General features: G+C 33.8%; 4 protein-coding genes and 1 pseudogene across 7 annotated transcripts; 2 read left to right on the forward strand and 3 right to left on the reverse strand.

The window, feature by feature from the left end:
- Positions 1-14,183: 14,183 nt before the first annotated feature.
- On the reverse strand, positions 14,184-19,977 carry LOC112294591 (uncharacterized). Its single transcript, XM_024545225.3, has 10 exons — positions 19,447-19,977; positions 19,187-19,248; positions 18,667-18,781; positions 18,427-18,550; positions 18,176-18,256; positions 17,575-17,919; positions 17,241-17,425; positions 16,156-16,970; positions 15,824-16,008; positions 14,184-15,677 (listed from the first exon to the last, which is right to left on the reverse strand). Exons 1-10 carry the CDS (start codon positions 19,788-19,790, stop codon positions 14,343-14,345), a joined length of 3,591 nt encoding a protein of 1,196 aa, XP_024400993.1. The 5' UTR covers positions 19,791-19,977; the 3' UTR covers positions 14,184-14,342.
- Positions 19,978-23,519: 3,542 nt separating this feature from the next.
- On the forward strand, positions 23,520-27,693 carry LOC112294582 (uncharacterized). 3 transcript variants are annotated; one of them, XM_024545204.3, is made up of 3 exons: positions 23,520-23,662; positions 24,591-27,099; positions 27,310-27,693. In XM_024545204.3, the coding sequence occupies exon 2, from the start codon at positions 24,895-24,897 to the stop codon at positions 26,719-26,721; it is 1,827 nt and encodes a 608-aa protein (XP_024400972.1). In that variant the 5' UTR covers positions 23,520-23,662; positions 24,591-24,894; the 3' UTR covers positions 26,722-27,099; positions 27,310-27,693. The 3 variants fall into 3 exon arrangements, with proteins under 3 accessions (XP_024400972.1, XP_024400970.1, XP_024400971.1); XM_024545202.3 differs by having other exon boundaries at positions 23,553-23,694; XM_024545203.3 differs by lacking the exon at positions 23,520-23,662 and adding an exon at positions 23,665-24,112.
- A 5,512-nt stretch (positions 27,694-33,205) lies between these two features.
- On the reverse strand, positions 33,206-35,150 carry LOC112294299 (F-box protein At1g47056-like; annotated as a pseudogene).
- Positions 35,151-35,377: 227 nt separating this feature from the next.
- LOC112294315 (uncharacterized) lies at positions 35,378-38,350 on the reverse strand. 2 transcript variants are annotated; one of them, XM_024544612.3, is made up of 2 exons: positions 37,852-38,350; positions 35,378-36,132 (listed from the first exon to the last, which is right to left on the reverse strand). In XM_024544612.3, exons 1-2 carry the CDS (start codon positions 37,924-37,926, stop codon positions 35,983-35,985), a joined length of 225 nt encoding a protein of 74 aa, XP_024400380.1. In that variant the 5' UTR covers positions 37,927-38,350; the 3' UTR covers positions 35,378-35,982. The 2 variants fall into 2 exon arrangements, with proteins under 2 accessions (XP_024400380.1, XP_024400379.1); XM_024544611.3 differs by lacking the exon at positions 35,378-36,132 and adding an exon at positions 36,952-37,166.
- An 18,694-nt stretch (positions 38,351-57,044) lies between these two features.
- Positions 57,045-60,703, forward strand: LOC112294776 (cyclin-A1-4). The gene is made up of 5 exons (XM_024545599.3): positions 57,045-58,616; positions 58,801-59,103; positions 59,217-59,612; positions 59,743-59,878; positions 59,980-60,703. The coding sequence occupies exons 1-4, from the start codon at positions 57,948-57,950 to the stop codon at positions 59,815-59,817; spliced, it is 1,443 nt and encodes a 480-aa protein (XP_024401367.1). The 5' UTR covers positions 57,045-57,947; the 3' UTR covers positions 59,818-59,878; positions 59,980-60,703.
- Positions 60,704-72,089: the final 11,386 nt, after the last annotated feature.

Below are 72,089 nucleotides of genomic sequence, written 5' to 3' on the forward strand. Positions count from 1 at the left end.
TGGTATCGTATCAGATCGAGGAACCCAGTTCGTATCAAAGTTTTGGAGATCTCTATTTGAAATACTGAAGGTGGATATCAAGCTTTCTTTGGCTTTTCATCCTCAAACTGATGGCCAAACGGATCGAGTGAACCAAGTCTTGGAACAATACTTACGATGTAGCATCAACTATCAATAAGACGATTGGACTACATATCTACCGCTAGCCGAGTTTGCATATAATAACACCCTCTATGCGTCGACTCAATACACACCATTCTTTTCCAACTATGGATATCATCCGAAGCTTGATTTATTGAGTCCATCAACAAATAACAATCCAGCAGCTGAACGATTTGCGAAACAACTATCAGAGCTTCAAAATACGTTGAAGCTTCAATTACAATTCGCTCAAGAATCCTACAAGGCATCTGCAGATAGATTTCGAAATCAAGCACCTACTTTCAAAATTGGAGATAAAGTATGGTTTCTTCGACAAAATATCAAGACCAAGCGACCATGTGATAAATTAGACTATCAAAGATTGGGACCATTTATCATCCAGAAGCAAATCAATCCAGTGGCGTACCGTCTGGAATTACCGGCTTCTATGAAGGTATATCCAGTCTTTCATGTTTCTCTGTTGGAGCCTTATCGAGAGTCGTCTTTTCTTGGAAGAGTGCAATGTCCGCCATCTAGTATTGAAATCGAAAACCACAAGGAATATGAGGTTGAAAAGGTGCTGGATTCACGACGAAGGTGGGACAAGTTGGAATATCTTGTTCATTGGTGCGGCTACGACATTAATGAGCGAATGTGGAAGCCACTTGAAAATCTTGTCAATGCACCGCAAAAGGTACATGAGTTTCATCAATAATATCCTCATAAATCTAAGCCGTTTTGATGATAGCTTCCTTCTAAAGCTTGCTCACCCAAGAATATAAGAAAAAGGGACAGCACCACCAAAATTCGTAGTTGATGTAGTTATTTTCTCCAAGATAAAGTAGAATTTTTTCAATAGCCATAGTTTGGTCTTCTGATATGGATAGCCAAGAGATAGATACTATGCCAGTCAGATTATCTCAACCAACTAGCTCACAAAGGCGACTCCGAGATGAAAAACTACCTACACCACGACTACGACGGAGGATACCAAGTAACCGATCATTGGTGATTGTATTTGAGTTCGAGCCTACTTACGATGGTCAGCCAGAAGGCGTGTTTGTAGGACAATTTCACAATGAGGATACGGAAGTTCATGCTTAGTCAGAAGTTAAAGGCGTGGGCCACTACCATTGGCTTCAAGGGCCAATGAATCACTTACCTCGTGAACAATAGTTGGAGTTTATAACAGATGTTATATGACAGATCTTCATTTTCTTGCGTTGGTACTGATTAACAATAACATTGCTTCTCAGAGACCTCAAAGCCAAAGGAGGGGATGATGTTAGGAACATAGTCCTTAGAACATTCTAGAAACAAGTTTCTAGAACCTTCTAGAAGTAAGTCTCTAGAACCTTCTAGAAGCTTCCTAGTTGATGGAAATTGCTTGAAAAGTTTTCTAGTTAGTAGAAGATGTTAGAGACATAGTCCTTAGAACCTTCTAGAGACAAGTTTTTAGAACCTTCTAGAAGCAAGTCTCTGGAACCTTCTAGAAGCTTCCTAGTTGGTAGAAGTTGCTTGAGAAGCTTCCTAAATAGGAGTATATATTAGAATCGAGGCTGAAGAGTTCTTCAGTCTCGACAACACATCTCTTGGAGCTCTAGCTCACCTCTCTGGTGTTGTTCTTGTATTCATCTGATTAATTTAGTACTTGTCAGTTCTTTTTGAACTTCTTGTTAAATCTCGAGTCTGTATTTCTGTGTCCGTGACATATAATAATCTTGTCATCACTGTTTCAGTTGTCGTTTACTTCTTTTTCTTGATAATATCAATGATGAGCTCATAAAAAACTTTCTTAGAAATACCAAGAGCTTCTCTCAAGATAAACTCAATCTTGCCATCCAAAATCCTCTCTTCTAAGATGCCCCTTATATCAACTAAGGATTCAATATCAATTTGAAATTTATAAGTTGGAGACTTATCCTTTCTCTTAGTGTTGTCTTCCTTTTCTTTACCTTTATTGCTATCCATTCTCTCTTCCTACTTTTTTTTTAGAAGTACAACATCAACTCTTGAATATGAAGAAAAAAACCTTCTTTTTTACTTTTGCCTTGTGTTGCCTATTAATCCTTTTCTTGGAGCAATTTTTCTATTACTTGGAATCTTTTTTTTATTGGTTGGATCTGCTACCTCTTTGTCTTCACTAGTTCTATCTCTCTTAATCTCCACTCATACATCATAGGATTCCTTCTTTCTATGCTTACTCACCAAATAGGCCTTTATAGTGGTTGCATCAACTAGATCATTCCATTTAATTAGTCTTCTAATAGCTTGAATTTTTCTCATTATTACTTCTTTAGAAATATGTATAAAAATTTTCACCTTGATGTATTCAACCTCAATGATATAAGTCTCTGCTTCTTTACTAAAAGAAGAATTGTTCCTCTCCAATCTATCCTTCATCAATTTCTTCATATCTTCTCTTCTAAAGTTAATCTCTAAAGGCTCATTTGTTGTAGTATCTCTGATTCTACCTTCTTTAAAGGTAATAATGCTATTCTTCATGGCATTTGTATATAATCCACAATCACTATGTTTGTCATTTGGATCATCATATCAAATGCACCTCACTACAAATCCCTTTGATCCTTCAATCAATTGTAAAGTACTTGACATTGTATCTTTCTTCAAAGCAGTCATTTTTAACTTCAATTTTCTTAGGCTCCTCATCAACTCATCAATAATTTCTTCATCTATATTCTTATTCCTTCAAGAGCTTGATAGAATAAAATTAGACAAAGTTGTTATTGGAGCTTTCATACCTTTCATTGGTGTAGCTTCTATCCTTGCTCCAAATCCTCTAGACTTCACATGTTATTGCTTAGCAATGATGTTCACTGACTCTTCCAACCTTCTCCACTTGGTAGTAAAAACACCTTCTACTATTCTATTTAAAATAAATAGAAGCAATCTATCTTCTAGCATCTCATTTATAGCTTACAAAAATAGCTCTAATTTTCTCACCTCTAGAAGGTACTTCTTAGATAATAGAAGTTGTCCAAATTTCTTATCAAACTCCTTTAACAACTTGTTTGGTCTCATATGTTTACTTGGTTGTTGCTCTATCCAATTAAAAAAACTTCTCGTAATCATCCTTTCATTGTGCTCATAAAAGTATTCATCTTTCAATCTCTCTTCAAATCTAGTCCATTTTTTTACATCAATACTCTCATATAATTGTTTCACCTTTTCTCTGATCTCTAAAACAATTGTTAAATCAAATGTCTCAATCATCTTATTTTTTGGAACTTGATAGATTTTCATTCGACATATATAGATCCTCAAAAACTTAGTAATATTTTTTCCATCAAACCTCCTTACTTTACAAATAACATCCTTCAATGCTTTGGTAGCCTCTTACAAAGTTGCATTAGCAACTTATTGGCTCATAAATATTTGCATGGCCCTTCAAAATTCATTAGGAAGATTCTAATTACCTCCATCATTTGAGCCTCGTTGTTTTGTATCCTCCATTTTGACTTATTGAGAAATTTAATATCTTAAGGCTCTTTCAATAGAAGCATCAATATATCAAGATAGAGAGAATTTTCCTTAAAAAAGTACTAAGCTTTTGGCTGTCACTAATTGCCCAACCAAGCCTCAAGATAAATAAAATAAAAATAAAAATAAAATAAAATAAAATAAAAATAAAAGAAAATAAAATAATAAAATAAATACCAAGTTTATAAATAAAATTATCCCTATAGGAGCAATTACATCAATATATAAGTCCTAAGTATCAAAGATCATCAAAAATGTGATAAAAATATTATAAAACCTTCTATAACCTTAAGGTGAATTTTCTCCAAACTTCAACAGTTCATATTTTACAATTGGACCATTCAAAAAAATCCATATTTTACATGAAGTACTGATGTATTTTTAATAACTAACACAACAAATTTCATTTGCAAATTTGTTATGGATCTCAAAATATTGCCAAAATCCTAACAATAGCTTAAATCCTTACTTTTATATATCCATGTGCAAATTTCTTCATACCTCACAAATTAAGTACTTAAATACCATAAAATTTTGATATATAACTTTTTAACTTAATAATATACATTTTTGAAAACTTTGAGCTGAAAATTCATCCGAAAAATCAAGATAGGACTCAAACCATTACTATCATCAAAACGATTCACTTATTGCCTCTGAATTACATGTACTATCTTCAATGCTCTATAACTTCTTTATACAAACTCCAAATACAAACATTCTTTAATAAAAGATGTAGATCTTAAAATCGCCTTTATTTTTATATCTTTTAATTTTCAAAATCTATCATAAAATTCCTTGTATCTTCAAAATAGCAATAGTATATCTTAAAAAGGTATCTTAATTTCAAATGGCTATAACTTTATCATCCTAATTCCAAATCTTCTAAAATTTATACACAAATTATAGTCCAAATCCTAAACCTTATAATTCTTACTTTTGATTCTCAAATGCTCTTTTTGAAGTCACCAAAACTCTTGTTATAATTACAGATAGTCTATTGAATGTTTATTAGATATGGCCTTCAACCAATAGGAATAAAGATATTTACCTTTTGTCTTTATTCGACCATGCCTTCATTTCATCCCTTTCTATAAGTCTCATAGTAGTTTAGATTTTTATCCTTAGGCTTCCACCTTCTTTTAAAGCTCTATACTAAACATCTAAATCTTATATAATTTAAAGACTATAATAAATATATATGAAATATAAAATAAAAAAATTTATATTTACTTTATTTAAATTAATTTATTAACCATTCTAACACACATCAAGACTTATGAATATAAAATATGTTTTAACTAACTTATATATACTATAAGCATTTATAGTATGACGATCTAATTATAATATGAGTACAAATATCAAAAAATTTAATATATCAAGAAATGAGTTTGTCTAGCTATAATAGAGACCATGCAGTTGGAATGTTGTACAATACCTAATGAAGGTCCTATTCTCTCCTCAAAATCTTTTTCTTGTTTTACATTAAATATTATTTTAAGACCTAAATATTACAAAGGATTTTTCTTGTTAGATTCACAAGCCTCAGCATGTTTCTTAGATGAAGAATTTGCTAAAAGACTTGACATATCTTTAGTGAGGAAAACTAAATCTATTCATATAGAAATCATAGATAGTTGTCTCTTGTCCTTTTGAGATGCTACTCACAAAATCCTTCTTATAGAAGTAATAATCAATGGTCATAATAGCTTTGTGATATTTAATATTATTAAATCTCTCTTTAATCCAATCATTTTAGGCTTATTGTGGTTGAAAAAATACAATCCTTTAGTAGATTGGATTTCTTATATTCTTCACTTTTTTAAAAGTATAACTAAGAGTTTAATTAATTAAATAAAAAATCACAAATCTAATATAATTTAATATGTATTTATAGGTGAAAGAACTTACTTGCATATTATAAAATAAGAATCATCTTGTGTCATTTATACCACACCCATTTTTAATCGTCCCAAGACTTTAAGTAGCATTTTAAGCAAATATCAAGAATTTCAAGATATATTTGAAAAAAAAAATGCGGATACTCTTCCAAAACATCGTCCCTATGACTGTTCAATTGACCTTCAAGAAGAAGCATAACTGTCATTTGGACTAATCTACAATTTATCACAAAATGAATTGGCTGAACTTAAGGAGTATATTGAAGAGAATTTAGTTAAAAACTTTGTATGCTAGCACGAGCTCTAATTCTATTTGTGAAGAGAAAAGATTGATGATTGCAGATGTAGGTTGATTGTTGAGGACTCAACAAGATCACCATCAAGAATAAGTATTTATTACCTTTAATATATGAACTTCTTGATCAGTTGAATCAAGCTAAGATCTATATAAAAATAGATCTATAAGAAACATACAATCTAGTGTATATCAAAGAAGGAGATGAATAAAAGACTATATTTTGAATTAGATATGGATATTTTGAATATAATGTCATGCTTTTGGACTTATAAATGCACCAACAACTTTTCAACATCTTATGAATGATATTTTTTGAGAATTTTTAGACAATTTTATTGTCTATTATCTAAATGGCATTTTGATCTATTCTAAGAATATCAAAGAATATGAATTTTATATTCATCATGTGTTACAAAAAATAAGAGATACAAGATTCTATGCCAAAATAAAAAAGTATATATTCCATATTATTTAAGTTGACTTCTTAGATTATATCATTTCAAATGATGAACTTATGATGGATCTTAAGAAAGTTAAACTATTATGGATTGGAAGATCCCAAAAAAGAGTACTAGATTTTTAATATTTTTTGGGATTTGCCAACTACTATCGGATCTTCATCAAAGACTTTACTTGAATTGTAGTTCTACTTACATGTTTGATTTGTAAAGATAAACTTCAATAGAATCAAGAAGTGGAAGCAACATTTGAAGCTTTAAAGATAGCCTTTATTTTTGTACTAATCTTGTATTACGTTGACTTTTTTAAGACATTCTTTATGAAAATAGACAAATTAGGCTTTGCTTTGGATGCTATATTATTGCAAATAGGAATAGATAATTAACTTCATTTAGTAGCTTTTTATTCTAGAAAATTTTCAATAGCCAAGATTAAATATGAAATCCACAACAAATAGCTTCTTATAATTATAGATTCATTTTTAAAATAGCATCATTATTTAGAAGTTACTTTTAATTTAGTAATAATATATAAAAATCATAAGAATTTTGAATACTTCATTTTAACACGTATTTTGAATTATCGCCAAGCATTTTCATCTTTAAATAATGAAATCAACATTGACTGTTGATTCAATCTTTGTCAAACAAATTCAATCAAGTATGCCTTTTGATTTTCTTGTTCATGATATCAAGAATTCTTCTTTTAAGTCTCATGATGCTTCCAAATTAAAATTCAAAAACAACCTACTCTATTTTGAAGGATCCTTATATATTCCAAAAAGAAAAGCATGTTTATATGTTCTTCAAGTATGCCACAATTTTCCAACAGCTGGATATTTTAGATACAATAAGATTTTAGAGTTGATATCTAGAAATTTTTGGTGGCTGCAAATATAAAAGACAATCAAAGATTTTGTTCAATCATGTAATATTTTCTCAAGTTCAAAAACTTCCCATCATTGATCTTATGGACTTCTTCAGCCATTATCTATTCTACAAAAATCATTGTCTTCTATTTCTATAGATTTTATCATGGATCTTTTAGTCTCAAATTTATATGATTCTATATTTGTAATAGTAGATCATTTTATAAAGATGGCATATTTTTTACTATATGTAAAATTTATCATAGATGAAGAAACAGCCAAGCTTTTTCTTGATAATATCTATTAATATTATGGATTGTCCAAGGATATTTTATCAAATAGGGAGACTCAATTCATATCAAGATTTTAGAGAACCTTTTTTAAGATTCTAAAGGTAGACATAAAACTATCTTCAGACTTTCATCCACAAACTTATGGATAGACAAAGTATGTAAACTAAGTTTTGGAGCAATATTTAAGGTATACAACCAATTACCAACAAGACAATTGAGCAATTCTTTTGCCATTAGCAAAGTTTGCTTATAATAATACAGTGCATTCTTCTATATAATAAACACTTTTTTTTACCAATTATGGTTATCATCCATGATTTAATACTTTTAACTTTTTAATAGTTGACAATCTTGTGGCAAAAAGTTTGGCAAATCGTTTGTCAAAGCTACATGCAACAATGAAGGGACAATTAAAGAAAGCTTAAGAATAACAGAAAATCAATGCAGATATCTAACAAAAAGAATAACTACAATTCAATGTGGGTGATAAGATATGGTTAGTTTATCACAATATCAAGATTAATCATCCTTGTGATAAGTTGGACTATTGTAGGCTTTGATTTTTTTTATTTCTAAACAAATTAATCTAGTTGCATATTAATTATACCTACCAAAAATCAATAAAAATCTATCATGTATTTTAAGTGTCTCTTCTTCAACCATATAAGATATTAAACATATTAAGATGAAAACAAGTGCCACTTCCTCCTATAGAAGTAGACAATAATGAAGAATTTGAAGTAGAAGAAGTCTTAGATTCAAGGTGGTACCAAAATATGTTAGAATATCTTATTCATTGGCATAGATATGATAATATTTAACATTTATGGAAGCTAGCAAAGAATTTTTGCAAATGCAGAAAAAAAAAGTGGAGGCTTTTCATCAACGACATCCATCAAAATCAAAATGAAGACCTTCTCCTTTAAAAGAAACAAGATCTAGGCAAGATTACATTCTACTTTCTATCTTTGTTGTAGCTTCTTTGTATTTGTGATACTAAGGAGATCGAGAACCAACACCCAATAGATTCAATTCAAGAGCCTTTATTTACTAACCTATTAGATGAGACATTACAATTATTATAACTTTTAAGATGATGCAATCGAGATGAAGATCCTTGAGAATGACATATTCTTTCTTCAAATAGATGGCAAGATACGACTTGTTTGATATCACGACTTTGGAACAAACTCTCAATGTTTGGTGATTTTATAAGAGATAGGAACAACTTCTAATGATATTTTAAATATTTTATTTGAAGAAAGTTATAAAAGCCTCAACAAAAATCAAATAATTAGAAGATCTTTTTGTATTGGTATAAGATATTATCAATGATTGAGAGGCCCTATTGACTATCTTCAAAGAGAATGAAGATTAAAGTATGTGGCAAATATCATTCGCTACATTTTAGATTTTTTCAACATATGATGACTGCTCTTCATAGAACTTGTGCCTAGAAGGCAAGCTAATATTACAAACATACACATGTAAACCAATAATTACCTATATGATTGAATAGAAGTAGGTAAAAATAAATAAAAGTAGATTAATTCCATAATATCTTCTATAGAAGCTTTGTAGAAGCTTCATAGAGGCTGCACTGACTTTATAGGTGTTTATAATTGATTTTTTAGATTATAAACGTGATCAACAAGTTAATCATGTACTATACATGTTGATAGCTTGAAGAATAAGCTAACTATGTGGTGCTCACATAGAAAACTTGCCATGTAAGCTAAGGCATGTATCTTATAAAGTCAACACATATTAGAGGTCCTATAGAACATTGCCACGTAGCTCTTAGTTAGATAGTATATAAAGAGGCAAGAATGAAGCCCTCTTCACTCTTATCAACTCTTTTCTTACTTCTAGTGTAGATTCAAGAGTCTCTAATTTCTTTGTCTTTTGGCAATAGCTATTCCAATTTCTTTTTAATATACATACTTCTTTATTTTTATTTTATTATATTTTTTTATTTATTTTCACCAAAATAGAATTATATATATATATATATATGATATAAAATATATATAATATAAAATAGAATATTTTATATTATATAAATTATATGTATTATAAAAGAAGAAAATCTATCATAAGTAAAGAAACAATTAAATTTTTTTGATAATATTTATTATTATAATTAATTTTGAAGAAATTTTATTTTGAATAAAAGAACTCAATTTGTATCAAGATTTTAAATAATCCTTTTCAAGATATTGAAAGTAGATACAAAATTAATTTTGGCTTTTCATTCTTGAACTAATAAAAAAACTAAATGTTTAAATTAAATTTTGAATTAGTATTTAAGATGTATCATCAATTACCATTAAAATAATTAGATAATTCTTTTGTCGTTAGTAGAATTTACATATGATAACACAATATATTCTTCTACTCAAAAAAGATCCTTTCATATTAATTATTATTATCATTTATAATTTAATATTTTTAATTCTTTAAAAATTGATAATTTTGTTATGAAAAATTTGACAAATTATTTATCAAAGCTACATATAATAATGAAGGCATAATTAAAAAAAGCTCAAGAACAACAAAAGATGAATCCAAATGTATATCGCAACAAAAAACATTAATTTTATATCGATAATAAGATATGATTACTTTGTTGTAATATTAAGACTAGTCGCTTCTGTGACAAATTGGATTATTGTAGGCTTAAATCATTTCTTATTGTAAAAAAATTAATTATATATTTTTTTTAAATATATCTATAAAATTCTATAAAGATCCATCTCATATTTCATATGTTTTTTCTTAAGCCATGGAAGACAATAGACATGTTGAAAAGAAGACAAATGCCACTTGTGAGTGTAAATTTTTACTCTTCAACCCAAGTTACAAGATGGCCTCAATTAAGAGTTTCTTGTAATTGGTGGTATGAAGTGAAGTAAGTAAATAATAAGAAAAAAAGAAAAAAAAAACTACAAAGCAATTGAAATAAATGACATGAAGCAATTACAACACCCAAAACTAAGTCATAGACTGTTCACTATGTTTTTCTCCAATAAAAATAAAATTAAAAAAATAAAAATTTTATTTTTAGATATTTAATTTTATTTTCTTTCAAATGACGTAAGAAACATGTAAATCCGAATTTCTATAAGTTATGAAGTTTTAAAGATATGAAGTAAATAATTAAAAAGTAAAGTGAAAATATTTTATCTCAAAGGTAACTTGTTTATAGATCAAGGATTTGAGCCTCACCAAGGCTCATATGTAGTGTATAAGGGTATTTTAGAGAGGCTACGAGGCCTTAGTCTTATCCTCCTAACTACCTTCAAGGTGCTACAATCCATATGGAACTTATGCACTCCCCTTCCTACAAGGACTATACTAGCTATTGGTCTTCCTAATTTCTACTAGAAGGACCAACATTTTTGTAATTTTGACTTCACCATAGTATTCAAAAATACCCAATTAGCGAAGGAAATTTCTGTGGCCCTCAAATATTGCTCCATTTCTTCATAAAGGCTCTCAAAGTGGTAAAACTCATTTTTACTAAGATCTTAAAAATTACTCTAAAAATTCCTAAAAAAATCTAAATAAATTCTAAATAAATTCTGAAAAAAATCTAAAATATTTTGTAATGCTAATTTCCATCTAAGGCTACATTTTTCTACCTTTGTGATTTTTGATAATAATAAAAATTAATTTAAAACCACTATAAAATCTATTTTTTATACCAATAACTAAAATGGCATGAGGTTCTTTTTCATGCTTCTTCTAACTATTAACATTTATAGTTTTTATAAGTAGTACATATGTATAGAAGACCAATATAAATATTGGTCTTAATAAATAATCCTTACTATTCAACAATGAATAAAAAATCTTTTGATTTTGTTGCATATATAAGACTTGGTTTAGTATTTTTATTCAATATTGAATAGTAAGTCAGAAATCTTATATATGCAACAAAAAAATATTAATGCTTTTTATTGATGACATCCATCAAAACCAAAATAAAGAATGAAGCAATTTTTTGCTATAAAAGAAATAAGGTTCAATAAAGATTGCATTTTATATTCTATCTTTGTTTGTGATTTTTGTAAATTTGTAGTGCTAACAAAATAAAGAATCAAAAAGTAGCAAATTTAAATGAAAAGCTATTATTTATTGAATTATCAAATGATGCATTGAGATTGTCACAATCTTCATAATAACATAATAGAGATGAAGACCCTCAAGAATAACATGTTTTTTTTTAAATAGATAGTGAAATACAACATGTTTGATATTATAACTAGAAAAAACTCCAAATATTTGATAATACTATTAGAGGTATGAACCACCCCTACTGGTGTTTCAAATGTTTTATTTGAAAGAAGTTATAAAAGTATTAAGAATAATCTAATATCAAGGTGGTCTTCACGCCTTAATATAAGACACTATTGATGGCTAAGAAGACATATCAACCATACTTAAAAAAAACAAAGATCAAAATATGTAGCAAATTGAATTTGATGCAACTTGGATTTCTTCAAGATGTGATCACTCCTTCTTATGGAATTTGTTCATAGAAGGTGGAAAAATATCATGGACATATATAATTATCTAAATAAAAAAATATTATATATAAGGTGAATATAAGTAGATTTGATAATAACTTATGGAAAAGCTTCTTAGAAGCTTTATAGACAAAGATTTTATTTTATATATGTTTGTAGTTGATTGGTAGATTAGAAACTTGGCCAAAACATTGGCCACATGTTGAACATATTTGCAACTTGTAATACAAGTTGGCCATGTGGTATATATATAAAAAAAACTTCTTTTGCAAATTAGTGATGTGTCTTGTAAGTTGAATACTTATTGAAGATCTGATGGAACATTACTACGTAGCTCTTAATTAGATAGTATATATCAAGGCAAGAGAAAAGCCTTCTTCACTCTTGTCAATACCTTTCTTATCCTTTTCTATTTCAAGAGTCTCTAGTTTTTTTAATCTTTGATAGCAGTCATTCTAGTTTAATAATATACCATCTTTGAGTGATTATCTATTCTTTTCTAGTGACACAAGAATTTATTGATCCTTTGATTTTTCATGATTCATATCTTTGACACTATTTTTATTTCAATATAAGATAATACAATAGGAAGGCTTTCATCTTATATATCAAAATTTCCTATGATAATATAAATACATTGAATTTTATATTGATGATTTGTTTTAGAGAAATATAATGCCAATGAAAGCAAAAGAAATCTCAAAAAACCAATATCTCTTACTTTTTTATAAATCACCAAATAGAATAAGGTGTTATATCTTGATTTCAACATAAATTGGATATTTGTGTAAAACAAGAGTAGAAAAAAAAGAAGAATCATCTCTAACCTATGGCTTGTTTAGCAAAGAAAAATTGTATTAAATATATGAAGATAAATAATTGAAAGATGATTCAATAATTTATGCTTCTTTTATACTGTAAGAATATTAAAAATAATTACATAGAAATTTTGGAATTGCCTTATAATACAAGTATAAAAATAAAAATAAAAACTACTATTTTCTATTATCTAAGCAATCAAGACTTAAGGTAAGTACCATTATTGACACTTATCCTTTGATAAATAGTATTTGGTGAGGCCCTTAGTTACATCAATAATATGAAAAGATCATAGATTTCAATAGCTAATGCATGTTCTTAGACAATATAAAAACAACAAAATAACTTAAAATTTAAATAAGTGGTGTCAATAGAAAATCAAAATGAAAACAAAAAATAGATAAAATAATCAAGTCAAAATTAATAGGCCATGACAAAGCTTGCTCAATGAAACATTGACATTGATATATAGCAAATCTCAAAATGAGTTGTAATATTGTTATAAAAATAAAAGACTTAATTTAGAAAAAATAAACTAATTTTTTTAGATTCAAATAAGTTTGTAATATAAAATTATGATACTTGATCAGCAAAAAGGTTCTCCTCTTCTGTTTCAAAAGAAAAGTAAAAATAAAAATAAAAATCACTCACTCACTCACTGTAGTCTTGAATATGCAGTCATTGCCATGGCCAATCAATTCAAATCTGTCTTGATTGGAATTCAGCGTAATTCAGCCTTCAGCGTAAGGAACCAGCTCTAGCAACCTTCTAGGTTGGATTATAGCTAAAGAGAGTCGTCAGAATGTAGAAAATAAAATAAGATAAAATCTTATGGCACTGACCTTATATCACACTCCCTGCGAGGTTTAGGAGCCAAACTTATTAGCAGACTATTTGTCCCAGTTGGTCTGGAATGGAGCCCTGACTTGCGCACTGACATTTTTTTCTATCGCAGGTCAAACTTCCCTGAGAGTTTCTCACTTGCCTGGCAACCTGCGGTATTTGCCACGAAGTTCCTGTGTTTGCACAGAATGCTGGACTGGAGTTCTGCTAAATACCTGGCACTGTTGAACAGCTTCTAGCTGCTGATGTTTCCGTTACGTAATGAGACACGTGACATTAAGTGAACTACACCTACAACCCTGTTTTGGGAGAATCAGTCTAACCCCTAGATTAATTTAATTCGAAATGCTGAAAAACAATTCGAACACGATACGGGGGATTAAGTTAAGATTTTAAGGTTTAAGAGGCAGTATTATTCTAGCGTCACAAACAAATGTTGCAAAACATAACTTCGTACATTACTCAAACAAGAGGCAAAGAAACCATGCCCACGACTCCGTACCCTTAAACGATTGAGACTCCAAGTTAAAAAGCTGTAACATGAATATATGACCTTTGTGGGATCAGATCTTTGCAAAACAGAACAAGCTGATGTTCCGTACGATAATGTGAATCAGCAATGAGCAGATTTTTAGATATGTAAGCCTACCGTGTACTGGAGTAACCAAATATAGACATCAGCACCTAACTTATTACCAAAGAACCAAACGCTTCATCAACAGAAGAATGAGTGTTTGGTTCAAATCTAGTTGAAGGGAAGACAAATATCTGGGTGCTGACAGGTGAAGGCTGAAAAGCAGCATTATACCAGGCAGAATTTATCTTTACCCGGGGTAATTGCTGAATACCTGAAAATAAAGGCACAAGCTTATAAGAGAGAAAATGAGTCCCTCTTGGAAGAATTGAAACTGTATCGCTGTGCGCACCTGAGAAGATGAAGCTTGCTGTATCAACTACAGAAAATGCAACCTCCAGAAGGGTAGATGTCAAATTTTGTACTTTTGTTGTCATGGTGAAAGGCTTTCCAAGAACAGCATGGGGCGGACAGTCCAAAGTAATGACTAGAGGTGGAGACTCCACCATAATCTTCGCAAGTGGCACTCGGTTGCTGACAAAATCAACTGCATCCTTGTGATGCTGTATTGGCACTTCAGAGATGTTCGGCATAACGTCACTCGACATTGTTCTTTGCCACAGAACCGAGATTGTTCCCACCAACAATGATTTAGACAGTACTAACGGGTGAACCCACAAAAGTTGTGTAAATATCTCCTGCGGTGCCACTATAATACCTCCTGCTTCACCGTCAGGATCATTAGCCAAGGGGCCAGAGCCAGACTTCTGCAATAAGCATCTACTTCTATCTTCCTCTGTGGCCTCTATTTTTAGGAGCCGAAGTGAAATGGAAGATTGATTCTTCAATGTAACAACTAAGATGCTGGACTCCTTCAAAGCAAGCGTAGCAGCAGGCACCTGACCTCCTATGGTATTGGCATCCAAGTTCCCGAGCAAGAGTGAATCTCTTCTGAAGGGGGCCACGTAGTGATGCTCAATAGCCAGAGCCTCCACACAATCTAACTCTTTACTCTTGTGCAAACGGTACTGATATTTGGGCATCCCAGCCTCCGATGCACGGTAAACAAATGTAGTCATCAAGGTAACTGCCTTCGGCTCAAACCATCGCACATATATGATTGTGGACCAACTATCACCTATGCTTATTTCCGGGACCTCCACCAAGCCAGCGAATATCTCATAGTTATCCCCAATACTCTCTGCATTCTCCCCAGTTTTTCTCACCAATAGCTCTGCTGGAGCGAGGTCTGGTCCCCTGGGAGGAGACATTGACGCTAAAGTGGCTTCTGAATTCACAGATGGTGCAAAATAGACTTCTAAATCTCCAGATTGTATTGAGTGCCCTGCTGATGAAATAGTAAAGCAAACAGGGAAAGCTTCCCCAACAAGTCCAGGACTGGATGCCTCAACGGAGATATCTACAAGAGCCTCAGGTTCCTCAACCTGCATTACCGGTGTCATAGAGGGAATCAGGAGGTCATTATCTCGATCTAATAAAATGAAATAATAATAATAATAATAATAATAATAATCGAGAGAACTACTGATGACACTACATCAAGAAAGACGAGTAAAGGCTAAAAACTGACCTGAATCAATTTCTGTCCCAAACTTGCCAGCGCAGGATCACCTGATGGTGGTACATCAATTCCAGGTTCAGACTTCCAAAATGGAATCTCCTCGCGCGTACCCATACTTTCCACTTGGCAGCGGATGGTTGTGTGCGGACCCCAACGGGCCACAAGCTCCAAGCATTCTAGTTTCCCAGTTTCCTCTAAAATCACACCCAACAACAGTGAATTAACATCAAGAGAACTGCTCTTCTTATAAAAATCAATACTCTGACTTAGACAGACTTTCCTCAAACCTTGTCAGAGTATAAACTATATATATTTGTTCAGTAAGTGCATGAAAGCCATACCTGGTGCAACGTCAATAGAGATTCTCTTCCACTTCAGTGGCTCTAACTCTAACCCCAACATTGAACAAGGCCCCAGGTCCTCTTGATCAACTTCAACAAAATTGTTCTTTTGGGTTGAGAAATTGCACGAGGACTGGTCGAATAAAATCTCAACCTCGTCAAAGACCACAGGTAGTGGAAGATGGGTGAGGATCGAAAGGGTAAGCCTCGTAACTTTACCTACTCTAACTGATTGGTTATGAAACGCAACACAAACTGATAAAACCATACGTAGTGGACTTTGAACGTTGATCTCAAGATTTATAGGCTGAGCAGATGACAGTTTCATGCCTGGTTTTCCTTCCTGGGAAGTGATATCACGAACTCCGCGCAAGAACTCAACAAGTTCCTGACAAAGCTGAGTTTTTTCCAGCTCCCCGAAAGGTTCAACTTCTGAGCCAGAGACATAGCCAGGAGATACGGTAGCTGATAGTGGCAAGGACAGAAGCTCAAAGCTATACTCAGCAAATTCTTTCGCAAGTCCCAAGCAGCGAGCACACTCCCGTAGATACGTGAGTGTGGAACCCAATAAAACTACCCACTCCTCCTGACGATAAATTCCAATAACGGAGTTGAGAATACGCATAGCATTGACGTAATCTTTGGCAGCAAAATATTCGCAACCCATATCATTCAAAAGACGGTAAGCTGTCCGCGTTGCCTCCACCAATTGATAAAGTTCGTGAGCTTTTTTTAACAGAGCTATGGCAATCAATGGGTGCTGGAAATTTTTCTCGAGTAGAATTAAGTGTCGCATGTATTCGGTCTCTGTTGGGCTGCAACTCAATCCACGCCAAAACTAATCAATGCCTATGAAACAATAGTTCCGAAATCAAATAACTAAATACAACAAAATAATGTCACAAACTCATAAAACAATCAAACCATTTATCACTGTATGCAAGATACGACTGCTCCATTAAATATGTACTTGATTCACAAACATGAACCCTATTTTAAAAAGCAAAGACAATGGAAGTGTACATTAATAACCCTAAATTAGTTGAAGTTGGATGCTCCAGAGTTAGATAGATATAGTTCTGTACCTCTGGGCATGATTGTCATTTCCTCTCTTTAGTAATCGCGGGGCCTGTCCTACATAAACAGGGGGGCCAACTTCTTCAGGAGGTCCAACCAGAACGTCAGGTGCGTTGCTTTCTTCAAATGCCTCAAAAGCCACTAAGGCTGCTTGAAACGCTCGTCTTCTCTTAACCATGTAAATAGCTGAAACCTGCAAAACGAATGCACCGTTAAATGTCTCAAACAGAGTTCACTTATGCAGAATCTCCACTTCTAGAACAACAATTTGAGGTCATCACAAACTCCTAGTCGTAACGATCAACACGAGGCACAGATTTGAAGAATAAGGGGGAAACGCACGTGGTAGTAGTAGGCGGGTTGCAATTCCCGCTCAGAAACAACAGGTTGACCTCGCATAGCAGTATTTTGTGCGGGTGGTGCCACTGTTGCAAGCCTATTCTGAAGCAACTCACCAAAAACCTGAAATTGCTTGCTAATCCAAGCCCAATGTAAAAAGTACCCTTCGAAAGGCCCCACCATCTGCTTATACCAAGATGCATGCTCTCGGAACCACCTAACTGCCTCTGTCTCTTTTCCACCATGAAGAAGCAGATTTGAGATTTTGAAATGTAATTGTTCAGCGACAGCTTTCATCTCTACAACCCGCTGAACAGGTTGTAGTTCCATGGATGTACTGGTTATAACCTATACAACGAACCCGAAGACTAGGAATCAGTACAAACATCAAAGAAGAAGAAGAAGAAGATGTACAAACAAATAATGCTGCGAACCAAGACTTGGATTCTGAGCTAATTGCACCTACCACTGCACTATCTGTAAGCTTTACAAACTAGGACATTACCAAATGAAGCTTTGGAGTACAGATATCCAATACTATAACTTAATGCGATAATACACCAAGCAAGCTCAAAAATCACTAAGAACAAGGGAGGCCAAAAACCTCCTGAAGCAGGGAATACGCAGTTTCATAGAACTTGAGGGCCGCAACCCAGTCTCTACGAAATTCAGCATAAACTGCAATCTGTACAATGAGATCAATAGTACGTTAGAGAAGTTGACGGACAAAATAAAAACAAGTCTAAACCGTTAAACAAATTGTTGAAATGACGAGCGAAGGAAATAATAGCAACTCGTCTTGTGTGAAGTAGCAAACCTCATTGAAAGAAAACATACGGGTTCAGCAAAGCTTGCCTTGAAATTATACCGCACACTAAGCTCTAAAGAGCTGTATGATTTTTTCTCAACTCTTAATTTGACCCTCCGACCTTCCTCCCTATAGAAAGTGGTGGCAAGCTCCCCCATGATACTTCCCAACCTGCAGAGCCACCCAGATTATTCCTGCTAAGAAATCTTTGCAACACAAACCGGATGAAGGCTTGTCATTCTTGAAAGCAGGCTGTGCAAAAACAGCTAGAGGGTTGGGGAAGCCACCTTGCTAACGATCGTCTGAGCTCACTAGGCTCATGGGTAATGAATAAGATACAGCACTTGGCATCCACCTCCGCACGCTTTCGAAGAGCTGATAAGCGCTCCTCGTTGACTTCTCCTGCATCCCAGTGAATGAGCTAGTCAGGGCGTCAGTAAAAGGAGAGCCAATTACTCGAGTCAATGCCAGCTGCGACACTGAGCGAATATGTGTTTCGAATGGCATTCCATCCCATCCACCGGAAGTCAATTACAAATCATGGAGGCCTGTTGAAGAAGGAAAACTCAGAAACCATCCTTCATCCATAAATATTCCAACTCTTCTCCAAACGGATTAATGGGTGAATATGTGCTATCCAGATGAGATTTTTGAAAAAAAGTGGAGTCCGATGCTCACGTTTGAATGACAACATATCTAACCACATTTTCTGAATGTGCTATCCATTGAGACTGACTCTCAAAAATCTAGGTCATTGCCCTGTTGCTACGCGTGCAGAATACCAACAGGGCAAAGAAAGAAAATGACCTTGACTAGTAGGTTGCACAATTGCCACCACTAGCTTTATGTTCCTCCCTCGAATTACTGCCCTGAAAAACACCCAGACCAAATTCACAACATTTTTCACGTGAAAACCTAAAATTCTGAAGACATTGCATTAGCGAAAGCTAGAAACCATTTGCTGAGCACAATTAATTTCAGAAACGATTCTAAAGAGGGATAGGCAGAACGGAATCTAAACAGAGTCTAAGAAGATAATCCGAGAATCTACTCAAAGCAAGATTTACTTAATGTTGTCGAGATTGGTGCAGACTTCGAGCCACTGCGTAGGGTCACCATAAACCTGGTCTCGATCAAGGAGAACGGCGAGCACAGCCGGCATGCGAGTACGATGCTTCGTCAACCAGTCGGCCTTTAGAATGCCTAGCGGGGGTGGCATCCGCGCATCCACGGGTTTCCTCTCCTTTCCTCCGATAATGGGAAGCTTGGCAAAGTCCGGCAGCGCCAGAGTGTTGAGAGGCGGCTGCTCCCGGTGCAGATACAACGATATGGCTCCATGATACTCCGGGCACCCTACCAGCGCCACCAGAGGCACGGGAGGCGTCCGCAGCTCTTCCATATCCTCCGCCATCCTTGCATCCAAAAATAAAGAATAAGGCAAAACCGGAATCCTTAAGAGCTCGTTGAAAAACGTCGCTCACATCAATCGGCGAGTAATCAATCAATGAGACGACGCACAGTTTAGCGACTCCAAGTGGACATGGAGATCGCAACGATCAATCGAACAATCGATCTGAAGAAACCTCGAACAAGGAGAAGAATTGAAGGAGCTAAACAACACGAGCTTCCACGGTGAAGTCTTCACTGATACCCTGTCCTGACCCGGGTGTTTTAACCTGGTATCATATGATATCCGGTTCGCCACCAGCGGACGCCACTAGGAGCATGCATATGACCATACTGTCGGCAGTGTGTCCCATATTGATAGCACTGTTTTCTTAAGCTTCGGCATTATAGAAAATGATATGCGCAGAGGTTTTCGTCATGATTCTCTGTCACCATCATTGCCGTTGTAACCGCTCTTCAGCTGTTGGAAGGCGGTAATCTTCGCGGAGCAATCTTTGCTTCTGGACTTTAAAGCTTCTCGGTCCGTGGTCAGGGAGTGTATTGATGCTGATTAGCGATGTCTATGTAGCATTGTATGTCTTAGATTCATAGTGTTATCTGCTAGACAGGACTATGTCGAAGTGCCGCACACTGAATCGAGGCTCTCACCTCTCGGCACCCACTTCTCACTGACATGCAGATGATGAGAAGTGGGTGCCGAGAGGTGAGAGCCCCTTCCCACTTGAATATGTTGTAAAATGCTGCACGCGACAGCGCAGAAGGTAACGCTTTCGATCACGGGTACGAAGAAGTTTTAAGTAAAACTCGAAGCAACGTTCAGTGACTGAATGGCTCTTCAGTAATTAAACACGGGCCCCACTAATCAGTAATTCTATCCGGTATGTTGGCCGAGAAAAAAAAATCCGTCGGATGGCAAAGTTGAGCTGCGAGGCTATCGGATTCTGTGACCAATCTTTAGTTAATACATTCTATTGAAGAAGCTGAGATAACGGCTCCACTGGTCAAGTGATTGGCTTGAAAGTACTTAAGGATGCATCTATCAATTGTGGTAAGTGAGTGAGGGACACGAGATACTCAATTGGTTCTCACCGATATTAGCTTATTCGAATTGAGAAGTACTGATTCATGTCAGACTTAGATTAGAATTATGAACAAATTCTTATATGTTGAAACATGCAACAAGAAACCAAATGTGTAAACGAAAGAGATTTTGTGTACTAAGCATACATTCTTGTTTGATAATACTTCACAGTGAAAAGGGAGTAGGATTTGCGTATGTATTTTACACACACGCATGCACTCACACATGGGCTGATTTTATTCGATTTAGTAAATTATTGAGTCAGTATTGAAAGAGATGTTCAGTTTTGGCATTATGATTAAGTTTTTGTAATTTAGGAAGTTGGATTAATGCAATTTGGTGGTAGTGTGTATGTCGAATACCTTTAATTCAAAAATGATATTTCATTTTGCCTACCAAATTTACAGAGTTACAAGTGTAAGTTGAAAAATCAACGATTGTGAATACAGTGTTGAAATGTTTGAACTCTACCAATTTATTCATTTTTGAAACAATCATGCATATTTATGATGTTTATGGCACTATAATGTGGCAATTTTACCAAAAAATAAATCAATAAATAAATGAGAGTGCAAATGACATTTCATGAATGCATATCAATTTCTTAAAAATCTGAAAACAACTTCTTTTTTCTTTCTCTCTCATTTGTATTTAAAATGATTAGAAGCAATAAATATGAATACCAGAAATACATAACTACAAAAATTAAAGTTAACCAAAACATAAAATCCAATTATTTTAATACAACATTCTTTTTCACAAACATAATTTGTTAATATATATATATATATATATATATCCTTTAAAAATATTATGTAATTGATATCATTATATATATACAAATATTTATATATATATATATATATATATATATATATATTTATATATATATATATAGTTTTTTTTATTTTTTAATTTATTTGTGTAGATGTAATACTATGGGCTCACTTTGATCTAATAAGCCTATTAACACCATTAAAGTTAACAATGGAATTATGCAAATTCAAAGGCATCTAACTTATTGTCCTATTTTGTAAAGAAAAAATAGCAAGGTGTGGAGTTTGGACTAGGATGAAATTGTCTCGAAGATGAAATTTATAAGCATTAAATAGTTGTATCATATGTTCATTGAAATTGAGCTTTTAAGCAGGTACCAAGTTCTTTGGTGTGCCTACTTAAGTTGGTAATCTGTGTGCAACAACAAGTGTCTACAAATGACAAGAATAATGATGATAACTTAAGGATAGCACAAGTAAAATACATTATCTCAAAGCAATGTACACATGTAAGACAAATTACCATAGGCAATAATTCCATTGACATAAGTACTTAATTTCGAGGCCTTGCATATGTTAAAATTCATCCTTGCTATGTATGCAATGTATGCAAGACAATATACATTTATATATATAAAATTTTTAGACTTGAAGATAGATGTTTGAAGAAGGATTTTGTTTTCTAGTGGCTATTCAGAGTAGATTTCACAGATGATAGTCTATATAGTAATATCCATCCACAAAGTTTTGCAAAACCATCGAGTTTTTAATTCAATGACTTATATATCTACACTAATCTATCAATGTGTGAAAGAATTTTAAAAGAATCATACCATCTTAAAATAGTAGTAAATTTATACATTAAAAAATAACAATTATAATTAGTATATATTTGAATAAATATGTGGACAACAGAGTCACAATCAACCATTAAGAGATAAAAGCTTGAATTTCTTTATAAGCAAGATACTTAAGAAATTCAAATAAAACACAAGGAAATCAAGATATACTTACATGCCTTATCAAATTCTACTATGCAATTTGTTATTATTGTTGCTTGGTGTGAATTTCTATATGTGTTTTATTTTTTATTATTTTTTTATACAAGATATTTTATTACTGTTTATTATTATGAATCAAAGAATAATAATAGTTTGTGTCACCAGTTCAAAAAACCCATTAATTAAAAATGTATCAAAGACTAATTTTTGTAAAAAAAACTAAGTTATTTCAAAATTCTTCAATATTATGTAGAGTGGTACACTACCACTTTTTTTGGATACAAATTATACATCATTTTTTGGTTGTAGATTTTTAATCTTTCAAAAAACTTGTATAATTTGGATGTATTCTACGTGTTAATTCTCAATACATAATATTGAACAACACTAGGTGGATAGATTTCCTGATTATACAACCAAAGAACATTTTGTATAAATATAAGTTTTATTTATGCCCTTAGAACACTCGCTGAAGTACATCTACACCATTAGGTGCATTAGAATCCCACATTATTGATTATTTTCACATGAAATCAAATATAAAATAATAATAATAATAATAATAATAAAATAACATAAAATAACATAAAATAAAGTAATTATAGGGGAGGTAAGTAACTATTTCGCTTAATTGAAATGAAATACTCTTTCCTGCACTGTAAAAAAGAGTGGATGACGTTGGATGAAATAAATAGGATGAAATACTGCGTAGCGTCACCCTTCATTCGTTATTCAATATCTCGTAACTCTTTGCATGGTCTGCATTCGCTCGTCTTGCCGCGGTTGCTTCGATCTGCCGCGTCGCCGTCTAATTCGTTATGTGGCAGCAAACCAGCATTCACAGCTTCCTGATGCTCGCTCCATGGAAATGGAACCCGCATCACAGATATTTGTCTTCCAATTGTGCTCAAGCAGTGTGGTAGTTTCAAGGAAATTCGCCTTGGTCTAGGGTGGGTGCCTATGTTTTGACACAAGCAGAGGTTTGAGGAGCTTTTGCGAGCACCGAAACACTCTCGAAGTGCGTGTTTAGCTGGAACAGAGTTTTCTGTGGTGATTACTCCTTATCCTTGGCAATTTTGAGGCCTGGGTCTTGGTCGGTAACGATGAATATGTAATGTTAGGCTTGTTTCGGAGCTCTTTTTGCTAACGGGTCTCACCGAGGCTTATTTCTCAGGGTTTCAATGTTCAGAGCTGGAATAGTGAAGTGGTTGGGTTGGAATTGGACCCCTTCTCGCCTTTTTCCCAAGTCTTTGAGCTATTTTCTGTAATCATAGTTTAGTTGCTGGAGGACTTGGCGAATGAGGTCGTACATCCGACTACATATTACAGTTTATTGCTAGCAGTGCTAGAGGTTCAGGTTGCGATCCTTGATTTGAAGGATTTCCTGGATTAGGGTTATTCTGCATTCGATGTTCCGGGACGTCCGGAGGCGCTGCATACACGGAATTGGGTTGAGCGTGGATTTTATGTAGGAAAACCTAATTTGCGTTCTACAAGTGCATGATTTTTCATTTAGGGTTTATGTACAATGGCTTAATGAAGATGAATGTTGCAATCTTAGTATGGATCACGAGAAAATCTCGTGTTACCTCCCGGTCTTGCATGTACTAGTCTTCAACGCTTCATACCTTTATCATCATCAAGGATGGGAAGACATGAATTCGTTGTGTTTGTAGAAGGCACAGCGTTATTTTTATTTTTATTTTTATTAGTGTAGTAGTTGTTGTTTCAATCCTGCCTGTGAGAGATAGGTATTGATACGAGTAATTTATTGGCTAGATAACGTCTATTTCATTGCGTAACGTTGTGTAAGGATGTCCGCATCGTCTTTGCTATCTTAGGCAACAGGAGGGTGCACTGGACACAGTAAAGTCTTTCAAATGTAAACAGATTGTTGAAGTTAATTGGATTACGTGTGGACTGATCAATTGTATTTGCTATGGCAGCTGTAATCCTCGTGTAGACGACCTTGATTGACATTGTTCAGCGTTTCAATAGGAATAATGATGCTCCTTGATTTCGCCGTTTCATCACCACCTATGTAAGGAGGGGGTTCTACATGGAGGTCACTGGACGGAAGAGTTATGAAGAACCAGACGCGATTCGCAACTTTGACATTTTTGCGCTGACAATAGGCTCGAATTTTCTGCTGCGATTAGAATAATAGCAGGCTCAATCGGGTACTATCAATTACTGACACCAGTGAAAAAATTTCACTTGACTTGGTGATTTGATTTTAGCAGAATTGCAATGGGTAGGAACAGAGATACCTGTAATGTGCCGGGTTGTAGCAAGGATGAGAAGCCCTGCCTTGTTACGGGCCCTAAAATTGTCTCCTTCAAGCTCCCAAACCCTGCCTTGTTTTCTAGCTGGGTTCAAACAGTCACCTCAAACCTTGCGTGGACAGTTCAATCTTTTCAGACTTTAAAGACTGATGGGCTGAATTGTTTAAGCTTGTTGGTAGAACACAAACCGATGGTTTCTCCGTTACCTGTGCCATATCTTGCCCTCAACAATCTCATTTTCCCGGTTCCTTCCTCTACTTCCTCAGTTCAAGTATGTCAAAAGGCTGTTTCGTCTATACCCCAAGATCATTTTTCCAAAGGTAACGCAGTGAATGAGAAGGGCGAGGTTTCAAGCACAGGCCCAGCTTTCATTGGTCAAGTGTATACCATGTGTGACGCTTCACGCCAAGGGTTAATTGCAGTTAGACCATCAGACGTATTGAAAAAAATCAAGGTACCTCCATACATGAAGTTAATGGAAAAGGCTTACGAAAGAGCAATGAACGTGCTCTTCACAGATGATATGAAAGGACCTGTGTTTAGGTTCTATTTCAACAAAGATGATGCTGCAGAATACGTTAGGCGCTTGAACATCACCGGTTCTGCGGTGGGTCCTTGCTCTCTTGATGCTGCTTACAAGTATTACAAAAGCAAGGAGGGAATGTTTAAGTTTATAGCAGATCAACGGCAAGTTAAGGTAGCTAAGGAGTTGGTGCGTAGAGAACGTGGAGATAAGGCAGCAAACAAGCTTAAAGGTGTTCCAGTGTTCACAGCTAGGAATCTTACAATAGCCTTGAGCACTCCTCAAGGTGTGCGATGGTTTAGGCCCTATTTCTTCAATAAGAAACAGCTTGATAGTCTTATTGGGCACTCAGTGGATCATTATTATGAGATGCTGATTAGTGCTCGTAGAGCTCAACGCTATAGTCAAATAGCGGAAAACAATGGAGATGCTTTTGCTGGAGGAGAGTCAATGGATGATGAGCTGGATGGTCTGATGGATCCTCCTGAAGTGCAAGAGTTGATGGAAGAGTTGGGACAGGGAGGCGGAGGGATGGAGTTTGTTGGTTTGAAGGTCCTTGAAGCACAATTCATGGACCTCGCTGACAGGGTCTTATTGGGTCATCAGTGGAGTCGCCGCATGATTCACTTACAGCCCAGATTTCCTGTTATTGTTGATTCTTTTGAGCGTCTAATCTCTGCATCGGAACTTGACCACTCTTCTGAGTCAGAAGGGAGTGTTACTAGCTCTAGAAATTCCTTTGCAAAGAAAGAGGGAACTCAGGAGAAGTCCCAACGCGGTCAGGGGGACGAAGGCATGAGTATTTCAGGAAGAGATGAAAGAAGTGCTAGCAATGATAGCAGCGAATCCGTCTCAAAGGAGTACAGTCAGTCCTCACCAAACTCGCTGTTCAATCTGTTTAAGAAGAAGTGGGGGGCCAATGCAAATTTAGTGTTCAAAAGAAAAGACTCGGGCAATGCTGAAATATTGGAGGAAGATTCAGATTCAGAGTACTTACAGGAGACAGCACAGAAGGATCCCCCTGGGAAGATTCCATTTCAACCAAAGCTAACGATGATGGGCATTTCTATGAATGTGAATAAAGTTGAGGGAGGTTTGCAACAAGCGATGGCAGCAGCTGCTAAGGATGTTGAAGATCGTTTGCGGAAGGGCGAAGGTTCTGGGCCTGACCATGGTCCATTATTCATAGCCAACCTTGGAAGTGGCATTCCGCAGTGGGGACGACCAGTCTCAGCCTCCTCAGGTGTACTAGATGATGATGCTGAGTGAACTTTCACGTCATTTTAGAATATCTGAAAGATGGGAAGTCAATATATCAAATGTCATCGTGCTCGCTGCATCTATCAGCACAGTAAGATCTGGTAGAAGATGGATACACGTAGATAAATGAAGATGGATCTGATAAGAATGTATTGCCAGTTTCTATTGTATCATGTTTTGACCTGAAATAAGTTTCCACTGAATCTGAATCATTACTTCTTAGCGAATCTAAAAAGGATAATAAGCTTCGTAACACTTCAATTGTATCTGGTGATGTATTTATAACTTGTGTGGGCAAATGAGAGCATTTGGGCCTGTCGATAGAGTTTTGAAGGTAGCCCTGTACCTGCATCTTCCTTGCTCGCAAAGTGACGACACTCTTTGAAGGTTAGTAGCATTGTGTCTCCACGGGATTCATTGTTATGTGTGCACGTTCTTCCATTAGATCTTTACAGAGGATTGTTCTTGTCTTTGGCTTGAAGAACTGATTTTCTCACATTTACTGTAATTCATAGATTAATAGGAATTTGGATTACAATTTAAGTTTGCTCCAGTCATGATGCTCGTTTCTGAATCAATGACATAATTTAATGGCAGGTCTGTTGACAGTTGCATCCGAGGAGCACCATGCGTGCTAGAAAGGTCAGTTGCTGGTGGAGATGGACACGTTATTTAGAGAACAAGAGTGATGAAATCCGCAGGAATGGCTGGCACAGATGGAGGGGTTATAATGATAGAAGTCAACTGTATTTTGGACTTTTAAGTGCTATAGAGAGTAGTATATATGAGGTCTAGTTTGAGAGAATCAATCAAAAACTATCTGTGCTTACAGAGCATCATCTTCCAACTTGCGCTCCCGCAAATCGTTTAACAGCTCGCAACTTCAAGTTAGTTCAATATGTTAAGGGGCTTCTGTGAGTTATAAATTTTAGTAGAGCCATGGTGGACTCAATATAATGAATAATGTACATTTTTTCCCCATCTGTATGTGCGAAGCATAGCTCTCCTCTAAAAGAAGTATTCGAAAAATTATGGATATCCTTGTTATTCTAGTATTTTAAGTTAGGTTACTATAGATCGTCTTTATGAAAGAAATAGGTAAGAAAGAAAAGAAATAATAGTAAAAATATTAGATGGGATTTTGTTTAGTATCATAGTTCATAGTTTTATGCAACATGAATTTGCAAAGATGAAATTAGTTGTTTTGTTTGGTATCTATCCAAACAATCTTAAGATGTTTTAGTTTTATGTATTGTATGCAACACTCACCAAGCATTTTAAAAATAAAATATTACTATTTGATATCTAATTATATTGAATTGAAGTGGATTTATTATACTAAATCTATTTTTAGTTTATATATAGATGTATCATCAATTAAGAAGACAATTTCATGAATTTAAGAAGGCAATCAAAGCATGTATAAAAGATAGAGATTTGGGGTGCATAAGACTAATAGAGAATTGAAGCATATCTTCAAACATACTTGTATCAAGAGAGTATAAGGTTGACATAATTGTTTCTTTTTTAGTCCATCTTTCTTTTCATGATCAAAAGTAAGCAAGTGTGAATTTCACTACTAAGTTCTTATAACATCAAGACATACAAAACTTAAACTTAAAAGGAAATAATAAAATAAAGAAAAAATATTATATATATCCTTTAAATATGTCAAAATACCAAGAATATCCATGTATTTTGGATAATAGTATAAATATCCTTAGAATTTTTGATAATAGCATATATATCCTTCACCTTGATAAGGTATTAGAAATCTAACAATTCCATTAATGATTTTGGGCCCAAATAGTAGCTTTTGAGATTTAGTATGTCAAATGAAGAAGAAAAAAGAAAAAAGAAAAAACTTGCATGAACATTGTGAAGTAAGATATGATCAATTGAGTCATGAGCTTGTAGGATTGTGATTGGAAAGTTGATATTTTCTAGCAACATCTCATCATCAACAACCTCAAAGTGAACCTTGGAATTAAACCTACTGTTATGCATCTCGTACATATTATGCAACATACAACATGCTTCCAAGATAATATGCAACTTTTACAACTTCACCTCGGTTCTCCATTGAAAAAAATTCCAATCTCCTTTCAAACGATTGAAAGCATTTTGAGCATTCTGTAGTACTTTGACTATTTATTTTTTTTTATTGAAAGCGTGTTGGATCCAAGTTAGGTTGTGTTCAATATATTATAACAAAAATCAATGTAGCAATGGATATCCAAGCCGTCCAAGTACCCACATTCTATGCTAGTCTTCATTCATTCCATGCCTACAGAAATTCAATTTTTCAAAGACATATTTGTCAAACATGGACCTTGGCTATCTGATGTACACATCTGTAAATGAACTGCGTGCATCTACAATTCCTTGCAAAGGGATGGAATGCAACATTTTTTAATTGTGTTCAACATGTCACTTATTGAAATAAGGAGTTATATTGATCTTAGGAACTATAGTAAGAATATGCATTGTATAGAAGAATCCAATTACATTTCATATCTTAGACATAGCTTCAAATTCTTGTATCATATGTTATAGATGCTCTATTAATGGCCATTGTACATACTTAGGAAATAGTACATCATTGCATACACCATATTATTTCCAACATCATGATAAATACAATTTGCTATATAATTTTTTTATTTGGAATTGATTTGTCAAAAGTGTAGTAAACTAAAATAAAAATCCTTCTAACAATCGTATGGAGATTTGAAGTATAGGCTTGAATCATTGAAAAAAAATAAGCAACCCAGGCTTTTGAAGAAGATGCATAACCTAATTTATTTCACTTTTAGAATCTTGGTTTGGAATTATAAAATCCTAAAAAAAAAAAATTATACAAACATTTCAAAATATTAACAAGATTTTATATCTACTGTAAAGAAGAAAGTTGCTTCTTACATGATTGAAGAGTCAAAACTTTTTCCTTGTGTAAATTATTGCAGTACCTTCAATTTGGCTATGGTATGGTTAAACTCTTTTTTTGAGATATTCATTTGAATCAATGGATCAATAGAGTCTCCACAAATTTTTTATGTCTTAAATAAACTATGAGACAAATGAAAATAATCATGTTTCTTGAGCACTTGGTTATCTATAAAATTGAAGGCATGCTTAATCTGCTTAAAATATTCATCACTCTCTACATTAGCTTTTAATTTGCAAGTTTTTCATGTGACAAAGTGAATTAGAAAAGGCCACTTTTTTTCTCTATATCCTAGGCAGTTCTTTGCCATCATTTTTTCATAAGTAAATATAAGATGCATAACATCTAAGATGTTGTGAAGGAAAGTGCTACGTGCTATGCTTTGTTGTACAGCTATGGTAAAGATATATATATATATATATATATATATATATTTGATAATTTGTCCAAGAATGCATATTAAGTAAGATTTTTTTTTTTTTTTTAATACACTAAATCACAAAAGCCATTATTTGGGCCTAAATGAAGATAAAAATATTAATAGAATTATTAGATTTCTAATATCTTATAAAAGTAGAGGATATATATGCTATTATGAATAATTTTAGGAATATATATATATGCTATAATAAAAAAATATAAGAATATTTTTAATATTTTGATATTTTTGAAGAACATATATGATATTTTTTCCAAAATAAAACATACATACACACATATATGCATATTGTGGTAGTAGCTAGATAACATGTGGTATCAATTGTGAAATTCCAAATTTTTTTTAAAATTCTCTACAATCTAAAAACCTGAGTAAAGAACAACTATTTACAATCTTGGCAATTTGATACTCCATTGTAATTGTTTGACAACTATATATTGTTGTCTTAAGTAATGACTCTTCTATTATTATATTTCTATTATTAAAAAATCAACTAAAAATAAATATTCTATAAATATAATCTTCTTTTTTGTATTAACAATGAGTCCTATATTACCTAAACTTATAAGCTTCAAATTACCATATCCACTATTGAATGTGGAATGCTAAGAGCCTTAAGAGGCAAACCATCAAAATACATGACATGCAACATGATTGATTGTAATCTTGTCTTTGGAAGAGGCATCATTGAATTAGAAATGTGTGTATTATTCTTAGAATTTATAATAAAATCTAACAATCCAAATGGTATGTATTAATCTTAGAATTTAATTATTATTTAATTTAGAGAAATTTTAGACATAAATTAATATTAAAAAAAATCTCCATGTTAAAAGAAAATAATGAAAGAAGACTTGGTGTAAAAAGAAATTATAAAAAAGTTAATGTAAATATGATTAGGAAAAGAGACGTTAGTGTAAAAGTATAAAATAGTTAGCAACACATGTGTTAAAAATATAAGGTGATTAAAACCACCTTTAGTAGTTAAAATAATTAGAAATAAATTAGTTTTATTATATTTAAGTATTATTAAAAAAAATCTACTATATAAAATCTATAAATAATTATAAAATTATGTTATAAATATTATAAGAAAAACCATAATAAAGAGATTATAATTGATATTCTATTATGTTATTTTATTATACACTTTTGATCTATTAACAAGTTATAAGTATTACAAAGAAGATTCATAAAGAAATATTTGAGATTCTCAACACAAAGAAGAAAGAAGCTTAAAAGACAAGACTAATAAGGACAAGACATGGTTCATTAAGTGAAAGTTATATTCTACTTTAAAGTAAATAACATCAATGGATTACTTTAACATTAATAAAGATATGAAAAAACATAAAGTAGAAATTGAAGAACAAAGATGTTGAAGATAGGTTTAGAGTTTAAATAACTAATCTTGACTTTAACATTGACTTCTAGAATTTATATCAAGGCAATAATTTTTGGAAGACAAAGAATGATCTTTATTAAAGATTGATGTGAGTACAAAAGTAGCTCGTATGTGAAAATGTAGAAGAAGTATCTTATGATTCTCAAGGTGTCAAAATCTAAGTGTATATTTGGCAACCATTCTAAGATTACGTTGCTATCTTTAATGATTAAGTCTATAGACTTATAACTTTAATAAATTTATTTAGTGAAGATGGATGATGTTTATAAATAGAAATTACTAACTTTACCAATAATATTAAAAATCATAAATAGAGATGGTAAGGAGCAATTTTATGTTGCATATCAAGCTAAGAGAATTGAATAAAGAGACAAAAAAGAAAAGGAAATAGCATCCGACTTTAGTCAAAAGAAGAAAAAAATCAAGATGAATATTGAAGAAAGATCTACATTAATGAACATTGTATGAAGATCAAGTTTAGAAAGCAGAAAATCTTACCAATATAAGAGCTTTTAAATCCATTTAGACTTAGTAAGTATAAAAATTATATAAGACAAGCATTCAACAAAAGTTTAAAAAAAAACAATGAATCAACATCCAAAACAAAATTAATGGCTATTGAAGTTAGACACTATATCAATAATGAATCAAGAAATTGAATTTTTTAGAAGCCCTAGGACTCCAAGGAAATAAGCTATTAAAAAATATTATATATATATATATATATATATATAACATAAACAAAAGAGAAGATTCATGAACAAGATCTTAGTTGAAGAATCTTATAGAATATATAAATTTTTATAATGAAGACAATAAAAATTTGACAAGTCTTGATAATACCAATAAAGAAGAAAGAAAAAGTTTTTGAATCATAAAATAGTTCATGTAAGAATTTATTCTAGTTAAAACATATTCAATTATAAGTACGAAATAAAAATAATTTTTAATACAATCTTCTAGTTTATCCATGTCATTATAATAAAAGACATTAAGTAATATAATACTTATTATCATATTTACAAAAACTAAATTATTTAAATTTAAAAGCAATGATGATTTAGATATTTATATAAAGAAATTTAATAATTTTATCAAGCTTACAAAAGAATAGTAGATAAAATTAAGTTAGCATTTTTTCCAATCATATTCAAAAAGCAAGCACTTAAGTGGTATGTCTAATATCCTATGGGATCCTTTACTACTTGAGAAGAACTTCAAGATGCATTCATCATTTGATTTAGAAAAAAGAAGAATAGTAGAGAAATCATTCACAATCTTTCACATCTCAAGCAAAAAAAGAGTGATGGAAAAGTCATTAACAATCTCTCACATGTCAAGCAAAAGAAGAATTTAAAAAAAAAAAATGATCTTCATCAAGAGTTGATATGAGTACAAAAATAACTCTTATATGGAAACATAGAAAGGATATCTTATGATTCTCAATGTGTCCCAATCTAGGTGTTCAATGTGCCGTTTTTTACATCAACTACAATCAAATCTGCCTCAATTGAATCGCACAATAGTTTATAAGCAATGGAAATAACGATGAATAATATCTCTTATGTCTTACCATCAAACTTCATGCAAAATAAACAACCTAATCACATAGTTCATGACTTTCTAGAATGGGCTACAATGACAGCAACAAAATCAAGACAATTCTTGCACCAAATGCAATGAAGAGCAATCAAATCCTAAATTTCTCCTTGTGCGGACCCAATGTCCAATACTACACTAAATTAATCCTCTCCCAAAGGCGCTAAAAAGATCGTGAGAACTGAAATTCTCAACGAATTATTCTTGAATCAAGGGGCCCACCAAGCAAACTGACCAACGAGAATCCTAAAACAGCTATTACTCTCTCACCTGGACGTCATTTGAGACTGTTGAAGGCTCGTCCAATATTATTACCAGTCACTCGGTCCAATATTATTACCACACACTTGCCGGTGTACCCCCCCCCCCCCCCCCCCCCGCCCTGCACTTCTTCACTTTCATCTTCACCAGGCTCGGGCATCCGCTCACAGAAGCTTCCATCTCCCGATTCGAAATCAGGCATCCTTTTATACACAGCTTTCTCAAAGCCAAACACTTGTCCGCTATGCACAACTCCGGGTCCCCGAAAATCTCGCTCGTGCAGGTCGCCAGACGCTCCAGGCCAGGGCAGATTGACGCCAACAACCTCAGGGTCGCCGTCGTCGGGCTCACTCCGATTATCACCAGCTTCTGCAGCTGCTCACACTTCCGCGCCACCATCAGCAGACCCTCATGTCCCACGCGACTGCTCTTCATCACGTCCAAGTGCAGCTTCCGCAGCGGCGAGCACCCGCTGGCCACTGCCAACAGCCATTGATTTGTGCACTCCGTTGGCTTCACCAAGAACAGCACCTGCAGATTGCTCCAACGCCCCACGGCTTTCAATCTTCGATATGTCACGCACACCTTCTCCAATTGGAATTCCACCGAGCTTCTCATTTGTTCCGTGATGATCTCCAATAGAATGTCCCAGCTTCCAGACAACCAAATCAAAATCAGAATGTGCGAACTCTTCGACCCCGCTCTCAGCAGCTCCAGTAATTCTGCGTTTCGCATGTCCTTCACGCACAGCGTCTTGATGCTGCCCGGCCCCGGCAGAACGTGCTCCGCCAGTCCCAGATTCCTCGTCGCGAACCCCCGCAGCCGCTTCACTGTCAGCTCCTCCACCCCTCCAATGCTGCAGCAATGCGGTGATCCCTCGCGGTCCGCTTTCGCACGTCGCGCAAGAAAACGTCCGCATAGACCCCAAGGCCAGCTAGGCAAATTCCTTTAGCCCGCTGTCCGACAGCCCCTTGCATGCTTTCAATTGCACACTCTTCAGTTGCCGGCACATTTGTCCCACCTACCCCATAGCTCCGTTATAGATGCTCACAGTGTGCTGGTTGCACCTCAGCACCAGCTTCATCATGTGCGAAAACCTCACCAACAGCCCCGGCAACCTAGCTCCGTCGGAGCGCGCAGCGTCAGCCTCTGCCTCCCTCGCCCCTCCACTCTGTACCATCGCTCACACACCCTCGCACATCGATTTCGATCCGCCAAAGCCAGCTTCTGGAACACCGCTGCTACGCTCTCATCCGGCGCATACAGCGTCCAGTCATCTCCCTCCTGCAATTCCTCCACCCCGATCCGACTCTCCCTCTCCCCCTCCCCCTCCCCCTCCCCTTCTTGGTCCTCGTACTCCTGCACGCAATTCTGGATACCAGAGTACGCTGCTACAGTCGAAGCTCCCTGGCCCAAGCTTATTTGCACCCTCGCAACCGCACGTCCTCCTCATCACCCCTACCCTCACCGCATCTTGCTCAGCAGCGTTGCCATCTCCACCTTTTTCGCACCACCAACATCATCATGACCACCATCTCCTACTGGAGCTACCAAGAACACCATCATCTGCAGAGGAAGCCATCTCCACCCCACCTTGACAAACACAAAATAAGGTACGCTATCGCATGTGCCTTCGAACCCCACGGTCAACGGCCGGCCGTGCACAGAGTGAAACCGCCGGGCAGGGCCTTGGGAGTTCGATCACATCGACCATTCCTTCCCCCCGAAGCTTGTCCCGCCTCCCCAGACGAGTACTTGTCGGGAGTGACAATCGCGGCAGCAATCATGGACTCCTGTCTGGGAAACTAGCCCGCATAGTACCGACACCGATGGACGAATGATGCGGAATTATGGAAGGATTCTGATTGCAATGCGGATGGATGACCTCGACTTAATTCGGAAAAATGGTGGACGAGGTTTTTCCGTCAGCGGAGCTTCAGGAAGGTGTCGACTTGAATGGCATGCCACGTGGTACATGCCATAACGAACTCTTAAATTCAACCCACAAGACGACACAAAAACTCTCGAACCATTTGGCTTGGTCGCTCTATTCAACGTAACGGATGGTAGTTTTACAAGACTTCCCACGTAGGCAATAGAAATTAGGTTTCTGCCGTCCACGTCATTACCGACAATTCTACTGCTGTGAAAGGCTTGGACTGCTGCAAGGTCAGGTCCAAATCTCAACAGTGGTAGCGGGACCGATACACGACATCGGAGGCATAGGCTGTTGAATGTACAAGGTCCAGGCACTATTTCTGTAAGAAATCAGAAACCTATGAATGGGGTAGTTCTCTGGTAGCCTATGCTAGTGCAGCTAACTCTACTTTGGAACTTCCATGAAGAAACGCCCCAACAGCCTCCCATTGTGCACCCAAGAAGCCTAGAACTATATGACTAGGTTTCCGATGAGCTCAGGCTCACCCACGTTGTCACAATAAAATTGCCTCAGCAGCATTAAGGCAAGGGAGGGGAACGAAGGTGGTCATGATCGCTTAATTCGTTCCATTTCAGAATGAGTAAGCACAGCATGAGCTGCAGAGATGTGAGCGTGAACGACATGCAACTGTCCCTTGACATCACTATGGAAAGGCGCTGGAGAGGCTGCCGCGTCTGTCATTACGTAGACGGAAAAGTTCCCAACACAGGGTACTTATAATTCACTAAGACGGCGCATTTCTCGAGCGTGAGTCGCTCTTTGAAGTCGTCCAAGTAAGGTCGTACAATGAAGCCCACTTCAGTAGAGTCTGAGTCTCTTCGACTTTCGTTCTGCAATACAACAGTTATCACCTACCATATCATAAACATTGAACTCCACTTTGGAGTCATGATAGAAGTCGTGGACATCAAAAGAGTTATGACTTGCCCAATTTGTCACTCAAATGAGGACAAAATACTGTTCTTTCTAAATTGTATTCCCTCCATGAAGCAATCTTCATACAATCACGCAATCTCTAGTGTAAACAATGCGGGCAGTGAAAACCCCACAGCATTCAATGATAACATTCTGGAAGTGGTATGTCAAGAAACCCTGGTTATGCATCCAAGAGCAGTCGACTAAACCTCTACTTTACTCGAAATCGAAGACTCGAACATTTTATGTGGAATTGCTCGGCATGCAACACTACATTTCCTGATAAAATCACATCATATTTCACTGGGGAACTATTTGAAAAATGTTTTGCACAGTGCCAAGTGGAATGACTAATTCTTGCCGCAGTTATCTTACGGGAGTTGTATGGTAATAGGACTACGGTTGCCGTGAAGAGCTGCAGCACTTACACCCCAACACAGTCAACTCTAACTACAACAGCCTTCACGTCCCTCTTATGCCACCATGCCACCATGTCCACGAGGTACATTACATCCCTGATATCTCGAAAGTAGCATACGTTCTTAACGTCTGCTCCCGTGACCCCAAACTCATCCAGCTTCAGAATCTGTACTACCCCAAAAATCTAGTCCTCGATCGCCCAAGGAAATAAACTATGAAAAGGAGAACGACAATCAAGCGCCAGTTGCAACGATCGGGATGGAGAACGAAATAGTTTCACTCATCACTGCAAGAGGAGAAGTACTAGTCACGTTTGCTAGAATGAACCAGTACCAAGAATCATTCATTAAGTCCTGTCACTATTACATGTTGGTGCGTGAGCTTCACCAAGAACTCTATATTGTCGCAAGAATTTGACCTTGTGCGAAAATAGGGGAGCCGAATCACAGTTTTCTTGGACACCATTCGGCAGAATGCACTTCCTCGCCGACAACCACACACGTGTGGAGAGCAAGTAAACTCGCTAGATCTGCTCTATATGCCACCCAATCCATTTAAATTATGCCGAAAACCGAAAAAAACAATGGGAATAATCAAATTTACTGATGACACTGCGAAACCTTCGGAACATGTGGTGCAGAATAAATTAAAAATAAAAAATCTAATATCTACCTCAAGCTAGCAAATAGCCCTCACTTAAAGACAGGAGCTCGAGAGGTGAAACCTACGGAACCACAACGTAATGTTCAACAACTGAATAACTTGTCCTAAAAAAATACAAGGTTCCAGACTGGACGTAAATCACTGACTCAGTCTGCACGACACAAAATCAGGACATAAACGCAACCCTCCAAAATCGGATATTACGAGACCCATCTCTCAGGAGCTACATGAGAATCCATACAAAATGTGTGGTATCAGAACCCCTAGCAGAGTGCATGCATGTGCTAAATCGGATTCTACAGTTGTTCTCAGTGAACGATCGCTAGACAGTCGAACATTGTAAGTCCAAGTTCACGGCCAATTCTGCTGAAATAATGAAGTTAATCGCGGAGAGAGTTGAAAAGCACAGGTAGGACCGGAGCAACATTCCTGTCATTCTCACGAGCAGATAACATTTCTATCCCCCATATCAGAAGAAAAATCTAACAGAGATTGTCGACGCACCCAAAAAACATGAACATTCAAAGCCGCCCAAGGCTTAGTAAACCCACCCAAATCTCTCTCGCAAACGATCTCCACAAAACGAAGTCGAAACACTTAGCCCGGATCGGAATTCCTGAGTCCATGTCCTGACTTGTGGAGAAACAAATAAATGGCTAGGACTCACAGCGCGTGCTTCACAAACTTCGAGGCCGCATACCCACCCGCCGTGCCGCCCCCAAGAATCACTACCCAAGAGGCTCGATTCATGGTCGAACCAGCTCATTCATTCACCACCCCACCTCTCAGAATTACGCCACTTTCCTCCGGTACTCCAAATTCGCCGCCGAAGCTTCACACCATAACGGCACTCGACAACAGATTCCTTGGAACTCGCCCCATTAAATCCTGCCCCACATCTCAATTCCAATTGCTGAGGAAGCGATCACAACACAGAATTGAGCGCCACGATGATGCAGCTACTGAAAAACAATGTGGAACGAATCCATTGACAATACTTCGGCGAAGGTCCAATTCCCAAGATCAGCCATCTTCCAAGCTCGAACGATTATTCCGCCGAAAAGAGTTATACTGTTTTCCCGCCACTTGCCTCGATCTGTTGTCTATGTGGAGTGGTATTATTGGTTCTCGTTCCCGCTCTTTTCAACTATTGAATGGATGATATTTCATTCTATTTATGATATTTCGTTCATCCATGCGATGCGTCAATTACGTCGGTTATGATCAGGCCTCTTTAAACTAGGGCTTTCCCTGAAATACTTAATTTAGCTTATTTTAGGGTCGCGGCCAAGTTTTATTGTAGGTAAATTAGGAATGGATGAAATTCATCAATACAGCTGTCCGAAAACATCCATCTTTGTCAAATTTGATGGACTCTGCCAAATTGTTCAAAGTGTAAGATAGTCTCAAGCAAGAAGTTTGTGATGCATTACCAATATTCATCCTTCTCCCACCACATCATGGAGAAGCGGGATTTGATAATGCTTATGTTAAAAAAATGGAGGCCAATTTGCCACCAAATTCTTGAAGTTGTGGAAATTGGCCATTGCAATGAGCCCATCCGACATGAAATTTTGTTTGTAAATTGGAGCACTTGTCAATGGCATCCTTGAAGTTCAATTCTTCACAATAGGCATGTATTATGGCTCGATGGTTATTTTCAATATCCTCAATGAATTGAGCATCCCATCTAATTGATTCTAACCAAAACTTATGCCAATAAATGGAAATGCATAAGAAAGATGTCAACAATGCATACAAATTGTGAGGCAACACTTTCAAAATGTCTTCATCACTAGCATCATTATTGTGATTGCGTTGGACAACAATGGATGCAATGTCATTGATGAGCCTAGCAAACAAAGTCTCCATGTTATAAACCGTAGCCTTGGCATCAATTACAAGCAATCAAGTCATGAGGTTCATCACGAAGGTGCCTTAATCTTGAATGAAAGCCTACATACTCATGAGAGCAATACATAAAAATCTGCACATTACCAAATTTGAGGCATCGTAAGTCATGGCCAAAATCTCTATACTATATGCACTTTATACTTCGTACAAATCGACCAAGGACTAAGCCTTCGAGTTGGACTTTCTATTGGTTTAGAAAGATGCTCAATCTTTCTAAGTCTTTCATGACAATAGAAACTATCTTTGCAATATCATGAAATACAAGTATTGCCACCTACCAAAAAAGAGGAGGAATACACGTTAGGCAATTTTTGCATGAGGCACTAACAGATTACCACATGCCCTTGCTGCAAAAATCCACTCAATTTTTTCATAGACAACCATTGCTTGTCTATGAATTTTAGGCATGTATAATCCATCCTTCCAATGAAATTATACTACCAATGAACATAAAAGATTAGGCATGTCAAGATGTTAACAAACTAGTCGTTATATATCTTGATGTACTCGACTTGGACCATGAGATCAACTTAATGCAAAGCATACCACACTCTCACAATCTCATCACCAACTGCCTCAATCATCTTTGTCATAAAGCCAAAAATCCAACCAGTAATTGTTTGCTCGCCATCTATGCTAATTCCAACTAATTGTATTCTCTATTTTAAAGCAATGATATCCAAAAAAAAATTGCACTTATAGAAAATATTACTTTGGTTGTCTTACAATCTAAAAGCAAAATGATAAGAAAATAGAGGTTGTGCAACTTCAATTGATGTTCAAATTGGATCCAAAAGTTAAAGTAAAAATTACTTTACTTTGAGCTGACATCAAGAGCAAGTGAAAATACCTATTATATTTGAAAAATCTCAATGATTTTTTATAAGCTCACAACACAAATCATCCTCACAAACAAAGTCACACATTTGTCACTATAAACATTGAAGGAGCTCATATGCAATACAATCATTGTAATATTCATGAGACATGCTAATATACAGAATGAGGTTCTACAAGAGACGAAGTCAATCACAATATAAAACTACTACAAAAAAATGATCTCTACCTTGTACACTTCATGCTTTAGATATTGCTCTCTACTAAACTCAACTCAATTTTTGTTTGCATCTTCAAACAACTTAAAAATTAATAATTCCCATTTATAAGTTTGTGTGGATTCTTCATCATTTGTATTGAACAACATGTCACTAATAACCATGTCTCTAATATCCTGATTGATTGTAAATGTAAGTATCTTTTTGATTTCTAAATGACTTGCAAGAATGTTTTTAAAATTTATCTAATCAAAGAATTACTCCTTTGAGGCATTTGGAAGGATATTGTACTTTATCCATACTTTGGCATGCTATGACTTCATATGCATTGTGATGTTGTCTCTATAGAAAAGAATTAAAAATATCTTCACATTCATCATTTGCTTCCGCTTATGTCCTATGACATTAACTTCTTCCCAGTCAAGCTTCTTATAAAACAAGCACTACATTGATAAAACTCAAAGTTTTTCATCTCATGGATTTGGTGCAAGACCAAACTTCATCCCCATAAAGAATTTCCAAGGGATTTGCAACTCCTTCATCATGGTGAATTCAACATGCATACCTTGACATGATTGTTATGACTACAGATTGATATTCTTTTGCATGGATAGCATCATGTGGTGCCTCCTCCAACCATATAGAAGAATACCATTGGGGCCTTATGTTATGGCATCTTAATAAAGTATGGATAAAGTACAATACCCTTCTAAAGCTTATTCCAAGAAAAATTAGGATTTTTTTGGAAAATACCCAAATTTATAGAAGCTTGGTTATGATGGAAATATGGAGTTTTCATAATTATTTATAGTTAAATATTGATCGTAAATGACCATACTAACTCTTTTATTAAACTATCTCAAATTAAAAGCTCATATTTATGGAATTCAAGTTTTTGAAAGAGGTTAGATTTTTCAAAGAATTGATGAGTGTGAAATTTGAGATTTATTATAAATGTTGTGAAATGAAGAGTGATGGTTTTGGAGTATTGTGTTGTTGTATAAAAACCTCACATTTGATATTTCAAAAAAATAATAGTAAGATAAATTACTTGCACAAATTTTTATTGATAGTTGAATAAAATTGAAATAAGAAATTAACATTAGAAATTGAAAATAACCTTTTGTGGATATGAGATAAATGATTGATTTGTATATACTCCTAATTTTGATTCATATACATTGAAGCACAAATACAAAATTTATCTAATGATAAATGATTGATTTGCACACACTCCTAATATTGAATCATACACACTGAAGCACAAATACAAACTTTATCTAAGCAAAATATTATTAGTATGGATAAATTTTTGAAAAAAATATAAAAAAATAAAATGTATATATATATATATATATATAAGATAAAATATAATCACATTTTTTTAAATTGAAAGTAAAGAATTATGAATCTTCCAAATAACTAAATAATAAATGCATCAAATTAAAAGTAGATACTTTAGACCTTTGAAAAAGAAAACATAAAATTTTATTTTTTAAAATAAGATGTAAGAAAAATATATTTATATCTAATAAAATATTTTATATTTTTATATTTTTAAAATAAATTATTAAAAAAACCAACTATGATTTGGTAGATTTTTGTTTAAAATAATGTTATTAATAATTCAAATCTATAATAGATATGGCATTGAAGATGGTTGGATTGAAAGATGATTGTAACTTTGGAAAATTTTGAATAGTTATTGAAAATTCTCTTTTATATTGTGCAAGCTAGTTTCAACAATTTCTACCAATATTGAGACATAATAATGATAATTATTATTATGACTTGCTAAATAATACAAGTAAATATTAGTAGATTGTAATAAGTATTAATATGAATTTATAAAATCTTTATTACATAGTATATAAAAAATTTAGACAATAAAAAATTACTAATTAAAAAAATTGTGTTTTTACTCTATAAAATTTAACTAATTAGTATATAGAATTAGTATATAGAGTTGAAATTTTAATTAGTATACAAAGTTATAATTTCAAATTAATTAAATATAGAATTATATTTTTAATTAGTATATAGAGTATTATTACTCTACAATTTTTTTTATTTTTTAAAACTTATTTACTTACATCCAATCATTTTAATCATCAAGAATAAAGTTTAATTTTTTTTTTTAAATTCCTAAATACATGAACAAAAATAAAAAATAATGATAAATATGTTGATTTATAAAAATAAATAAATAAAAAAGTGGCTTTTTTAAAATACAAAACCGCCATTAAAATTTTGAAGCATATTTGGAATAACAAAGAGATGTATATTTTATAAATAAATTAGACTAGTCTTTTCTTTATATAAACTATGTGATAAGAAGACTATGTAAAAGTCCTTAAAATATTTTACATGGGATGTGAAATAAACATAAAAGTTATAAGATAATTTTACTAAGCTACTATAATAATAAAATAGCTTTGAAAGACTTTTTTATTTCAAATTTTATATTTAAGAGTACTTAAAAATCAATTCTACATCTACAAATTTTTTATGAAATACTATTAAAAAGGCATAATAACATAATATATTCATATGTATTTTAATATTTATTAATTTTTCTCTATTTATTTAAGTAGGTATTTTCAAAGACAAAAATCATGACAAAATTCTATAAAGACCATATACTCTTTTGTCACAGAAAGAAAGAAAGTAGAGAAGTAAGGAATAAATATACAATAGAAAAAAAAATTATAATAGCTCTTGCTAATTAAAAAAATTCTAGAGAGTTTTGAATCAAGAATGGAATACAAGAAAGATATTGACAAGATTGAGCATAGTCTCAATCTTTGCTCTATGTATATATTAGCTACAAAGGTTTTGTTGAAGCTTCCTAGTGTCTACAAAGCTAGTAATCCAAGCATTAAGTTGTAGGGTGCTTCCAACATGACAAGTTTCAATAGTCATGTGGCATATCTATAAAAGTATAAATACTTAATTCATATTTAAGAAATTTTCTTAAAGCTTTTTAAAGAAGATATTATTTGTCTAACATGTTTCTACCTACTTCTATTCACTTTTATTTACTTTTATTTATTTAATTAATATAATAATTTTTATAAATATGATATTCTTTATCATGAAAAGAAAAATATATAAAAAATAAATTATTTATTATACAAAAACTAAATTATTATTTATTTTTATAATTATATGTATATTTTAAAAAATAATTAAATAATCTTAAAGATTTTTTTTAATTTTATAAAATTAAGCATTCTTAAGATTTATCAGCAAACTTTGATTAAAACTAGATTTTATATATATTTATTCATTGAATAAATTTTCTAAATATTGTAAGCATAATCTATAGTTAGGGTGCTTTGTTTGAATTTATTTGGTGTATCAAAATTTATATTGATTATTGCTTTTGTAATATGAGAATATTAAAATAAAAACAAAAATCAAAATAAGATACTTTAAAAAATAATTTTTGTTATCATGTCCTAAAATGGGCCAATTGTATCAACTCTAAATAAAACTAAAACAATAATAAGCTTGTCTAAGGGTGTTTATATGCTCACTTCTATCAATAATTATTTGTTTTTGTATGTGTGTATGTTTGTTTGTTTGTTTTTTTTTTTTTTTTTTTTTTTCATATGCACTAAAATTGTCTAACTAAATTTTAATAATAAAATTACTTTTATTTATGTATAATAATAAGTTTATCTTCAAAGCATTACCACTATTTGATTATTCCTCAACCCAAACAATAAACGATTTAAAAATAGCTTAGATATAGTTATGAATTTATGAGGTTACTGTAAAAGTATTAGTTTCAGTCCCGGAATATGAATATTTTCAAATTTTGTGATATAACTTTCACAATTGGGAAAATGAATGGAATTTGAATATATGTTTTTTCCATTCATTTTCCCTATTTTTTCAACAATTGCATAAAAGAAGAAGATACCTTCTTTACTTATATTGTAAATAAAACATATAAATTTTTTCAATTTTTTTTGTAAAATTTAAATTAAAACATTAACCAATAAAATACAACCATATACTGGATTTTAAAAATCTATTTTTGAACAAGATGATACCTATTTTTTCATCTTTCTATCCAGCTATGTGTGTATAGCATGAACATTTCAATTTCGCACAAGAATTACACAATTTGTTTGTTGACAAAGCTACATAGAAATAATAAGTAAAATTTTAGAGAATTTTCCACACACATTAGAGGGTGTCAAGGTAACAAACAAAGGCAATGAAAAGTATTCCAGAGTGTTGGAGGAATAAGTCAAGACACAATAGACAAATTTTCTACTGACACCTTACAATCATTGTAGTCTAAATTCTACTGGTAATATAGAAAACCTCCTATTTTTCAAAACTGATACTACAATGGACCTATTATTCCCACTCATGAAATTCTCCCAAAAAGATGCACACATTCCTTTTAATCCAACGTCGAGATTACGTTCTACACAGTGAATTTCACATGCAACCCCTCCTTCAATCGCTACTTCATCTTGCCAAACAATTGTTGTCTCCAAGGGTATCTTCTGACCTTGACGCCCCATATTGTAGCAGAGGGTGTTCAAAATGTGATTTTGATGGTTGGGAAGTGAAGGGGCATCCACGATGGTGCGGCGTGTGTGTGGGTTGAGGTGTGTGCGTTGGGCTGCGACCCCACGCGATGGTGTTCCCCCGTTTGGCGCTGCGGGGCATGGCTGTGGCTGTGGCTGTGGTGTTGCGGCAGAGAAGATTCGTGTTATCCCTCGTCGCCGCAGCGTGTTGCACATCAGCATTGTGCGGTGCGCACGCGTCGCAGATCCTGGACACGATGTGCGGGGCGAGAAGCGCCCATGGCAGCAGGAGCAGCTAGCAGTCCCATCGCCCCAGGACCCTGTGCGCTCACACGGTTCTCATGTCGTCGTCGTCGTCGTCGTCCCGTCTGCAGGCTGCCATTTCTGAGTGCCTTGTCGAGATCGTCACCACGCACGAGCCGGATGCTTCGCGCTGTCTTCTACCTTCGCTCCTCGAATTAGATGTAGGCAAGCCGTGGAAGCAGTAATATCTCACCTAACGCTAACACGAGATGGGTCGTCGAGACTTTTGGTGAGATTTGAAATTCGTTCAACTTTGGCGACGACGACGACGACGACGACGACGTTCTTCGTCAGGAATGATAACGACCATCAAGGTTTTCGATAATTCATGACAGGGTTGTAGAATTCGAATCCGGTAGTGGTGTGTTTATCAGCTTCTCCAGTAGAATTTGAAATGTTATTCCTGTTCTTTCTCGCATCGTCCGAGCGTTTGAAACTCTCGTACCCAGTAGCAGTGTGTGACGATACTGGTTTTTTATTTTATTTTATTTATCATGTGCGCTTCAGCGAAGTTGACCTAAGTGAATTTCTTCGCACGAGAACCGACAACCTCCACATCTTCTCTGCTTGTTTTTTGGGATGTCTCTAAACGGTCCGCGCATTGCAATTGGATATAAATCGTGGCTGAGGCCTCGAGGGTCCTGTTTCCTCGATAGATCTAAAAGACTTCCACTCTTTCGCACGAGAGCAATTATACCTGGCCATACATGATTTTTTCTTATCGTGGCACATTCTACAGCATCCTGCGTATGTTATGCCATAACTTCAGATGTGTAATCTATAGCTGCAACATTCCAGTTTACATCTGACACCTGAAACTGTCGATCCTTCTTCAAACTCATTCTTCGAGCAATCTGATGTGGACGCTGGGATCAACAGCTCCAGTATTGCACGTTTCTGCATTCTGAGTAGCATGTTTCCTCACACCGCATTACCCGTCGAGGATTAACAAGCACTGGCGAATATTGCGGCTTGCCTTTCGTTCATAAAGCCTACGCATTTGTTTTATCGCTGTCTTCAGGTAGTACTCGATCAACCACACACAATTATCCTATCATTGGTATGTTCTTTCATTCATGAATATACACATACACATACATATGTACACACACAAATTTACTGTGTTAAATGGTTGTTAATCTGTGTTGAATAGAACTGCATTGATGGGAGGATTGTTAGTGTTGAGAGGTCACCTGGACAGTACAGAAAGCTGCCACAGGTGATCACAAGGTTTGCCACACCTCAAAACCTACATACAACAGTGAAACGGTTGTTTGAGAAGGTAGAAATCTAGCTGCTTAAAGTAGTCCAGATTGTGAAAGAGGAGCCAAGACAGCAAACCTCAAACCTGCTGTCCATCAAAACAAATCTCCTTTGAACACAGTGCAGGTAGGTGCAACTCAATTGCCATGAGCACTGAGCCCCTCATCCCCTTGGATGCAAATTCCAGCTCTGTAGCATTGTGGGCAAATGTAGCATATGATTTGGCAGAACTTGTCACATGGGTTGTGGCTACCTGTTGCCAGCTCAATTAACATGGACAAGTCTCAGATTTCTTTTGGTTGAGCTTTCTGTTAGATGAGCTCTCTGCACATCAGGAGAAAAATAGATGTATCTGTGAAACATAGGTAGTTTGGTGGCAGAACAAGCTTCACCCCTGATTGGGACAATCTGACAATCTGATCAAGAGAAAGTGCATCCATGGCTTCAGCATTAAGAGTTAGGTTGCCAAGTATAACTCCAGCCTGCCACAAAACAAGACATGACACTTTCCCAAGTTACAAAAAAAAGTCATTGGAAACCCAAACAACTGCAGTTGAAAGCAGGCTTCATGCATGATTTTTGAACCAGGTGACCTGGTGTCCCAGTAGATTAGGCATTTGATTAGGAGGCACATAGATAGGGTACTGACCTTGATTAGTGGTGCAATATCCAGGTAATCACTTTCTTGAACAGTACACTGGGGGAAAGGCACATTTAAGGTGAAAAATAAAATTTGATAAATAAATGCATATCCATGTTCTAACAAATTGTATGGTACATAGATTATTCTATCAAATTCAAATTATTGAACTTAGATATTGCAAATGTTTGGTTCACATGAGCTAGGTGCATAAGAAAGCTAGATATATTTTATTCCATAACACAATTGGAATCCCAATGAATAAATGAATTTTAACATTTTTTGAGTTTATAGTTGGATTGTTTATAAACTACCAATTCAAGTGAAAAGAGAGAGCACATGAGTCTGATATGACATGTAAATCAATGTTATTGTTTATTCATTGCAATGTAAGCAACTTGTAAATTTCCAGCTAACGCTTTGTGTTTTGTATTTTGAAATATTTAATTTGATTGGCATGAAAAATTTACACGCCTAAACCTGAACTTGGGCCATGGTTCCTAACAGATTTGTGTGTAAAGCTCCCATGCAACACTCCAGTTTGAGTTTGAAATAGTTGTCAAAGCAAAACTTACTAATGCTCAGGGTTCTGTTCACTGTTTACTATTCCACACAGAAACTCCCTCTGTTGTTCTCCATATAGTGTGATATTATTTCAAGTTAAAAAAATAATTATACTAAAACAAGAACAAAATACTAATTATAAAATATTACCTTGTCCTACATTCTGGGGCTGCTTTGAACAAATCTGTTGATTCATGCCCAAACATACTCACGGGAAAAGACTTTCACCATCTCTCTTTCTCAGAGCAGTCCTAAATCCTAAAAACTGCCATTGTACATGTCTATACACACACACACATGCAATGACCACCCCATCTTTCCTGAGGTCTGACACAGCAAGGCCATTAGAATGTGGGTTACACAAGATTATGCTCATTTTTGACAAATAATATATATATATATATATATATATATAGTACATGTGTGCGTATATATGATATTGCTATTGCTGCAAAAGAGGGAACTCTGGCATCGAAAGTCAAGCCACCAGTCTCAGATTCCAAACAGTGATGAAGATGATAATAATAATAACAAACAATAACTATACGGTACCAGACGAAGGGGCTGTCGCAAGGAGGTACTCCTGCCCCCTCTCTATCTCTGAAGCATCAGCAGGAGCAGGCTTCGCTTCGCATCGACGAAAGGCTCAACGAATGATGCGATTGCAGTCACATCTGAGCCACATCTGGCTGCCAGAAGCAAATCCTGGCAAGACCTTTGAGACCACAGCCTCCTTTTAGCATCCAGTGCTACGGTGCCCCAACCAACGCCACAAGGGTGCCAGGCTCGCTCAGGTGGCTAGCAACAAACAACGATCCACATTCCCCGCCTCCACCTCTCCTCCGCTCTCTCTCACACGCAGACAGACATACAGATACACAGATACTGAGCACAGGGATCAGATGTGCGAGATCCAAGGTGAGCTAGTCGTAGACTGATCCATCACTGCTGTGCGAACAAGACCCAGAGCGTGAATCCTCTCCCACATTGCAGCTAGCTACCAGTCTAGTTCCATGAATGCCTCGCGACCGGCATCGATTCTCGTCCATTTTTCGTCTGATCTTTCCACCGGCCGACAGGCCAAGTGCTCTTAGCACGCAACCTCAACCTCCTTCGTCAAACCACGTGATGGCGAGACAAAGAGCCTGGCGATCGATCGATCGAGTTGAAACCAGTTATAGCGATGCGAGAACAACACAGTTAACCAACACCCGCAACGATGAAGCCAGACGTCCATCCCCAGTTTCACCGAGCGACCTAAAACTCAAGGCCAGCGAGGAAAGTCAGGGCCAACCGTCTTAAACCAAAACTCAGGATGAAAGCCATGACGAGCATGCCTTGAAATCTAGATTAGGGGTGCTCAAAGTAGGAAAATGGAACAAAGTAGTACTGTAGAGGCTTTTTTTTTTTTTTTTTTTTTTTTTGACAAAGATGGGGTATGTCTAATGCATCAATAGATTGCAGAGAGTGTATAGATGACGTCTTGACCCCTAATACCAAGGAGACGAAGTGCTTTGGAGCTCATTCTAAAAATAAAAAATATTCTTTATGACTACTACTTGGCGGATTGGCTTCTTATATTAAAGATGCAATATATATATATATATATATATATATACTTTTTTCGCACCTTAAAATTCATTACTTTTATGCCACATTGGATGTGGCTAGAATCTCAGTTATTTTCTACTTGTATTTTTTAATAGGAAGGAAAAAGAGGTTTCATTAACAAAAAAGAACACAAGCTACTATATATTCTAATTTTGTGGTTGCTAGTTATTTTTAATTAATGAGTTAGTAGATTTTATAGATTATGCATGCATAGATGCTTATTCTTAATTCTTTTGGTTTTTTTATATTCTTATGACTGTTTTAAAATTACACATAACAATATTGTAAATTGCTTCTTAGACTTGTAAGACAGTATGTTGGCTATGGTGGTAATTTCATTGTCTAACAATAACCAACAATAATAGATATTTAAAATGATATTTTGGTGTTGAAAAGATCAAGTCTCAATCAAATTATTTGTGATTTTTTTAAAATATATTGAAAAACAAGTCATGAGATTATATTTGTTTTTGGTGAATAACTCTAAATGATAGAAATGTAACATCTTACCATACATCTAAGATTGTGCATGGCAAGTGGATACATAACATAACAACTTTGTAAATTTGTTTGAGGTAATGCAATGATATATAAATTAAACAATTAGAAGTTGTCTAGTCAAAAAAAATAAAATTATTGCATATATAACATTTAAACTATTTTAACCTTGTTGGATGAAAAAAAAAATTAATACATTATAAATGGTAATTACTCCATAACTATTAATAACAACAATGAAAATGAAACAATTTAACTCATATACCTTTCACATCTTTATTTTGTCATAAGATATCATAAGAAAATCAAAATCGATTGAAAATGAAACCATATCAGCATTATAAAGAATAATAGTTCATTATTGTATTTTAATTATTTTTTGTTGAATAGAATTTATATATATATATATATATATATATTGAAAACTGTTGTTTAAGAATGTATTAGTGCATAGTAAAATTTCAATTCTAAACCATGTAATGATATATTGAACTGTAGATTTAAAAAAAAGAAAAAAAACGAAAAAGAAACTAGTTATTTAACCTATTTTTTCAAATATTGAATCATGTGAATATATATATATATATATATATATATATATAAACTAATATTTTTTATTATATAAAAAATATGATTAGCTTTCAAAGTGTATACATATAAGTTTTCCAAAAGCACAATTTCTATTATTGTCAAATATTTAATATTATTTATTATAATTTAAGAAGAGGTGTTCAGGAGTTTATAACTATTAGATTTTATTTTTATTTTTTAAAATATTTATTTATTTATTTTTAGAATTAGGTGAATTTTGTTGACATAATTTAATCAATCAAAATATGTATAGACTGCTTCCTTTATATCTTTGGTGGACTGAAACTTCATTAATTTTGCAAGGTTTTATGATTTATGTGAGATACATATCATCAAATATTTACCTCCATTTCAACAAGTATTATGAAAAAAAAGTAAAAATGTTAAAAAATTTAAAGTTAGAAGTTATCATATAATTGAGGTATACCTTTACAGTAAAAAATAAGATATAACTTTGAAATCTTATACTCTTTTTAATGCTATATTTTGAAATATATAATATGTTACTAAAAATATCATTAGTTGATTTTGTTGGATACTATATCTGTTAAACTATAAAAACGGCCTTAATCTAATTTGAACTGTCTTTAGCTAATGATTTAGTTTCATCAACCTTTTGATATTAGTGTCATGGTTGTCAAAACTCTTTAGACATTATAAACCTAATTTAAAATACACTCAGATTTTTACCATATGAGTTTTGGACTTCAATACTAAAAATTTAATTCAATTTTTTTAATATCTGATATGTGATAACAAATTTTAAATTATTTTAAAGAGAAAAATATTTAATAAAACAGAGGTTGAATTTTTTACTTCAGATTAATCAGAAGCCATCTATATAAAAATATTTTACAAATTTACTTTGGAAAATTAAATCGAATACTTTCTCACAGAGAAAAAATATGTATTTTGATATGGACAAAAAATACTCTAAATTTGTAGCAAAGTAAATCATGATTACATATTTTAAATTTTTCTAAACTCACTCCAAATACTCTGTAATATTCTATACAAAACTCAATTTGATTGAGATGGATAATGTATGAAATATAGATACTTCAATTGTTAACAAAAACTCATTTTTAAAAATATATATATATAGACCGTGAATTTATAAAAACCACACACACATAGTTTGAGAATATATGTAATTCTTAGTCTCAAAGAGGTAACAATCCATAAACTGTATATCATTTCCTAATAAAATTAGTCTTATATTATTTAGTTTGTTAGATTTGGATGAGAATATTATTTTAGAGAAATATTTTTTTGGAGTTAAATTCAATTCACAAATGTGACCTTTTTGGCTTTTTATATAAATTAGATAAAATTGCAAAACAATAGAGTTTTCAAATGTCAGCTTCAAAAATAAAATTTAGGTGTTAATTTTTTGACAATCAACTTCATTTTGTCATGTTTTTTAATTTGTAAAATTGTATTAAGATTTTTCAACATAGTTTAATTTAATTGATGTGAAATATCATCTTTAATCAAATAGAGCAACTTAACAACCACAATTGTTTAAATGACAAAATAATTAATGTTTCTTGTGTACCATATTGCATACCATCAAAATGTGATATATACATATATATATATATATATATATATATACATATACATGTATACATATATGTGTAATTTCAAATTGGACAACTATAGTGAAATGCATAACATTGTGTAGACTGAGTACAATTTATCATTGTTGTAACATCCATTATATTCTTAAAAAGAAGATAAAAATAAAATAAAGTAAATTTCAATTTTAAAATTTAAAGAATTTGGTAATAAGTTGGTGTGTCGTTAGAATCCTCAAAATAATTAACAGTTTATTATTACGATTATATATACATATATATATATATATAAACATCAAGTTGACAGCATGCAAGTCAATGACTTTGTTTGTTCTTTTGTGGATTCATTGATATTAGAATAAAAACATAAGGACTCCAAATATTATGTTTGGATTAGCAGCAATTACTTTTATTGAAGGTTTCACCAGAAATTTTCTCTTATGCCACATTTGATGCAATCTGTATTGGAACATTAAAGTATGCTTATAATTTGTAGTCAAACTCTAAAAAGTACATTCACATTTGTGAAATGTGAATATGATTACAATCAATTTCGAAAATTTGTGTAACTTTTTGAAGGACATTCATTTTAATTTATTATATTTCTTTTGTGTGTTTGTTCTTAATCCACCATATTACATTAACATTTTTTGTATCAATGAATTCTCTCTCTCTCTCTCTCTCTCTATATATATATATATATATATATGGTTACTGTAGGATGTCAGAAAGCCACTTTTGTAATGTTAAATGAGAGTATTTTGTGCAAATTTGAATATATGTATATATATATTTTTCATGCAACCACAAATGGACACATGCAAGATAGATTGCAAGCATGAGATGGATGTTCCACAACTTTTGGTAAAAAGCAAACAATGCAAAGGAGAAGAAGAAAGCGCCCCTTGAAACCTGGTCAAAGATATCCACCAGGAGCAAACAAGTTTGTACAGAAGTTTGAACCTTAAACCCATGAACCAAGGTACAGAGTCTAACAATAGCCAAACTCAAGAGCCACAAGCACCAATCAAAAATCCCTAAGAGTTACACATGATCTTTGTTCTCTCTTCCATGAGTACACAACACAAAGTGGACCTATATTTTAAATTAAAGAGAAGTTAGAAGATATTTAGGCTGTTATTAAAGTAAAGCAATGTGCTTAGAGCTAATGAGATTTGTAAGGGTTTTTCTCTCTGTTTGGGGAGGGACTGGAAGGACTGTGGAATCTAGAGGCCCAGCCACATAATTGGTGGTCTGCAGCATCACTACAACTTTGCCAGCTCTACCAGAGGCCAAGTTAGTGGAGGGGCATCACTAGAAATGGGGTTGATTTTTGTAAGCAAGTGGTGTTGTGAAGATGGGAGAGGGCCCTACACAGCTTGATATGAAGGAAGTTATAGCAGCAGACATGCAAAAAGACCTGCCTCTTTTCCTATATTTTGGCCAAAGCCTTTGCTAATCATTCAGCTCCTTGAGTGGGCATTTTGAATCTCCTTTTCTTCTCTTTCCCATTTTGCAGATAGGAGTTGAATTAGAGCAGAAAGCCAATTAATCCACAACATGCAACCCCCATAAGTCAAACAAAATATCATGTGGTATCCTCTGTAAGGGCCTGTTTCTTCATCATCCACAGTAATGACCAAAGTCCACACACACACACACTCTCTCTCTCTCTCTCTCTCTCTCTCTCTCACTGCAAAAAGCTTTGTATAGTTTTCATACAGATTTTATAGATATACAACTGTGTAAAAGCTGTTTCTCCTACACACCTCACAGACATTGTGAGAGTGCCCAATACATACCCCCCCCCCTCCCCATAATCCTTCACATCTGCTGAAAAAAATGGAAAAAGCTGGTAACCAAAATATTCTTCACGCTGCCAAGCTTCCTTTAAGGTAACCCAGTTGAATACATTCAAGAGAGGGGTCAAATGGGGGCAAGGGGAACAGCTCATGAGAGTGAAAGCCAACACTGGGAAGGGCACAAGGGGAACGTCCATGAAGAACCAGTCACCTCAAAAAAGACAAGCCTCATGAGGGATCAAGATCCTGACTGACAGCCCTGGAGGAAGAGCAGCCTCATTTTATTTATTTGTTTTTTATACAGGCACCCCAAATACTCTCCCACCACTCCACTCCACTCCCCTCATTAGCCCTCACACACACTCTCTCTCTCTCTCTCTCTCTCTCTCTCTAATGGGCCCAGAATCTGCTCATGGCAGCTTCTTCAGTCTCTCCCAGCTGGCGGCTCTTCATACAGGCAGATTAGATTGTAATCACAATACCCAAACAGAATAAGATATGTATGTCAACAGATACATGTATCATTCATTGAGCCTGATTTGTTGTGCTTGTAAAGACCCCACTAATCAGCATTTGGTTATGATCAGATTCAGGCTTTGGTACAAGTGAGCAGTTCTAGTAGTTTAGAAGCTTGCACTTCAGAGTTCCTGCTCTGCCCCACCAAGAAGAAGGGCAGCGCAGAAATGGGGCCGTCAGCTAAAGGACTGCAGGCCTGCATCCCTCTCTTTCTCTGTGTGCAGTTGTGTGTGCGGCCTCCACTGATCCATGTTGAAATTGTGGAGGAGTAGCCATCAAAGGCCTAAGCATTTGATTACCATGAATTTATTGGCAGTGTGAAAAAAGACAAGAAATAGGAAAAAAATAAAGCAGAGACAGCAACTGATCAGGAGGATGCATTACACTTTGTTTCTGTGAATGCATGGTATTTTGAATGTGTTCTGTCCATTCATCTGGTAGAAATACTCTGTCCAACTGCCATCTTCATACAACCCATGCTCCCCTGTGGGTGGTGGTGGTGGTGGTGGTGGAAACCATTATTTCATCACCAGGCTTCATTCCTCTTGTTCTAACAATGAAGAGAAGGCCAGGTAAGGCTAAGAGTAGGGAGGGGGAAGGAGGGAGATTATTTGAAGTACAGAGCTGCACTGACTGTTTTCTATTGTCAATGAGGCAGATTCTAGTGGGTAACCTGATTAGTTGGGTTGCAAGATAAAATGGACCCTGAATGGATGTCTCTTCAGAATGGTGAAGGAGGGGGGAAATGTAGTATTAGTACTACTTACTCATATCTCATTGCTTCCATCAAAATGGGAGAATTGGCAGTACATGAAGATTGGTACCCCCCTTGTGACAGAGATCAGATTTCTCATGAGTCTAAGAAAACAAAAGCAAAGCAAAGCAAAACAAATAAATAGTTTGTTGGTCTAAGTGAGTATTTATACAGTTGCTTAATTGTTTGACTTTGGTGTAAGAATCCAGGGTGTCCCATTGACTGGCTTTATATTTTTCTCTCACCACTACTTCCTCTCCATCAGTTGCAAATTCAAGCTTGCCTCAACTAGCTTTGAGTGTTGAGATTAAAACCCTGAGGCTCGGCATTGATTGGGTCAACCACCATATTCACACACTCTTTTCTTGCATGTGAGAAACACACAGACACTGACTGCCATCCATTGCTTTCACTTCTCTTCAGAACCTCTGATCCATACAGGAAGGTAGAAAAATAAACACCAGTTTTAGGGTTTCCTCTGGGAAGCTTGTGGATGAAGGGGATATTCTGGAAGCTTTTCCATTTAAGTTTTTTTTTTTTTTTTTTTTTTTTGTCATCTGGTGCAAAGGTTGAACCCCTCATTCAATCCCCAATTTGAAAAGAACACAGAGGTGGTGGCATGTGGACAACAACCAGATTCAAATTTCCCTAGTAATGAACTTTTGCATTAGGATCAAGCAAGCTCTATGCTCAGAACCTGAAAAACAGGCTTAGATCAGGCTCTTTAGACATACTATTTCTCACAGACACACACAAAAAAAAAGTGGCATTTAGTGAGGAGCAGAGTCTTGAGAACTTGATTTTCCAGAGATTGGAGCAAGCATTGGGTGCTATTGGTGACTTTTGCAGAGGATATGTGTAGGCCACTTCAATGACTACACACCAAACTCAATTGGGGACATGCTGGAAAGGAGAGAGAGAAGAAGGAACACAACTCTTTTTCAAGTATAAGATGAGAGGAATTGGGTGTTTCAGCTTGAATTTGAGCTATGCCCCTCCATCCTTTTGCAGGTTGATAGAATAGGACAGGCTCAAATTTAGGTTCCCAATTTAGTCGCTGGGTTCCTTGAGACCCACAGTATAGTCTTTTTTTTTTTTGTTTCTTGTCCCTTTTTGCCTCCCACTGACCCCAAATGGGCCCCATAAGGGTTCCCCTTTCATTCAAACATTTAGTGTGTTTGGGTTTCAGTGTCACTAACTCATCCAAGTAAGTGCTGCTGCTTTGCTTTGTCTGCACAAGATGGCTGGTCACTTGATGAGCCACCTGGATTATCAATGTGTTGAAAGCATGGTTCAGTCCCATTAACACAGGCAATTCATGAACCAAAATAATCAAATAGGGGGGGGGGGATAAAATTAAATGAAAATAAAAACCAACATTGAAGGAAAGGCTAAACAACCGGATGTTAAGCACTCCTCAATAGCAAATGACATCATTTATTTGCATGCTTGTTGATTTGTTTATTCATTGCATAATGAAGGAGTGGCAATTGAATCAATGGGCTCCTCCACACATGACTGAAAAAGAATAGGATGTTTTTAGGGGGGGTTCCTGTTCATTGTATGATCAGCCCAATTGCCAAACAAAGGCTTTTCTGGGCCCAGCCACCTCACACAAACACCACCAAATCTCAATGGCCCATGACATTGCCACCAATTAGGCTCCGCCACCACACTGCTAATCCTTGTTGTCACTACCCTTTTTGCAATTTACCAGTCATTAATTGGGTGTTAGAGGGGAGCTATGCCACTCTCATGGATCAGCGAGGATGTAGCTACGAAACTAGCCTCACCCCTAGATGAGCAAATTTCGCAAGACACAAAATTGAAGAAAAATAGAAGACTCGGTAGAATTGATCACACTTTCAGGTACACAAAGGGGATTTGTTTTTGTTTTTGTTTTTGTTTTTAATTTTTTAATTTTTATTTTGCCCCATATCCCCCTGAACGAGGCCCGAATTTGGGCGTCAAACAGCCCACGTCCTGGTCACTTGGCGCGAGTCAGAGCGCTTCGTTCGTCCAGTTCGATTCTTTTTCGTTCCTTGGCCATCGCTGGCGCGGCGTAGTTGCAGGGACTGGGCGAGAGTCGTCATCTTCGTCATCGCCGTGGATTGGAAATTTGCAGGAGCGAGCAGGAGCGAGGAGGAGTAGGAGCAGGATGGTGATGAAGTCCTGAACTGGTTCCTTCCCTTTCCCTGGTATCATACATCAGAGCTGCGACGGAAGCGGGAAAACTTGCGGGGGGTTCCCGTTCCCGCCCGGCTGCATGGAGCAGAGGGGCATTTTGAGTTTCGGGGTGCAGAGGGTATATGTTTCTCGCTGCCCTCCCCAGATGTAGTGTGTAGATTCTCAGACTGTTTGGCAGCTGAAGGATTGGTCGACCTGCGGATATCCGTGACAGCTTGCACGAGCTCGAGGTAGCGGCCAGATGCCTGCCAGCCGGAACATGTTGTGAATTAGTGGGAAAGGGTTTTTACTTCTTTGTTCGAAATTGGACTTCAGATTTTGGAAGCGTTTTGGATGTGTGTATCAGTGTCCATGTGCATCTGTTGTTGTGACATTGCGACAGCGGGGCTGGAGCGAGTGTTACAGCGTCTTACAGTGGGTTTCTGATTTTGCGGAGGAGGACCTGTGGAGTGAGAGAGATAGGCTTCGTAGGGTTGGGCAAGAGTTCGGAACTGTAGCGAATAATGTGATGGTAGCGTTGCTCTGTTGTGGCATAACGGGGCAAGTGTGCATGTGAGAGACGTCGCTACAGTGGAGCTTGTTTTGTGAGGTTTTGTGCTTAGTTGGAGACTCGTGGTGATTCGGGTTTGGGCGCCGTCGCGGGATCAAGGCGAGAAATAGTGGACCGAGATTGTTTTGTGAGTGTTATATTTAACTTCACGGGCACAGCCGGGGCAGAAGCTCGAAGGAGCAGCACGTCCTCGCCATGTGTGTTTAGTCGTGAGATTTCTTCGTATAGCTCCATAAACCACTGTCATTCAGACCTCGACGACACCCTCAATGGCAGCTGAGGTTGGCAGGCGCGTTTTGCGTCACCGAGCGTCAACTTCGGCACCAGCAGTACCAGCAGCTCCTTCGAATAATGTGCGTCAAACTAGAGCGGCGGCGAAACGATCAGCTATGGACGACATCAAGCATACCGTTCTACATCCCAGAAAGCGCACAGTGCAGCCGAATGGAAAGCGTGCTCCCCTTACCGACATCTCAAAGCAGGCCAATGTTGCACTATCCAGCTTTCCAGCCGTTGACTGTTTCGACTCCAACAATTGCCAGGAACTAAAATCCATGCAAATTCTCGAAGGTGATGAGAACGCTGTTCCCGAAGACAGCGGAAAGGTCCGTGAAGAAAAGAGTGTACTGTGTGTCGTTGAAATTGATCTGCAAGAGGCGTCATTGCCTTCTCAACCACTGGTTGCCCAAGTTGACTCGGAACCCGAGTCAGAGAACAGTTCTTCAGCGAATGCATCTTCAGAGCGACCAAATTCTAATAACCTCTTTTCATGCAAAGATCGGGTGAAACAAACCAACCTGTTCGATGACAAGTGCCCTTCGGAGAAATCATCCTGGTCGAATGGGTTGGCCTTCGAAGATATAGACAGCGACCACTCAGACCCTCAAATGTGTAGTACTTATGCCGCAGATATTTACTTGCATCTGCGAATGGCGGAGGTTAGAGACTGTTTCATCCCTTCGATTTGTAGTGATCACAACTCGGTATCTTGTCACTCTTCATCTTCTTCTCATCTCCATCTCTGTCCTCCTGTGCTTTTATGTCCCCCTTTTTTAATTTGATTCTAAATCTAATCAAGTGGGAACGTCTCAAATAACATAATTCTCTGTTCCTGCTTTTCAGATTAAGCGAAGACCAACTACGGATTTCATGGAAGTCATGCAAAAGGACATCAATCCTAGCATGAGGGGAATTCTTATTGATTGGCTTGTCGAGGTTGGTGAAGAATATAAATTAGTTCCAGACACTCTCTACCTGACAGTATCCTACATTGACCGCTTTCTGTCCTGTAACATTGTGACACGACAACGGCTTCAACTTCTTGGAGTGTCCTGCATGCTAATTGCTGCCAAGTACGAAGAAATATGTGCACCGCAAGTTGAGGAATTCTGCTACATTACTGACAACACCTATCAACGCGAAGAGGTACAATAATGTTGGTTGTGCTTTGCCATAATTTCCCTACGAACTATTGAACGTATTATCTGGCTCGTTCGAATTCCAAGCCCTAATTGTTGTGATGTAAATATGATGAGCAGGTTCTAGAGATGGAGAGGAAAGTTTTGATGGAGCTGAAGTTTGAATTGACGACGCCGACTGTAAAAAGTTTCTTAAGGCGATTTATCAGAGCCGCTCAAGCTACTTGCAAAGCCCCAAATCTAATTCTGGAGTTCCTGGGCAACTTTCTTGCGGAGCTCACACTGACTGAGTACGTGTTCCTAGGTTTTCTCCCGTCTATGATAGCTGCGTCCGCTGTGTACATGTCAAAGTTAACCCTCGACCCGTCGACTCGTCCATGGGATGTGACTCTGCAACACTACACTGGCTACAAGGCTTCTGACTTGGAGAAGTGCGTAAGGCTTATACATGACCTGCAGCGGAACACAAAGAATTGTACACTTCCTGCCATACGAGAGAAATACAGAAATCATAAGGTATTTTTTCTGCATCCGTATGCACTGGTTTTCCACATTTCTATGTACTTGATCGACAGGTCCCAACTTTAGGTGATAGTGACATGATTCGCCTGCGTACATGGCTTAACCTTATGTTCTGATCACGCAGTTCAAGTGTGTGGCAACGTTGACGCCTCCTTCAGTACTTCCCCCGGAATTTTTCAAAGACGCTGAATGCTGCTGACCGTACGAAGCTCTTCGCAATTCTGCAAATCACCTCAACACTAATTTCCTGCCTGTTAGAGGTAAAGACAATTTACAGCCTGATCTCTGCTCAAAACTGTCCTGATTGTAGTTTTGAGGGAGGTTGAATTGAGTCCTAAGTTTTTTTCTCATTGTCGTGCAGTTCAAGCGTGTGAAATCGATAGCGCCAACGCTGACCCTGGAGTAACCAAGGACCGCGAAGTAACCAAGAGCCGTGAACAAATATGGTTTTGAGGTTAGATAGAGATTCGGTCCAACATTTTGCAGAGGCCCTCAGACTGGAGCTGGTTAGAGGGAGTCTTCACCGGTCTTCAAGGGCCTGTCACGTACTAACTCTTGAAGACTGCCACGTGCTGTTGACTGGCGCATGATCCCCGAAGGAGTAGGTGTAACATTCAGCAACCGCAATTTTCCTAAATGATTTAGTTCTAATGGATGTAGAGTAGATGCCGAGTACATTCTAGCTCATGTGATGGCGTCTCGATCTGTTAAAAAAAAAAAGAAAAGAAAAAAGTATTTTGTTCTTCGTTTATGTATAGTCTGTTCTCATTCCGAGAGAAAAGAGGTCAGCGGTCTGTGTGCGCTGTCATACTTATGACCCTCTTGTTATTAGTTAGTGTTCTTAGAATGGCACTCGACTCTACTAAGCTTTGAAGCAGAGGATGGAGTAGGTAGTTACTTGTAGACCAGGAAGTTACTAACAGACCAACCGGCACTCAACAAGTGAGCTTGTCGGCTTCCATGACAAATGCGCATCGGAAGAAAACCAAAAATGAAAAAAGGGAAAAAAGAGACTAAAAAAGACCAGTACGAGTTTTGACACTTGAGAAATGAAAAAAGAGAAGCTGACACCTGTTTATATATCATCTCTGTGTTCGACCCTGGATCTTCAGATTCAGAATTGTTGTTTTAAACGTCATGTGTGTAGGTTAGAAATGAGCATGTGCGTCCGTGTAAACAATGATGTAACACTATTTACATCATTTCCATCATCCGTGGTAAAGGATTATCATCTGAAAAGTCATGTCAGAAAAAATCCCACTGCAAGCCAACCACCTCATGTATACCTCATTCCTTGTGGGCAACATGCCTTCAACTATGTTTAGTCTCCTCACTCCGACTGATAATTGCAGTGAAACTGAAGTTGTAAACAAAGTCCCTTGTCCAACCACGACTTTTGATAAAGACGAGTGGGTGCCAAGCTAAAGAAGACATAATGGTAGGATATTTGGGGGAGGAGAACATTATTACAGTAACTTCAGGCATGAAAGCATTGGCACAGTGCAGACCCTTGTGTCTAACAAGCTTGCCCGGGTCATCAGAGTTTTTTTAGGAACCACACAGCTCTACACACAAATCTACTTCATGCTTAAGTCTCATGAAACACATATTGAGTTGTTAGCTACAATTTTCCACTTTATCCATCTCCATCTTCCCATTCAACTGAGGCTCCAGTTGTATACTCCTTGTGTGTATCACTTTCCTTGTATACACCTTTACATGTTGGGTATTTCTAATGACACCATGGTTTATAGTTTCTAGATGGGATGTTGGATATTACTAATGACACCATGGTTTATAGTTTCTAGATAGGATATTGCTAATGACAACATAGTTTATAGTTTCTAGATAGGATATTGCTAATGACAACATAGTTTATAGTTTCTAGATAGGATATTGCTAATGACAACATAGTTTATAGTTTCTAGATAGGATATTGCTAATGACAACATAGTTTCTCTTATTGCCACCACAATTTGCCATTCATCACATGTTACCTACATCCTTTGTTAATGTTGTTAATAAGAATAAGTCAGTTAGTGATTGATGTTAACAAATAATATTGGAAATATAAATATTTTTTTTTATTGAAATAATAATTAAATAAATATGTTAAGTAGGAGGTTAATTGTGATGACAGTAGCAAAAAGTGTAGTCGCATTAGTAATAATATTTTATAAAATATAATCTTTAAAATATTAACATTAGTAATAATATTTTATAAATTCGACATTATATATATATATATATATATATATATATATATATACATATATATACACAATTAGACATTATATTTTGATATTTTTCTTGTAGATTGTTATTTTTGTTTATACTCTTGCATACATTCTAGACTAATTCAACTAATTATTTCAAATTGGTCAAATTTATGACATTCATAAAGTTATATGATCTCAATAAATTAGTGATGACAATTTTATAAGCTTTAAGGATTAGCTTCTTATCACTTGTCAAGGACATGAATCAAAACAAGAAGAATTTTGAAATACTTTCATCTAACTTATGAAGAATAAATATTCACTTCAAAAGTAATATAATATTAAGACTAAAATGGCTATTGCCAAAGACAAGAAGAGCATAGACTCTTGAAACTAGACTAAGAATAAGAAAAGTATTGACAAGAATGAAGAAGGCTTTATTCTTATCTCCATATATACTATCTAATTAGAAGCTACATGGTAATGTTTTATATGACCTCCAACACGTTTTGACTTTGTAAAATACATGTCTTAATTTGTAAGGCAAATTTTCTATGTATGAACCACATAGTTAGCTTGTTCCACAAGCTACCAATACATGTGAGATGTGGTTAATTTTTTAGCCAAGTTTCTAATCTATTAATTAACTATAAACATGTATAAAGTCAAAGTCGAATCTATAGAGCTTCTAAGAAGCTTTTTTAAGAGATATTATGAAATTAATCTATTTTTACCTACTTCTACTTAATCATATAACTAATTATTGGAATAAATATGTATATTCATGACATTACTTCTATTATTCTAGGTATGAGTTCCATGAGAAGTGGCCATTATATGTTGAAGAAATCTAAGATGAGACAAATTATATTTGCTGAATATTATTTCTTTATTTTTTTTAAAGATAGTTGATAGGTTCTCTCAGCTATTAATAGTATCCTATACTAAGAAAAAAATACCATCCTATTATTTGATCATTGTTGAAGTTTTTATAACTCCTTTCAAATAAAATATTTGAAACATTATCAAGAGTCGTTTCTACCTCTAATAAAATCATCAAATATTGGAAGTTTCTTCCAAAGTCATAATACCAAAATTCATTGTATTATAACATCTATTTGAGAAAAAATATGTTATTCTTGAAGATCATCATTTTGATTATGTTGTCTTGAAGAGTATAATAATTATAATGTTTTATCCAATAGGTCAACAAACAATAGTTCTTGAATTGAATCTATTGGTTGTTGGTTCTCCATTTTTTTATTACCAAAAATACATAAAAATTACAAGCAAGGATAGAAGATAGAATGCTATCTTATCTAGATCATGTTTCTTTTAAAAGAAAGATTTTCCATTCTTTATCTTAATTTTGATGGATGTTATTGATGAAAAGCTTCAATCTTTTATATTGCATTTGTAAGATTTTTGCTGGCTTCCATGTGCATTTATTAATATCATATTTGTACCAATGAACAAGATATTGCAATCTATTTTGGCGCCACCTTGAATCTAAAATTTCTTCCACTTCAAATTCTTGATCATTATTCACTTCTATAAGATGAAGTGGCATTTATCTTTTTTTTGAAATATTTACTATCTTATATAGCTTAAAAAGAGCCATACAGAATACATGATGGATTTTTATAAAATCTGATAGATATAATCAATAAGTAACATTATTAACTTATTTACAAGTAAAAAATGGTTCAAGCCTACAATAATCCAACTTTTTTTAAAGGTAGTTAATCTTGATATTGTGACAAAATAATCATACTTTATCACCAACATAAAATTAGAGATGTTTCTTACGATAAGCATCCACATTGGTCTTTTGTCATTCATGATCTTTTTTTAATTGTGCCTTTATTGTTGTATATAATTCAAATAAAAAATTTGCTATATCTTCTACAATATGATTATTAACTTTTAAGAAGTCAAAAATATCAAGATGTGAATGATAATCATAATTAATAAAGAAAAGAATTTGTTGTATAGAAAAATGTATCATATTATAATACACAAACTTTATCAATGGCAAAAAGATTGTTCAAGTATTATATTAGTAGTTGATGGTATATCTTAAATATTGCTCTAAATTTTGATTAATATACTCTATTTGTCCATTAATTTAAGGATAAAGATGAAAGATAGCTTTATATCCATCTTTAAAATCTTCAAAAGGATTCTTCAAAATCTTGATCTAAATTGAATCTTCTTATCTAATATAATATCTTTGGGCAATCCATGATAGCAACAAATGTGATAAAAAAAAACATAGTTATTTTTTTTTTACTTCTAATAGATTTTTTATAAGGTAAAAAATGTGCCATCTTAGTAAAATAATCTACTATCACAAATATAAAATCATACAAACATGAGATTGAAAGATCCATGATAAAATCCATATAAATAGAAGACTATGGTTGTTCTAGAATAGATAATAATTGAAGAAGTTCATAAGGTCAATGACAAGGAGTTTTTGATCTTGAACAAATATTACATGATTGTACAAAGTCTTTAATTACCTTCTATATTTGAGGCTACTAAGAATCTTTCAATATTAACTCTAAAATCTTGTTATATCCAAAATGTCTAATTATTAGAAGGTTGTGATGAGCTTAAAAAACACATTATAGTACTTTGCTTATTAGAATGTATAATTATCCCTTGAAATAAAATAAATTATTTTTGAACTCAAACTTAGAAGTATCATAAAACTTAGAAGAATTATTTTTATATCATGAATAAGAGAATTAGAGGACATAATTAATTAAACTTACTTGAAAAATGTTGAATAAATAATCTACATTGATTTCATTGCTCAAAGATAAAAATACTTTGACTTTAAGAGAATTTTTCTTTGTTGATTAAAATCTACATTTCTTTCTTTTGGTATAAGTTAAAAATACCTAAAAATAGTATTTAATAAATGTTATTGTTTTTTTCATTAATAAGTAATCTTAAAATGAAATCTTGACAAAGATATGGTCCAAAGGGCTTGGAGACGATTCAAAAGACATGCCTACATGAAATATTCAAGATTCTTATAATTTATATATATGATGATTAGACTAAAAATACCTTCTAAATAATGATATCATTCTTCAAATAAATCCACAATTACAAGAATTTTTTTATCATGGATTTCATAGTTAATCTTAGTTGTTAAAAAGTTTTTAGAATAAAAAGCTATCAAGTAGAGTTTATGTCGTACTTCTATTTGTGACAAAATTATATCCACATCAAAGTTTGATATATTTGTTTCTATAAAAAATATCTTAGAAAAGTCTACACAATATAAAATTGGTACAAAAATAAATGTTGTCTTTAAGGATTCAAAAGATACTTCAATTTCTTTATCCCACTTAAGTTTGTTTTTACAAGTCGAACATGTAAGAGGAACTATAATTTGAAAAAAGTTCTTCATAAAGATTTGATAATAATTAAAAAATCTCAAAAAATATTAAAAATCTTTATTTATTTTTGGAATTTTTAAATCTATAATAGTTTGAACTTTTTAAGGATCTACCATAAGTTCTTTGTTAGAAATAATATATCTTAAGAAGTCAACTTGACTACTATAGAATATACTCTTTCTTTTCTTATTTTTTGTAATACACAATTAACATGAACTTTATACTTTCTTGTGTTTGTAGAATAGATTAAGATTTTGTCTAAATAAAAAATAAAAAAACCATTAAAAAACTCATAAAAGACATCATTCATTAGATGTTGAAAAATAATTGATGTATTTTTTTGAGACTAAAAAGCATGACATTATATTTGATATGTTTATATATAGTTTAAAAAGTAGTCTTATATTCATCTTTTTTTTTGATGTGGACCAAGTTATATGCTCCTTGTAGATCTATTTTTGTATAATTCTGTACATAGTTGAGTTGGTCAAGAAGACTTAAAGTTAAAGATAATGGTACCTATTATTGATGGTGATCTTGTGAAGTCTTATCATTGAAATATTTATTTTTTCTAATAATTATGCATATGATTAAGTAGAAGTACATTAAAATAAATTAATTTCATAATATCTTCTAAAAAACTTCCTAAAAGCTTGATAGATGTTGCTTTGACTTTAAAAATATTTGTAGTCAATTGATAGATTAGAAACTTGGTCAAAAAATTAACTACATATCAAATGTATAAATAGCTTATGAAATAAGCTAATTATGTGGTCCACATATAGATAACTTATCTTACAAATTAAGACATGTATCTAGCAAAGTCAATGCATATTAGAGGTTCTATAGTATATTACTATGTAACTTCTAATTAGAAGGTATATATGGAGGTAAGAGTAAAGCCTACTTCACTCTTGTCAATACTTTTCTAGTCCTTAATCTTATTTCAAGACTTTTTAATCTTCTTATCTTTCATAATAGTCATTCTAATTTAATATTATATTATCTTTCAATGATTTTTTAGTCTTTTTTGAGTGACACAAGAGTATATTAATATTTTATTTCTTTGAGATATATATCCTTGACAGTTTGATAAGAGTGCTAGCTTATTATTCTTATTTTGTTTTAAAAATGAATAGATTATTTTTTTTCTATTATTATATTTTGAAGATTATAAACTATCTAGATTTAAATAAATAATTTAGTTTTTCTAATAGTGATTTTTTCTTTAAAGAGAGTCAATTATCTATTTTTATAAAAAATTTCATTTGATATTAGAGATTATAGATTTTCTTCTTCTAATTTAACTTTTTGAATTTGTTTGAATTATCTATGGAAAAAAAAATTATGGATGTTACTATCAACTAAATTTAGAATAAATTGATAACTATTGTAGATCTTCATGAGCTTCTCAATATTCTAAGAGTAGAAATTTTATATATTTCTAATATGAATCATAGAAGTATTATTCTTACACACATCGAAGAAGTTTAGAGTCTAAACCAAAAAATTATACAGTTAAAAGAAGCAAGTAGATTAGCTTCATAATCAAATCTAAGAAGTCTCGCTCCTATAAGCACAAAAGAGGCAAGGATTAGTATATCCAAGAAGTTTGATAGAATAAGATCAAAATTTCGAGGATTTTTATAATAAGTTGAGCTTATTTTGAGGTTACATTCTTTCTAATATCTCAATGGATTTACTCAAATTAGATTTGTAGATATACTTCTATTAGAAAGTACTCTCTTTTAATTTGCACCTTTTATGTAAAAAAATTTATGACTATTCTATGATTTGAATTCATTCTTTAAAATATTTTGCAGCTATATTTAAAAAAAGTGATCAAGAAAGTATAGCAAAGACCAAACTTATATCATTATGATAAAGATCACATTCAACTATTACATATGTTGTTGAATTTTAATATTTTTCTTACAATATGCATGGAAATAGTAAAGCCTTTATTAATTAGTTATGATATGGAATAAAAGATAATATCAATGATTTATTGTTGATAATACAAAAAGCATATTAATTGAAGTAATTTATTGCTAAAGCCATTATATGTGATAATCAATTCTTTGAAAGATGTCAAGAAAAAATATTTGGTTGAAAAAATATAAATTAAGCCATATCAACACTTTTTAAGTTTTTAAAAGCTTACTTGTTTAGGCTTGAGCCTATGCAAATTGACACAATGTATTTTAAATCTCTTATTAAGCAAGAAAAAACTCATCATCATCACAAAAACTTGTGCCTATATTATGGAGATACTAAGTACATTTTTGAATATTATACAAAATAGCAATACAATGAGAATCATGGTTGCTAAAGGAGATGATGTGTCAAAAAAAAGTTTTTTCAACTGCAATAAGAATTGTGTGACTGAAATCTTACAAAATTTCTAGTCAAGATCTTATTTTCTCTTTAGATCCTTCACCTCATTTTATAATAGAAATTTATTTAGAATTGAAAAATCACAAAGTCTTAGCCTTGTTAGATTCAGGAGCCTCAACCTATTTTTATAGATAAAGACTGTGTCAAAAAAAAGAGATATTGTTAGTCAAAAATACTAAATCCATACATGTAGAAGTCATAGATGGTCATTTTCTGTCTTTTAGAGATGTTATCTATGAGACTAGTTTTTTATATGTAACAATTAAAGATCATAATAGCATAATAATATTCAATGTAATAAGATCTTCTTTCAAACTTATTATTTTAAGATTATTTTGATTAAAAAAATATAATCTTTAGATAGATTAGATTTCTCATAATCTTAATTTTTCTTATAGTTTGATCTAAAATTTTATTAGTTAAGTAGAAATACATAAGTTTAATACATCTTTATTGATAGGTATGAAAGCTTTTATGTATATAACAAAAAAATGGGATCTTTAGTTATTTATGCCATATTCATTTTAGAAAGTATAAAGATATCAAGTGGTATTTTTAGTAAGTATGAAGATTTTCAAGGAAATTTTAAAAGAAGAATATAGATATTTTTCCAAAGCATCAATCTAATGATTGTTCAATTGATTTGCAAGATAGAACTCAACAACCATTCAAATAAATTTGTAGTTTATTAAAAAATGAACTAGCTGCATTAAAAAAATATTATCATGAAAACTTGTCAAGGATAAGAATTTGATGAAAGAAAATAATTAAGTGAGACTTCTTTCATAGAAATATGAAAAAATAGAAGTAAAATAATATATATTAAAATAAAACTAGAATGGTTATTTTCAAAAGACAAAAAAATTAAAGATTCTTGAATCTAGACTGAAGCAAGAAAAGAATTGATAAGAGTGAAGAAGACCTTAATCTTGCCTCTATATATACTATCTACTTATGAGCTATATGGCAATATTCTATAGGACTTCTAACATGTGTTGACTTTATAAGCCACATATTTTAATTTGCAAGGATTTTTTTTTATTTTTTTTATTTTTTTTTATTTTTTATGTATGTGCTACATAATTAGCTTATTCCACAAGCTACCTATATATGTAACATGTGGCCAACTTATTGACCAAGTTTTTAACCTAAGAATTAACTATAAATACATATAAAGTTAAAACCATATCTATGAAGCTTCTAAGAAGTTTTTTTAAAAAGATGTTATGAAATTTATATACTTTTATTTATTTTTACTTACTTCTATCTAATCATATAGGTAATTATTAAAGTAAGTATGTATGTTTGTTATATTACCCTCCTTTTTTAGGAATGAATTCTACTAAGAATAGATATTATATGTTGAAAAAATCTAAGATGTAATGAATGGTGTTTGTGAGATACTTTGATCTTTGTTCTCTTTGAAAATAGTTGATAGGTCTTCTTAGCCATTGATAATATTTCATGTTAGGATAGAAAGACCACCTTGTTATTTGATTATTCTTCAGGCCTTCATAACTTCCTTCAAATAAAACATTTAAAAAAGTATCAAAATTTGATCTTACCTTTAATAAAATCACCAAACATCAGGAGTTTCTTTTAGGTTGTGATATCAAATACATTATAACTTGCCATGTATTCAAAGAAGAACATGTCATTCTTAACGATCTTCATTTTGATTATGTCATCTTGAAGGTTGAAATAATTATAAAAACTTGTTCAATAAGTCAACAAATGATAGTTCTTAAGTTGAATCTATTGGTTTTTGATTTGCTATCTCCTCAATGCTATAATATATACAAAAGCTACAAACAAGGATAGGAAGTAAATTATTTTTTTCTTTTGTTTTTAGTTTTTTTTAGTTTTTTAGTTTTTTATTATTTATTTATTTATTTATATTTTTTATAACAAAGAGTTTTATTCTTTATTTAAAATTTGATAGTTGTTATTGATGAAAAGCCTCCATACTCTTTGCTTTGTTTGTAAGATTCTTTGCAAGCTTCCATGTATATTTACTAATATCATATCTGTGAGAATGAATAAGATATTCTAACCTATTACAGTGTTGTTTTGAATCTAAGACTTCTTCTACCTCAAATTCTTCATTATTATCTACTTTTATAGCAAGAGGTGGATTTTTTTTTTTTTTTTTTTTTTTTTTTTTTTTTTTTTTGGTATGTTCATTGTCTTATATGGTTAAAAAAAAAAAATATATAGAATATAAGATAGATCTTTATTGATTTTGATAGGTATAATTGATAATCAATTGGATATATTTATTCACAAATAGAAAAAAGTCTAAACTTATGATAGTTCAACTTATCACAAGAGTAAGTAATCTTGATATTACAATAAAGTAATCATAATCTATCATCCACATTAAATTATGGTTTTTCTTTGCGATAATCATTAGTATTTATCTTTTGTTGTTCTTAAGCTTTTTTTAATTGCGCCTTTATTGTTGCATGGAGCTCTAACAAACAATTTGTCAAATCTTTTGCTATAGGACTATCAAGTTTTAAAAAGTCAAAAGCATCAAGTTGTAGATGATAACCATAATTAAAAAAGAAAGATGTTTGGTAAATAAAAAAATATAGTATATTATTATAGACAAACTCTACTAATGGCAAAAGAGTCATTCAATCATCTTATTGGCAATTGATGGTGCATCTCAAATATTGCTTCAAAACTTGATTAACATGCTTTGTCAGTCCATGAGTTTGAGGATTAAAGGCCAAAGATAATTTTATATTAATCTTTAGAGTCTTGAAAAGGATTCTTCAAAATCTTAATATAAATTGAATCTTTCTATCTGACATAATATTCTTAGATAATCCACGATAGCAATAGATCTTTTTTAAAAAAACTTAGATATTTTTTTTTACTTGTGATAGATTTTATATATAATACTAAATATGCTATTTTAGTAAAATAATCTACTATTACAAATATAGAATCATACAAAATTTAGACTAAAAGATCCATGATAAAATCTATAGAAATAGAAGACTATAATTATTTGAGTATAGGCAATGGTTGGAAAAGTCCATAGGATTAATGACATGGAATTTTTGACCTTGAAAAATTATTACATGACTTAAAAAAGTTTTTCACTACCTTTTACATTTGCACCTACTAAAAATCTCTAGATATAAGCTCTAAAGTCTTGTTATATCCAAAATATCTAGCCATTGGAAAGTCATGATATATTTGAAGAATACATAAACATACTTTTTTTTTAGAATTTATATAAATTCTTTAAAATAGAATAGGTTATTTTTAAACTCAAACTTAGAAGCATCATAAAACTTACAAGAAAGATTTTTTATATCATAAATAAGAAGATTATCAGAGGACATACTTCATTGAATTTATTTGATAAAGTTTGAATTAACAATAAATATTGATTTTATTACTCAAAGATGAAAATGCTCCAACTTTAAGAGAATCATTTTTTATTGATTGAAAGATGCATTTTTTTTCTTTTGGTATAAGATAAAAACATCTAGAAAGGATGTTTGACAAACCTTATTGTTATTTGGATCAATAAGAGATTTTGAAATCAAATCTTGACAAAGACATACTTTAATAAACTTAGCAATGATTCAAAACACATATAGACATAAAATATTTAAGATTCTTGTAGTTTGTATATACAAAGACTAAATTGAAAGTACCTTCTAGATAATAGTACCATTCTTCAAACAAATTGACAATTGCAAAAAGTTCTTTGTTGTGAATCTTATAGTTAATCTTGGCTATTAAAAATTTTCTTGAATGAAAAGCTATTGGGTGAAGTTTATTATCTATTTCCATTTATGATATGATGGCCTTCAAAACAAAGTCCAATGCAATTTTTCTATAAAGAATAGCTTAAAAAATTTGATTGGATACAAGATTGGTGTAGAAATAACAGACGTCTTCAAAGCTTCAAATACTTCTTTTGCTTCTTGATTCCATTGAAGTTTTTCTTTACAAGTCAAAAGCATAAGTAGAGTTGCAACTTAAAAGATGTCTTTGATGAAGATCTGATAGTAGTTGATAAATTTTAAAAAGCATTGGACATCTCTTACTGTTTTTGAAATTTTCCAATTCATAATTATTTGAACGTTCTTAGGATCCATCATAAGTCCATCATTTGAAATGATGTATCCTAAGGAGTCAACTTGAGTAGTATAAAATATACACTTTTCTATCTTAGCATAGAGCCTTGCATCACTTAGTTTTTGTAATACATGACAAATATGAAGTTCATATTTTTTTGTGTTATAAAAAGTAAATTAAGATGTCATCTACGTAATAAAAAAAAAATTCATCTAAAAACTTTTGAAAAATATTATTTATTAAATATTACAAAGCTTTTGATACATTTTTAAGTCTAAAAGGTATGATGTTGTATTCAAAATATCCATACCTAGTTTGAAACATAGTCTTTTATT

This window comes from Physcomitrium patens, chromosome 17 (assembly GCF_059467195.1).
Source record: "Physcomitrium patens ecotype Gransden chromosome 17, ASM5946719v1, whole genome shotgun sequence".
In the NCBI taxonomy this organism is placed as follows: Eukaryota; Viridiplantae; Streptophyta; class Bryopsida; order Funariales; family Funariaceae; genus Physcomitrium; species Physcomitrium patens.

Excerpts from the sequence above, each read along its gene's own strand:
- LOC112294591 (XM_024545225.3), bottom strand. The coding sequence starts at position 19,790 with ATGGCGGAGGATATGGAAGAGCTGCGGACGCCTCCCGTGCCTCTGGTG. Across the intron at positions 18,551-18,666 it reads CTCAGACGATCGTTAGCAAG|GTTGGGAAGTATCATGGGGG; the intron begins GTGGCTTCCCCA and ends GTGGCTCTGCAG. Across the intron at positions 18,257-18,426 it reads GTGTGCGGTATAATTTCAAG|ATTGCAGTTTATGCTGAATT; the intron begins GCAAGCTTTGCT and ends CTCATTGTACAG.
- LOC112294582 (XM_024545204.3), top strand. The coding sequence starts at position 24,895 with ATGGGTAGGAACAGAGATACCTGTAATGTGCCGGGTTGTAGCAAGGAT.
- LOC112294315 (XM_024544611.3), bottom strand. The coding sequence starts at position 38,066 with ATGAGCTGGTTCGACCATGAATCGAGCCTCTTGGGTAGTGATTCTTGG. Across the intron at positions 37,167-37,851 it reads CGTTTGCGAGAGAGATTTGG|ATCTAGCGAGTTTACTTGCT; the intron begins GTGGGTTTACTA and ends CATATAGAGCAG.
- LOC112294776 (XM_024545599.3), top strand. The coding sequence starts at position 57,948 with ATGGCAGCTGAGGTTGGCAGGCGCGTTTTGCGTCACCGAGCGTCAACT. Across the intron at positions 59,104-59,216 it reads ACACCTATCAACGCGAAGAG|GTTCTAGAGATGGAGAGGAA; the intron begins GTACAATAATGT and ends TATGATGAGCAG. Across the intron at positions 59,613-59,742 it reads AGAAATACAGAAATCATAAG|TTCAAGTGTGTGGCAACGTT; the intron begins GTATTTTTTCTG and ends CTGATCACGCAG.